Source organism: Hydra vulgaris, chromosome 01, assembly GCF_038396675.1.
Source record: "Hydra vulgaris chromosome 01, alternate assembly HydraT2T_AEP".
Taxonomy (NCBI): Eukaryota; Metazoa; Cnidaria; class Hydrozoa; order Anthoathecata; family Hydridae; genus Hydra; species Hydra vulgaris.
This window is the reverse complement of record NC_088920.1, coordinates 9,893,826-9,953,600: the sequence shown is the minus strand read 5'-3', so window position 1 is coordinate 9,953,600 and position 59,775 is coordinate 9,893,826. Positions and strand designations below refer to the sequence as shown.

The 59,775-nt window shown below is 29.0% G+C and overlaps 3 protein-coding genes across 3 annotated transcripts; 1 reads left to right on the top strand and 2 right to left on the bottom strand.

The window, feature by feature from the left end:
• The first annotated feature begins 13,234 nt into the window (after positions 1 to 13,234).
• On the top strand, positions 13,235 to 39,273 carry LOC136074071 (uncharacterized). The gene is made up of 4 exons (XM_065786370.1): positions 13,235 to 13,372; positions 13,539 to 17,056; positions 23,718 to 24,234; positions 38,842 to 39,273. The coding sequence occupies exons 1-4, from the start codon at positions 13,370 to 13,372 to the stop codon at positions 39,271 to 39,273; spliced, it is 4,470 nt and encodes a 1,489-aa protein (XP_065642442.1). The 5' UTR covers positions 13,235 to 13,369.
• A 1,991-nt stretch (positions 39,274 to 41,264) lies between these two features.
• On the bottom strand, positions 41,265 to 42,929 carry LOC136074070 (zinc finger MYM-type protein 1-like). The gene has a single exon (XM_065786369.1). The coding sequence runs from the start codon at positions 42,927 to 42,929 to the stop codon at positions 41,265 to 41,267; it is 1,665 nt and encodes a 554-aa protein (XP_065642441.1).
• Positions 42,930 to 42,999: 70 nt separating this feature from the next.
• LOC136074069 (zinc finger MYM-type protein 5-like) lies at positions 43,000 to 43,788 on the bottom strand. Its single transcript, XM_065786368.1, has one exon. It carries the CDS (start codon positions 43,786 to 43,788, stop codon positions 43,000 to 43,002), a length of 789 nt encoding a protein of 262 aa, XP_065642440.1.
• Positions 43,789 to 59,775: the final 15,987 nt, after the last annotated feature.

Sequence of the window (59,775 nt, the reverse complement as noted above, 5' to 3'; positions counted from 1 at the left end):
AACGTAAGAGCAACAAGGTGATAAAATATTTTTTTTTTTTACTATTTTTAACTAAATCTTTATTCTTCAACAAATTTTAAAATTCATAACAAAATCTCTTAGCGTTCAAAAAATGGCCTTTAAAATCTAAAACCACCTAAAGTTGAGGGGGGTTAAAACTTTATATGGTCATAATTTTTAAACGCTAAAAAATTATTGTATGAACTTTAAATATTATCGATAAATATAATTTTTATTTGAGCATATTTAAAAAAAGATTTTAACAATTTGTTGGCCTCACGATTGGGGCAGGTATGACCATAATTTTAGGGCTTTTGTGATCTCAGCCCCTAAGGATCGCATTTTTTTTATCATTTTGTTATCACTATTCGTTTAAACGAATAGTACTTTTCGTTAAACTTCGATTAACAATTTATATTATTTGTTTAGCAAGTAGTAGTATTCGTTTAACAAGTTGTTTAACTATTTGCTTAACAAATAGTTAAATAACTTGTTAAAAACTATTCGTTTAAGGTAGCTGATCCCCTCAAAAGTTAGGTTTAAGGTAGCTGATCCCCTCAAAAGGTAGGTTTAAGGTAGCTGATCCCCTCAAAAATAAAAAGAAGTTCAACTTTTTTATGCAAAATTTAATGGAGATTATTAATATGAAAACAGTTTCTAATACTTTATAATTTAGTTTTTTAAATAATTATGTTTTGGTTTACCATTTTTCAGGCTTCCCTAGTTAACGCCATATCGAAGGATTTGGGTGTTTTTTTAAACTTTATTTCGGCTTTTTGTAGGAAACCTAAGTGTTAAAAGCATTTTTTTTGCTTAAAGTTTGTACCTTAGGATAAACTCCACAACTTGAACATTATAAATTAGAAACACAACTTTGATGGTTCCAAAAACCATTTTTACTTTAAATTTGTTTGCATCTTTTAAACAAAAAATGAGTCGCAGTATGGTTAGAAAACGTAAATAACGTTTAACAAGTTTAAAGAACGTAAACAAGTTTAAAGGAAATCAACACTTAAGCAATGATAACCGAAAAAATAGTTAACCTTCATCACCAAATGCAAGTTGTATAAGTGCAAAGAAATTGTTTTTGATAACGAAAACTGTTGAAATGTCAAAATGTTGAGAATAAAAACGAAGATTACAAGAACAATTAACAAGAACAATTATAACTTTATTATGAACTTTTCTATAATAAAAAGAATAACAATGGTTACACAAGTATTGTTGATTGCGATGTTTCTGTTGATGGTACATGAAAAAATAGAGGTCACACATCCATAAATAGTGTTGTAATTTTGATATCGACAAATAATTAAAAATGTGTTGATCATTTTGTTTTATCAAAACAATGCAAAGGGTGTAAATATTGTAATAAAAGAAAGAATGAACCTGGTTATAATAACTGGCAAAATAATCACATTTGTCTCATTAACCATATAAAATCTTTAGAACCAATGGCATCTGTGGGTGCTATTAAAATGTTTGGATGATCTGTGGAAAAGTATAAACTAAGGTATACATCTTATATAGGAGATGTACAGATGAGTATATATTATGAGTATGATATTGTATGTAGATACATGCTCATACAATAATGTTAAAAAATCTCAACCATGTTGACCTAATGTTACTATTGATAAAAAAAATGTGTTAAACATGTTCAAAAGCACGACTGCGAAGCTTATGTCAATTAATGAAACTAAATATACTGTTTATTGGGGGAAAAAATAGCGGGTAGAGGATGATTAACTGATAAAGCTATAAATGCTTTGCAGAACTATTATGGTACTGCTATAAGGCAAAATCTTAACAGCATTTGTGAAATGAAAAATAGTATTTGGGCAACACTTTTCGGTAACTCAGATAATCTTGATAAAACATTTTTTATCAACATCTTTGCTTCCAACAAGGCTGCAAACAACCAGTATTAGAGTTGGAAGTTACTGAAAGAGAAAAGATGAAGTTTATAGAGCAAGATAACGATTGAAAAGACGACTTAAAATATTGCAAATTATATGAATCAGGAAAAAGAGACGAAGGAAGCGAGTTCCAAAAAAATGATGCTCGAGGAAAAAATTTAGACAAATATGAATTTTGAGAGCACTTAAGATAATTTATTAATAGAATGACGAGTAACACGTGAATGAATTTTAGTAGATGCCACAAGAGACGCTAGCTCTTCAGAGCAGTGCCCGTTATAGTGTTCTTAGAAAAAGAGAAAGAGAAGCAACATTATGACAATGTGATAATGGATAGAGGTTTGCTGCAAGAGCAGGTCCATCTATGTCTACAATGCGTTTCTAAAAGAGAAAGAGCATCATTGAAAAATCTGCCCGAGATATGGCAACAGCATTCCATACAAGGACGGATTTGAGATTTATAGAGATAAAGAATAGAATCCGGATTAAGAAAGTGGCAAGCATAATAAAGAGATGCAACTTAGCAGATGCTAATTTTGCAATCAATTTGATATATGGTTTCCAAGAAAGATCGGAAGTACGAGTTAATCCTAGAAGATGATTTACCGTTTATAAATAAAGGAAAATCTAAATTATTGCGGTAACGATTGGTTAAAAAAAATTGGGTTTTATCTGAATTAAAGTTCACTAGCCACTGTGAGACCCATGATGTAGCAAAATTGAGATCTTTTTCAAGCTCAAATGCTCCCTCCAAGCAATCAGTGAGTGTTGGCTTTTTATCAAGACAAAAATAAATGGTAGTATCATCAGCGAACAACCCAACTTAGATGTGAGAACTTCTGGAAGATTGTTAATGTAAATTAAAAAGAGTATAGGGTCAAGGATAGAACCTTGAGGAACCCCTGAAGTTACAAGATATAAAGAAGAGTGCTGTCCATAGAGGACAACTTTTATATACGATTGGTAAAAAAGGATTCAATAATCTTAAAGATGCTACCTGATGCGTTCCAGGTTCCGATGATAAGATCCTTATTATATTCTTTCGGAAATTTAACTTTATATTGTTAGTACGCTGAATTGTATTATTTACGTAATTGTATTACGACTTATGTTTATGTATTACGACTTATGAATTATGTAACACGACTAACATTGTAAAAAAAAAAAAAAATACACCGTAAGAAGAGAGTTTATGGAGAAGACCAGCATGCCAAACTTTATTAAAAGCTTTAGAAATGTCAAGAGCGATTGCTTTAACCTCTTTGCCTTCATCTAACGCACAATAAAACCTATCGGTTATTCGGTTAAAACGAGAAGGTCAAAATTCATATTGATGATCAGAAAGATTCATATTGGGTTCAGACAAAAACATCACGTCAAAATGCTACTACTACACAAATGAAAGCAGATATTGCTATCTGCTTTCATTGTGTAGTAGTAAAAATATAAAAGATGTTAGGGCATTCATTGGTCTATGTAGTGTAATAACTACATAGACCAATGAATGCCCTAACATCTTTTATATTTTTGGGCACAGGGTATTCCTTTATTGCTTTTATATTTTCTGGATCTTGTATAATACCCTCCGCGTTAATAAAATGTCCTAAAAATTTAACTTCACAGCTAGAGAAGGTACACTTAAGTATGTTAATTTTCAACCCGGCTTGTCTTAAATTGTTAATTATCATTTGTATGTGTTTAAGGCGGTCTTCGAATGTTTTTGAGTATACTAAAATGTCATCCAAGTAGAGCATGCAGTTTTTATACAGATGGTTCCGAAGTAAATAATTCATCATTCGCTGAAATGTTGAAGGCGCGTTTGATAGATCAAAGGGTAGGACTTTGAACTGATATAATCCTTTGTGGGAGATAAACGCAGTTTTCTCTTTAGAGTCATTGTCAAGCTGCATCTGATAATAACCACTTAACAGATCTAACGAAGAAAAATACTTTGCACCATATAACATGTCAAGACTTTCGTCGATCCGAGGGAGTGGGTAAGTATCTTTCTTGGTGACGTTATTTAACTTACGGTAATCTATACATACGCGGTAGGAACCATCCTTCTTGGGCACCATGACTACTGGGCTGGACCAAGGGCTAACACTTGGTTCTATGATATTATTTGTTATCATATCCTCAATGTGTTTGTCTAGTGATTTCCTTTGTGACTCGGCAAGACAGTTGAGCATCGCCAGTGTCAATGAAGTGTTTTACCACATCGGTCTGTCCAATTTCGTGTAAACTTTGGCCAAAAACGTCTTTATTTTTGGTTAGTAAGGTCAATAGTTGAAGACGTTCTTTGGGGTTTAACGTAGCTTCATTAGTTTTTGTTTCTAATAAACCTGTCAATGCCGTGGGTGGTCGAACACTGTATTCATAAGGAACTTTGGAGGGTAGCGGGACAATTACTCCAATCACTTGATCTTTCCTAATGGTCAAATAATTCGGTAATGGGTTAACAATATGAAGCTTAAATTGGCTAGATTCACCATGGTTAATGGTAGGAAAAACATGGACATTTTGTTCTTCAATAATATCTGTCTCTGGTATGAAGAGACAGTCTTCTTTCGTTTCTGAGGCTTGCGCTATAGTAAGAATGGTTTCACAGTAAGGTGCAGCCTTCATTTCCTTTGTTACTTGTACCTTAGTGGCAAACTCTATGGTCGTTTTCTTTGATGTTTCTTGAGGGAACGTTACATCTGTGCCACTAAGATTAAATTTTTGTACTTTTAGACTGAGAGAGTTTTGTTGACATTTCAGAAACAATAGTAAAAAAAATATCAACAGATCACAAGAAATCCTACAACCTATGTAAAGCAGTGAAGATTTGTGCACTGCCACCTAATCTAAAAGAAATTTAGTGTGGTCCTCTAAATCATGTCAGATAGCTCACTACTGGCATGAGAATAGTCTTTATATGGACAAGAAAACATGACTTAACTGAGCAAAATTTTAAAATGTAGAGTTACTTGTCTAACTCTGTTTACAATTTTACTTTAATCTTTTTTGACATAAAAGTAAAAGAGAAACTTGACGATGTTTCCTATCACATTCTTTCTTAATTGAGAATTCTCAGAATTCTACCTGATAGGGTAAAGAAATTGAGACTCCCGACATCAAGTTAGGAGCTTGGTATGCAAACCATGTAGTTATTTTAATTTCTTTATTATCCAGTAATAATGCAAAAGATCGTAACTTTGAAGTTGAACATATTTTAAAACAAAGAGGTAATGATATTTTTGGAGGTATGTGAATTAGACCAAGACAGACACCTAAATTGAACTTTGCTGTAACTGCTCTTTAAGAACGAGTTAAATGAGGAAACAAAAAGTACAACAACCTTTTTTTATTTGTTTTCTTACTAACGATAATTTTTATTGCTAAGATTGACACTAGGGCTTCTCATTTCCCGCAATTTTCAAATCCCGGGATTCCGGGATAAAATATTTTGTATTCCAAGTCGATGGGATGGTCATCAAAGCATTAAATAATTTGTCCAAATTACTGGTGCGCTTTCCGGTAATTTCAAAAATATTCATTTCTTTTATGATGTTTTTAACATCATAGGAAATGTATTCTGCACTCTCGATTCGCGTTACATTCAAAATTGCATCATCCAATTTCTGTTGGAGGTTAGAAGACCTAGTTAAGTGAATTGGCTCTTCCAACATTAAAGCACCAGCCTCATCATCACTACTATTAATTATTTCTTCGATATCAGCAGAAGTACTTCTTGCGCCAGTATCCGAATCCGAAATAAAAAAGTTTAGCAAATAATTTCTTAGCTGTAGAATATAATGCAGATTTAGAAGGCAATGTCATTACCGAATCTATTTCCGATGGATATTGATAATTTTTCGGATTATTTAAATATTTTACTAAACCAACTAAATTTTTATTCCGTCGTTCGACTACTCTCTGTCGCACAGATTGAAGCATTTTAGAAGAAAAACTATTTTTATTCTTGCTCAAGTCATCCAGTATGAATAATAATACACCCTTTGCTTCAAGTAGTGTGGCGTTTCTTCGGCCAAGTCTTTCAATGCAAATTTTTAGTGGTTGCAACGCCGTTATTACAACGTTAATTAGTAAATATTCTTGCTCCGAAATGTTGTCAATATTAAGAGTTCGCAATTTTAAGTCCATTAAGGCTTTCAATATACAAGTTTTTAAGGCAATAAATCGTTCGAGCATTGCAAGAAGGCTGTTCCACCTTGTTTTTACATCCAGTATCAACTTAAGTTCTTTATTGTACTCAATTCTAACGTATTTTCGGAGAATTTTATTTTTAAGTGATGATTTACGAAACATTCGCACCATTTTTCAGACTTTCTGAATTATTTGAGCAATACTAACATTATCTTGTAGCTCATCATTAAATTCTACGTTTCTTAAATTAAATAAATCGCCGTATTGACTTGATTGACAATCAAGTGAAGTTACATACTCGCTGTCGATCTCTTCATTCTCGTTCTCACTCTCATCATCTTCACTATTATTGTCTTCTTCCAGATTTTGACTATCAAATTCGTTATGCTCACTATCTGATGCATCTAAAATTCTAGCCTTTTTGTAGAGAACATCACAAACTGATAAATGCAGACCATGTGCATAACATAATTGGTGCTCAATACCGCTTAATCTTCCAAATTTTTTCATAACTGATGCACCGTCAGTTACACTAGAAATTTTATGGTTCTTTGTAGATAAATTAAATTCCGATAATTTAGTTTCAACCATATCAACTATTTTTTCCGCAGGAAGTGCACCGAATATTCTAATCATGCCCAGGTTCCAAAACTTAGTTAAGGAATGCACATTTATATTCATATAGCGACGGTTTTTTAACGAAGTGTATTCGTCCATCGAAATAGAGAATTTTGCGCCATCTGAAATTAGCATAGTCATTTCCTTAATCACAACTTGTTTTGCTAAATGATATTGGCTTTTTACCATACTCATAACATGTGAAGGGTTTTTAGGTAATATAATACCTTTATCAGATAAAGTTTTTCTTATATATTTGGATTTTGTAATGCTATTAATAGAAAATCCATCGACAGCAGCCATCTTTGAAACAATTTCTTCAATAGATTTCTCTTTTACAAGCGAAGTGATTTTACGTTGGACATTTCCTAATTTAAAAGCTGTGTTTTCTTCATGTGGTCTTTTCTTATTAACTTCAATTTCAATTTCCTTGTGAACATTTTTTAAATGACGAAGAAGTCCACTTGTAGAGAATCCTTTACACATTATTGTTGCTTTGCATTTATTTCAAATAGCTGATACTGTTTTTTTTTCGCGTGTAAAATATTTCCAAGCTTTTGATCCACTTTCACTTGCCATGATAGGGTTATCTAATTTGATATTTTACATTATAGCAATGAAAAATGAATTAAATACTGCATTATAAAAAGTTTGTTATAAAAAATTTAACAACTTACAATTTGCTTTCTGATCCTGAAAGTTCGATTAAATCAATAAATCAAGGCCAATAAATCAATTAATTCTATCTAGCTAATATATAAACCTAAACGAAAATTTATTGCCATCTATATTATGTTTTTTAATTAAGCGAAAATCCCGGGAAATTTGGGTCGAAATCCCGGGATTGCGGGATGCAATTTTACTACCGGGATCCCGGGAAAACGGGATCCCGGGATCCCGTTTGAGAAGCCCTAATTGACACCTTTCAAAAATTCCTTTAGTTAAAATTATACCCGAAGTACCGAACAAGTGACAGTAGCATTTATGTCGTTAGTTGAACCTGATTCAAGCCATTGGGATATTAGGGCTAGGGCTTAACATAGAGAGTTGTTACCTGCGTTTAAAATGAGGAAAGAAATTTTATTATGTTTTTAATGTTAATAGATTTGAAAGATGTGTTAAGGTAAGTTAAGGTATACACCATCTGTTTTTTGTTGAAACCCCATCAGTAACACCACCTTTTTCTAATTTCTAAAACAAAAAAAACATAAAAATCTAAAAATAAAGTATTTTGATTCTATAATAGTGTTTGGAGCAGATAGAAATGTTTCCTTGCGAACCACTTCGCAAGGAACATTTCTATCTGTTCCAAATAGTTCAAACATTTCTATCTAGCTCAAAATTAGTTTTTCGTATGAAGTTTTTCAAACAGGTTATGCCAATAATATTTTTCATATTTATAAATAATGTTTTTCATATTTTACATTTTTACTTATTTTTATAATCTAATATAACTTTTAAGGTAACAATATTTCAAAAAATTTACTAAAACACAAACTAGTAAATTAATTAAAATTATTTACAAAAAGTATTTTCGTGGCGAGTTTAAATCAATATCAATTAAACGAATAAAAATTTCTGAATATTTTTGTTTTAATAGTTAATTTTGTTAGGTGCCCCAAGAAGTACGTTACGTCGTATCACAGAGCACTGAGAGAGAGCATCCTTGCCAACCGATGTCGTAAAACTTGTCCAGAGGTAGGGTTTGAACCACGGCAGTTGAAAGCTGTTCTGAGTGCGGAAACAACTAAATAGTGATTGATTTTAAATTATTACGTTAAAAAATGCCACCATCAGTTGCATTAGTTTAAGATTTTAGCAAAATTTGACTTGAGTAATTAAAAATGACTTACAACAAACTTCGTTGTAATTTAACCGTAACATAAAATATGATGCAGAACTTTATTGTTTTATGTGATATGCTGAAGCTCATATTGCATTTAAATATTATAAAACTGGGTGTTATTGAAAATTTTGAACTTTGAAATGTGTGCATTTTTTTTAAAAGGGGTACTGTAGTAATATGCCACCAATGAGGCATAATGGGGTATAAAATATGGGGCATACTGGGGTATTCCCTATATATAATTTATACATTATACAATTTATAAATTATATATATATATACATATATATATATATATATATATATATATATATATATATATATATATATATATATATATATATATATAAATATACATGTATATATATATATATATATATTTATACATATAATTTTTTTTATATTGATTAAGATAATTGTAAGAGTTTATTCTTGAAAAATTTTTAATCTAGTATATTATTGTACTTTTGTGCTTTTTGGTAAAAAGATTCTACCTAAATAATAATTTTTTTCAAGATAAATAATATGAGAAATTATAAACAAACATCAAATCGACAGGCACGGAGTGATAGTGCCATGATCATAGACATTAAAAAGCTACCAAAGTATATAGTACACCGCAAGCTACCCTTAAAAGAAAATAAACTTTTTCTTAAAAAATCCTGATATTTAAAAAGCGTTTGAAAAAAGAAAGTTCAAATGACTAATTATTTATTTACATTATAGACACAATATAATATAATATATATATTAATTATATATTATATAATTATAAATATAACATTAAAAAATCAACAATGCTATTACTCCTTGACAGCTTATAGCCTTATAGTCCAACACAAAATTATTAAATGTGTAAAATAAATTTTTTCTTATTTCTTGTTTGAAGTGGTTAAATAATACTTTTGTATTTCAGCTCTTTTGAAAGCAGGTGCTTTCAAAATAGTATTCACCCTGGAGAAAGAAAATGAACTTGTTGTGCACATTCAGCTGATGAAAATGTATTTTGAGCTCAGAAAGTATGCCAGCTCATACTTTCTGAGCTCAAAATACATTTAAAAAAGTTAAAAACAATAAGAAACACAGTTTTGATAATGACTTTAGCGTTACTGGTTATGACTGGTATAAAGGTTTCATGGAGAGACATTTCAAACACTTGTCACTTTGTTAATCGGAGGATACATCAGCCGCTCCTGCTATGGGCTTTAACCAAGTGGCTGTGAATTTATTTTTTTCTTCACTAAAAGAAGTGGTGGGTACAAACAAGCTACATGTTGAAAATATCTGGAATTTTAACAAAACAGGTATTTCTACAGTTCCAAAGTGTCTCTGTAAAATTATTTCAATCGTTATTTGCTCTTCAGCAAGTGGTAGGTACATGCCGCCCAAGATGTTTTTCCTCGCAAAGTAATAAAGCCAGAATTAATGGATTGGGCACCGCCAGGTGCCTGAGCTGAATGTCACTCAAGCAGGTGGATACAAAAAGAATTGTTTTTATTTGGTAATTGAAAATTTATTTATTCATGGGCCAAAATATTCTCTCCAGTTCTACATTTATTAGATGGTGATAAATCTCACACTAAAAGTATTTAATTGATTAACATTGCGATAGAGAATGGTGTAATTCTTCTGTATTTGCCTTCTTATTGCACACATTAAATGCAGCCCTTGGATTTGGCTTTTATGAAGCCACTTAGCACTTACTTTGACCACAATATCAGAAAATAGTTGAGAATAAATCCTGGCCGCGTGGTCACTAAATTTCAAATAGCTGCATTTTTTGGCTCAGCCTACCTGGAAGTTGCCACAATAACAAATGCCATAAACGGTTTTTGAAAGGCAGGAATAAATCTAGTTAATAGAATTGTTTTTTCTAAGGCAGACTTTCTGGCAACAAAAAGTACTATTCAATGTGTGCAATAAGGAGGCAAACACAGAAGTATTACATCATTCTCTATCGCAATGCTAATCATTTAAATACTTTTACTGTGAGATTTATCTCCATCTAATATATATAGAACTAAAATATGTAGAACTGTAGAGTTTATTTTGACCGATGAATATTAAATAAATTTTCAATAACCAAACAATAATTTTATTGTTACTAATACTTAAATGTTGAAACTTTATTGAGCACCAAAAACTAATAATTATACTAATGAAATATATATTTCATTAAAACAAACCCTGTTGCTGATACATGTGACATGGCTGTTACTAGTCATCTCTGTGCTTTTATCAGCCATCTATCTGTAAATACCAGTCATCCAATGGTACCTACTACCCAAATATCTGCTTTTAGCAGCATATGTTATTGTTACATTATATACCCGATTTTGCCCCTACCATAGGGCAAAATAGTTTTTTGTCAAAGATTTTAAAATGTTAAGTAAATTTTTTTTTAATTAAATGCTTTTTACTTTTTCTTTTGTATTTTGTCAATATAAAAAAAATTGTTTTCATTTTAATTAGTATTTCCAGTTTTTTACAACTTTTTCATAAGTACCCCATTATACCCCAGTTTCCCCTGTAAATTTTAACGATAAAATTGTGTAATGTAAACTCATTCGTAACGATAAAATTGTAAAACTTTTACATATTGGTGGTACTACCACAGAAAAGTTAAAGTTAATATATATTTAAATTTGCTGTTAAAAAATATATAGAAAAAAAATTTTAGACTAAATATAGTAAAAACTATTGACATATACTAAAAAATGCGGAGTCAGCAATAATATGCCATTATAAGTACATTTTTAATCAAATACTTTCCTAAACTAGCTAGAGTTTGAAGTTAAAACTTTGCGTAGAGGTTGAGAACATGTTGATTAAAGGATATTTTTTATTTTTATTATTTACTTTTTTTTATTTTTTTTTTTTTTGTTATTTTAACAGTAATTTGTATAAATCTCTTCTGGATAAAATCCCTTCTCAGTGATCCAATGAATTCTGTAAACTTTTTAGCCTTAATCTCTTAATAGTTTAAGAGATATAATTGCTTAAAGTTTGAGAATTTGTTTACTGTGAAAACGTAAAAAAAAAATATATATATATACACTAAATATAGAGCGCTAAATATTTTTAAAGCTTTATAACAATGTTTAATAACCAAATTATAATAAAAATAGTTATTAAAGTTAATTGAGAGAACTGCAATTAAAACTAATAAAAAAAAAACCTTTTAAGCAGATCTTTTAGAATAGTTAGAATGTTAAGCTGCTTAATCGATTTTTGAGACATCAAAGTAAATTTTGAACAGTTTATTTAACGTTAATAATAACGTTAATAACGTTAATAACGTTAATAACGTTAACACCGTTAATAACGTTAATAACGTCAATAACGTTAATAACGTTAAAAAACGTCAATAACGTTAATAAAGTTAATAATGTCAATAACGTTTATATGCTCACTGGTGTTTAACAAAACGCATTATAAAATTTATAAATTTAAAGCCTATAAAGTTTAAGGATTATGTCATTATATAATGTTAAATAACATTGGCTTAAGAATAAATGCGCTTATACTTTAAACATTACGACGGGGCAGATTGGCTCGATTGAATTCGGCACGTTTCCATAAGTTAAAACCGATCCTCAACAACATTTTTTTTTAAATTGCCTAATTTCATTTATGATAATATATTTTGTGTTTTGAAATGGTTTGAAAATAAAAAACAAACTTGAGATAAATAAAAAGAATTGAATAAATATTTAACGTTTTTACAATTAATAGAGGGTTTCATACTAAGGTCTATCTCACTTTAAAGTTAAATTATTATTTTTTAATTATTTTATGATTTTTATTTATTTATTTTTTTATATTTCATGTTTGTTTTTTTTTTATTTAAAAAAAAAATTAAACTTAAAATAACTAAAAAAAAAGAAATTAATAAAATTTAAATTTGAGCCTATTTTAATCTCTGAGCCAACTTACACCGATAGCAGTGCACGTTAGCATGAACAACGGCTGCTTATATCATTGTTTTTTAATTTTTAATTTTTTAATTTAAAACGTTAAACCAATTAAACCAATAACGTTAAACCAATTATTAACCTTTAATAACGTCATTTATGGATAGTCTTGAGTCTTCTCAACCTTTTTCCATAAAAAAATAAAATAAAACTTGAAAAGCAAAAAAGTGGGTCAAAGTGCCCCGGTCTACTCAACACATTGACAAAAAAAAATTAAAAAACAATGATATAAGCAGCCGTTGTTCATGTATTAGAGAGGTACACTCGTAATCCTATTGGATTGCGTGTTGAAACTTCATTTAAAGCACATATACTTTGTAATTTTCCAATGGTAAATCCAATGGTTTTCTAAGAGTTAAAAATTTGTACATATAAGTTTAATGAATAATAATAAGGTATCTATTAATTTATGAATATATAAAAGTATATAACTAGGAATAAAATAATTGAAGACATCATTATAATTTCGGTTGAAATAACATAATTATTATTTCACTTGATATAACTAAAAGTTTATTAAGTCATAATTTAAATATATTTTTTGACTACAATTTGAAAAATGTTTTCGTTGAACTTTTAAAAAATCAAATAACGTAAAACAATAATGCTCAAAAGCATAAACTTGTAATATTCGGTGATCAGTGAGTCGTATTTTCTGTAAACTTAGAATGTTATTAGGAGTTCAAGCATTTAGTTTGTTGATTTTTTTCATTAAATTTGAATAAATTGAGTTCTACTTTTCAAGTTTTAAAATTTTATTTAAAACTGATTTTTTATATATATTAACGGATGTTTTAACATATTGCTGTCGGATAGCAACTGTGAATAACAAAATCACAACAAAATTTCGTGGCCTAAAAATGGTATGAAAGTGATATTGTGAATTACATTTCACAACTTTTTTGTAATATTATTAGTTTTGAATTTTAATTTTTTTTTTAATTATTATTACTATTTTTTTTATTTGTCTTTAATTTTTTGTCTCGATTAAACATTGTATTTAAGTTTTAATGAAAAGATTGCATTTAGATAAATCCGTTGCAAATCTGTTGCAGTCCGTTTCCAGCTATATTTTTACTTGCAATAATTTTATCATTTTTTTCAAAATGTTTTGCTACACTAAACCAAGCCGATTTACAAAAAGAAATATTTGCTAAATGCATTGAATTCCAACCACGTTGTAAATGTGACGGTGATTTTTTTAAAAGAGAGAATAAGTTTTGGTCTAAGTTAAATATTAGTTGCGAATCATTTGAAACGTTTCACGAGATGTTTAAAATAACAAAATTCGTTTATGAAGGTAGTCCTAATGAGGATATGGAATTTTACTTCCCAAACTCATATATCCCCTCACAAAAAAAAATCACAGAAGTTCAAAGTTCAGATCCTTTACCACCAGAAATTCAAGAAAACTGTGATAAAGTAAAGAAAGTTTTTGAAATTATTGAAGTAAACATTAAAGTAAATAGTGAACTATTAGAAGTTGATGTTTCCAGTGAGTTTGATTATTTGAAATACATAACAAAGCTGACAATTGAAGGGGGAAAATGTTTCAATAAAGTTAAACCGAATTCTTTTCTACAAGTTTTTACAAATATTTACACACTTAATATTTTATCTGATGCTCGTTTGATAAACATATATTTGCCTGCGTTATCAAACTTGTACAATTTTCAACTTAATATTAGTAATGCCGTCAATTTTTTCTGCGCATTTCAAAATGAACCTTGCTTAGTTAACCCTAAAGGTTTTAAAAGTTTTTCTGTTTTATTTAAAAATTCTATGAAACTCGAAAATGATTTCAATATTTATGGTAAATTTAGGCTGCCTAGATTTATCGAAAACTTATCAATAACATTTAGTTCCGTCGACATTACATATCATGATTCAGAATGCTCACCCGAGTCTAGAAACAACATTATTGAAACACAGCAAACAAAACCCATATTTGAAAACATTCAATTTGAAAAAGTTTTATTCGAATTTCCAGAAATAAAAGATAGGGCAAACATTTCAGCAAACCTAATTTCTAAGCTAATTGATGGGATTGACATAATAAAAACTCAAATATATGTTCGAGGCAATGAAGATAATGTTAATAGCTTATTAAGTAATATTTACCAACAAGGTTTGCAGGGAAAATTAGTTATACATCTCCTTTCTTATTTTAAAAGAAATATATTATATATTTATTTAAACCAATCTAATCTTGATGAATCCCAATTTGAAATGTGTGCTTACGGAAAAAAACTGCTGAGACATGCGCACCAACAGATATACAAACAAAGTAATGGAGATATTCTCATAATCCGTGCTTTTCATTTGAATTTGTCGCAAGTTGTCAATATAGCAAATGTTGCAACAACAAGCAATACTAATATAAAGTTTATACGAGTTTATACATATAACTTTGAAGTTGACCAATGTCCTTACAAAGCGCTAAAGTTGTTTATCGAACAGCAAAAAATAAAACTTGAATTTTTTTACGTCAACATTGGAACAGCAAAAACATATAAGATTGAAGCTGAAACTGATAAATTTATTAAAACTGATGATGATACATTTTATCCAATACCCCCTGATGACACAATTTCATTAAAAGACTTTAATTACGCGGGAGATTTTTTCAAAGTTCAATTTATTAGTATGAAAAGTTTTGAAATGGCTGATCCGATCTTTACAAGAGCAATAACAACTTGTTTAGTCATGAATATTGGATTATATCACAAAACCTCTCCTAGTGCTTTACTAAGTGATAACAAGCAACTATCAACATGGTACAATGTTATTCAAAATTCACTTGAGTTTAATGAATCCTTATATGACTCGTTAGAAGTATCACGGACCCAAACTGCGTTTAAACATTTAAAAGACTTTATAATGCTTAGTGATAACATGAACGCTCAAATCACTCGCGTACCATCCCTTTCTTTACAAGTTTTAAGTGAAAACATTCAAATCTTATCTCAAGCTGGTCGTGATATCAGGGATAAATCAAAACATTTTGAAACCAGTCTTAACTTTAAAAATATGGGTAAAGGTTCTGATTTTAAGTCTGAAGAAATAATGCAAGCTATTGCTGATTCAAAAATTGCAATTTTAGAGGCATCAAAGCAAAAATCGGTCTCGCTTGGAGAAATAGAACTAAGAAAACAACACGATATTGAAAAACAGTGGAATCAGTCTAATGAGTTGATCACATTTTTAACAAAGGAGTTTGAAAAGTTCCAAAAAGAAGTTGAAGTAGAAACCGTTAAATTCAAAAGAGGTGTCATTCTAGCAACTGGACTTGCAGTTGCAGAGGCAGCAGCGGAAGCGGTAAACTGTATCCTCGGCATATTTTCCGGTGGGTTCAATCCAGCAAAAGCTTTAAACACTGCTAGAAAAGTTACAAAGTTAGCTACAATTATACCGAAAATTATAAATGCTTTGAAAAAGATTGCAGACTTAATTTTCAAGCGTAAACTTTTGGCAACAACATTCAAAAAGGTAAAAGAATCTTGGAAAATAATGTCTCCTAAACTAACTGATTTTTTTAATAGACAAAAAATGCTGCTAAGAGATGCGTGGTACAACGTTAAAACAGTTTACGATGAGAAAACAACGAAACAGTTAATAGAAGTTAAGAAATTTTTTGAAACAAGTGGCGCGATCGTTAAAAGTACTCAAGATATTGTTTCAAATACCGTGAATTCTATAAAAGCAGCGCGAACGGTTTGGGTGGGTTATGACGTTGACGATCCTACACCTACAACTACAAGTAATAAGGTTTTTAACCTCACTCAAAATATATCAACAATTGAAGAAGCATTAAAATTATTTAGAAATGATGAGGAAAATGCCGCTAGGAATCAGGGAGAAACAATGAATCTTATTGATGTTTTTCAATGGAGAATAGCCAAAGAGCAAGTTACTGGAATGATTGACACTACCCTCTCCGATGATGTTCCAGAAGCTACGGGTTATAGAACTGCTCTATTGAAAATGTTAACAACTGGAGAAGCAAAAACGCAAGCAATACTAAATCAAGCCTTGCTTGAAACAAGTTTTTCTGCATCTGTTGAAGCTAGGAAATTATACATTAATGAAAGTATATCTGCCGGTAAAGAAATTTTAAAAACAGAAGAAGGACTGAAAAAAAGGGAAGAAACATCGGATAGAACAAGTCTGGATGAAATTGAAACCAAACACTCATTACTAGATTTAGACATAGAATGGGAAAAGTTTGCAATTAAACTTGAGCTTGTTCGTTCAAATGAAGAATATTGCAATGCTTATTATTATTTTCATCTCGAAAAGTGTCAAGATGATTTACGTATTAGACCCTCAGACGATCTTGAAAAAATTCTTTCTATTCAGAATATGCTCCTTTATCAATCAAACGTAAAACTTCAAGACTTGTTCCCTCCTCCTCAAACTTTCACTGATTTAACATTAACTTTTAAGAAAGAAAAGTATTGTGATTGCTTCATTTCATCCAACAATGAAACTACTAATGATACTATAATCATGGAAAACATTTCTGAACTAAAGGATAAGCGTGAAAGGTTTAAAAACTTTTCTTTTTATGATTTTATATTAAGTAAAATTGCTTTTACAACATTTTAAACTTAACAATTTTCAGTGATAAAATTTTTAAAGTAAAAAACAAAAAAAAACAATTTTGTAGAATTCTACAAATTCGTTTTTTTGTTTTCGTTTTTTTAATAAAAATTCTAGAAAGAAATTTTACCAAAATTTAGACAACAAAGTCAGTGAAACGCTATGAAATATTTGTTTCCTATATTTTTTCTTAAAAATTCTTGTTATTTTTTTAATCGAACACGCGAAATATATACATATATATTTCGCGTAATCACTTAATCGCATTATATATATATATATATATATATATATATATATATATATATATATATATATATATATATATATATATATATATATATATATATATATATATATATATATATATATATATATATATATATATATATATATATATATATATGAAAGTGTCATCACATTTTTTAGTAATAAACTTTTTCTATTTTCTCATTCAACTATTTCTGTTTTTATTTCATTCTTTGAAAGTTATAGTTTCTCGTTTTGTTTTGCTTCTTACAACTTTTTTTGAATCTTTGAACACTTTAAGAAAGGTCGTTAAGAAAATTTACATCTTCTTGTCTAGACGCTGACACATACGCTTTTTTTTAAATTTTCACTAAATTTTTAAATTTTCACCAAAACGGTTCCTGTTTTTGTTTAAATCTTTTCTCTTCTATTCTAATTCAACAATCTTGTCTCTTATTAAAACAAAAGTGAAAGAATTCATTTAAAATATCATAATTCATTAATAATATTATAACTTTCATGACCTGGTTTTGTAATGTTACAATTCCTTCACTGTCATTTCAACAAAATGTGAATAAATTTGAAAACTTGTGTTACAGTAAATCATCTTGAGCAAATTTTAATTTAAAAATTATAAATTTAAAGGCGATAACGTTTCAAAACGAATATTTTATTCAGGGTTAGCTGCAGGTTTATTAACTTTTGTAATTTAATCAAAACTACAGGTAACAAAGTTATAAGTAACAAACTCGGCTTGCATATAAGCACGCATTTTTAAATAAAATCTTTTATTAAAAACTACTTTTTTATATTGGAAGAGACCGGGGAGACGGATAGATTTTACTTTAACTGAGCTTGTTTAATAACTATTGCATTTTTTCAAAGTAACGTATTTTTGTCAATGAACAAGGTATATTTTACCATTTTCACTTTCTTTATATTTCCTGATTTTGAATTATTAAAAACAATTATAAAAATGCTAGTCCAGTGTCTAAAAGCATGCGGAGTTATTCGGAGTTATGTCCGAAGTCGGACATGTATAGAGGAGATTATTGATATTAAATAAATGAGTACATAATTTCAACAATGATAATTTATTTCATTTATATATTATTGCAATGAGTATTCATCGAAATTGCACTTAAAATATATCATGTCCTTAAAATGATACATCATGGCACATCAATATTATCAGTCTAGGTGTCATTAAATCCATCATCACTCGTACTCAGGTTATAAGTATTAACGCGAAAAACTTTTCTTGAAGTTAGTTTTTACAACAGTTCGCGACGTTAGAATTATCTTGTTCTAAGTCCATGTTTATGCAAACTGAGAAAATCGATGTCAAAGTTTGAGTTTGTTTGCTGCTAAGTTGAAAAAATTAATTGGAAATTAAGATTTATGATTGCTCCGTTGTTTATTTTTAAATAAAAAAAACTTATAAAAATTTCGCTAACGCCCATATTTTCCCACCCACTTTAGGAGATAGAACAAAATAACTTTGGTATTTTGTAAAATACAAAAATGTTATTTTGTTACATCTTATATAATAAATATGTTAACTACATTTTTTAACAAAGACATGTTGAAAATTGATAAAATTTTGTTCTAGGTAGTCATTCTTCTTACGCAGTGCTGTTGCACTCCCACGCCCCTAAATTAGGGTTGGTTGGGACCCGGCGAATCTATGGGAACTCTTTTTAAAGCAAAAGGAGTTGTTTTTTTTGTAACACCTAAAAATAGAATTTTTTTAAATTTAATTTGGGAGGGGTTCCGACCCACTAGCTATTGCACTGTTCTTACAAGTTTGTTTGATACCTGTTCTCGCCGGCTCTGAACAAGACTAAGACATCTAATTTAAAACAGAACACTTCGCTACATAATAAAAAAAGGGTAATATATAGCGTATAGGAAAGGGATGAAAAATATTTATCAAAGAAATAGCTTTTTTAAAATTTCTATCAATTATTTAAGTCTTACAGATATTAACTCAACAAATAAACTAATCTAATTACAAACAACATGCAAGATGAACTTGATTTTATTTTTCGTATACCTGTGATTCTATTTCAAGAGTTTAAGTATTTATTAAAAACTATTATAAATAATAAGCTAAATAGGGAATTTTATCAAGATTTCTAAATAATAATAATTATTATATGTTTTATACTAAATACTAAATAAATAACAGAGAAAGTCATATATAAAATCACTTTATTAATACTTTGTAAAATGCAATATCAACAGCAGGCATGTATGAATACATGGAAATGATATCATTGGCTTTTTCAGCAGATAAAGACTGATAAGGAGCACGTAAGCAAGCTGCCATTGGTATATTTGTCTTTAATGGTTTGGTAATAATGCTTGATGCTGCTCGCTTGACAAACTTATTAATACGAGCTTGTGAATAATTGTTTGAAAATGAGGTTTTAAAAAAAACATGGTATGGCAGTCCGTTTCGATAAACAAGATTTTTAACTCTTGTATAGGGCACTAACTTATAACTTGAAAAACCAGCAACAACTGAAAAATTCTTCACATCTATTAATTGCATTTTAATTTGCTGAAGTGAGCTGGCTCGCAGAACTTTTGCTCAATGACTTTAATTTGTGGGTATCGCATAATAAATTCACATAAAGCTGCTGACATGAAACTATTGTGGTTTTGTGGTTATCTTTCTTTGGTTTTTGAAATTCTATGTTGAACTCGTGATTGAAGATATAACGATACATATGTTCTTTTACTGGTATATAGTCATTTTCATCACAATATATTTTAAAAAGATCATACAGTTTACCTATATTGATTGATCTTTCCATATACTCTTTAAATGTCTTTTTCCTGCAATAATGGGCCTCAATTCTTAGGAAAAGATTTATATGGTCTCGTACAACTTTTTTAGAATCTTCCGGTAAGCTTTTTTTTACATGTCTTCCAAATTTTGATTGCATTAGCGTTCCAGTAGTTAAGCATTTATTGAATTTGTGAAAGTAAAATATTCTTTGGCTACTATTATTCAATGTTGAAAGATAGTAGGATTTACAAACTCTATATTGTGTATTAGATTAATTAAAGACATTTTTCTTCTCGAGTTTTCACCAGCAGCTGTCCGACAGCGTTTTTTCTCTAGTTTTTCGGTAGTTTTTGAATAAAAACTTTTTAACCGTCATCATCTAAGGTCCAAAAGTTATCAAATATAACTTGACGCTCGATCTCAGTTATATTAGTAGAGCATTTGAACTTACAATTTCTGCAACTTTTAGCGTTGCGATAGATCTTTCAGGCACTTGTTTACCATTTGAATTTTTATAAACTTATTAACCAATTACTCGTATCAGCTTTACGTTTTCTAGATGGGGTGACCTACGAGAAGGTGTAATACCAAGCGACTCTAAAGATTAAAAAACTCCATTACCTTTTTTACTTGATTATCAAGGATGCATAAGTAATAAATTATTTTGTTTTTTATGCATTCTGGATAATCAAAATAAAAAATTGGCAAAATTACAACGCTAATTAAGTGAAAAAATACCTTCGTTTTGATTTAGAGCATGTTCCATTTTTTGGTCAATATTTTTAGCTGCCATTTTGAAAATTACAATAACAACAAAATTATTCCGCACAAATATGTAAATATATGATTGGTTGATAGGAGTTAAAATAAGATAACATTTTCAAAATTGCTTATTTAGGAGATAAAACAATGCAATATGGCATGCAACACCGTACTAAAAGTTTTATATGTTTTCAATATAAATAAAATAGAAAAACATAGTGCAAAACTATTCAAAAACTATAAAAACTCGATTTTTTCAAAAAGTGGAGATAACGGGTGATGCGGAAGTTATCGGACAAAATAAAAACGTCAATAACTTATTTATAAATAAAAAACAAACTACTATTATATTTTTTTTAAATAAAGCATTTATCTTTTAATAAAAATATGTTATTTTTTATATGAAAAAACACCACCATCTGCAATTGATCTCAATTTTGCTCTGACGCCTTTCATATGCGACTGTAAAAAGTTTAAATCAATTTCTTGTAGTTTTAGTTAAATGCGATCAATCAAAACTTGCTCTGTTGAAGCTTGCCAATCTCCCTCATAAACCTTCTGTGCCAAATGTCCCCAAATATTTTCAATTGGTCGTGCTTGAGGCACATTTGGGGGATTGGATTCTTTATCAACGTAATAGACATATTGGTCCATCCAATTTAGAGAATCTTTAGAATAATGAGAACTTGCTAAATCTGGCCAAAATAAATAGTTAAAGTCTCCATGATACTTGTGAATAAATGGGAGAAGTCGTTTTTCTAAACATTCATTAATATAGATTGATGAATTGATCGCTACAGCCTTGGAAGTGCGAAACAATGGCTCGGACATACCACGGTCAGATATGACTATCCACATTAATAATTTTTTTGGAAATTTCTTTTTTCCTATAAAACGAACACTTTCCTGGCAAGTCTTTTTGTTGTTTGTGTAGTATCCAGAATTTTCAGGCATTTTGTCCCCTGCAAATCAAAAGTATTTTTCGTCATCGATGACTAGAAGCGATTTTGTGTTATAGAGTTGGTTAACTAGCTTCCTGCTTCTTTTCTTTGCCTTTATTTGTTGTTCTATAGTGTATTTTGGAGTCTTTTCACGTTTTCTATATTTAATATTCATTTTTTTTAACTGACGACGAATTGTCGATTGATTTACACCGAATTTAATACCTATTTTTCTTTGACTGACCCCTTTTCGATTGTTGACAAGTCTCATTAATTCGGCTTTCTTTTCTCTAGTCCAGGATGTCGGACGACCCGGGTGCTTTCTATCAGAAAACGATTGAACAGTTTTAAGTCTTTTTAGGTTATCATATATTGTACTTCGAGCAAATCCTTCCTTTTCAAAATGATTTACGATTTTTTTTTTTATATTAGGTTTATTTACAAAAAACATTTTTAGTCGCTTTCGAAAAGATTCTCGTTCAGCTGCATTTAACATCATTTTAAATAATTGTGCTTCTAATAATAAAGTTTATATTTTATAGAACGTTTATGCCTACGCATAAAACCACAAAAACTAATTATTATGCTCAAATAATGAAATTAGGATTTGTCCGATAACTTCCGCATCACCCGTTAGAACAAGATAATTCTAACGTCGCGAGTTGTTAAATCCATATTCTGATGTTAAGTCTTTTTCATATTGTCGATTAGTCTTGGTTTGTTAACACCGTGTTTAGCAGCTCGCTCAAATTAATTGTTTGGACATCTTTTACGGCTTCCCTTAACTTTTCAGGTGAAAATGTGCGCTTATTTTTTCTCTTATAGTTTCTGATCATCTTTTAATTAGCTGTGAAAAAAATGATAATGAAACTCTAAAGTTGTTAAATATGATAAACTTTTTTTTTTATTCTAATAACTTTAGATTCGCGCTTCTGGTTTTTACTCGAGAATTCCTTCGTGCAGATTTAATCTACAAGAGAATTATGGTGTAGCAATTGTAAATGATTGCGAAAATAAAAATGTGCAAAACTTAAATAATTGTCCATAGGGAACTGTTATTTAGCAACCGTTACAAAAACATTGGACAATTTGACTTGTGAAAAAAGTCTTCCCATTAAAGGTGTATTAAAGAAATTAAAGGAATTGTTACAAACTCATTTATAGATCAAAAATACTTAGATTTCAAAACGTCCGCAGGTAACTGTTTGTTCAAAAAAAATTGCATTCGGCAGAGTTCATTACTTGGATCTGAATGATTCACTTGGAATTAAAAATTTTATATCAAAGAACGAAAAAATCGTTTTTTACCCTAAAATCTTTTTTTAACGGGAAATTGTCATCTAACTGTTTAAAGCTAAGAGCCTATGTCTATAAACATATAGACCTCAGATATCTTTGTCCTAATGTTAACAGGCTATAAGATTTCTAAGTATCCATTCTCTCCCCGTGTCCGAAGTCTTCCCGGTCTCTCCTACTAATTTTAGGGACCATTTCATTTGTAAGTTTAGTTTTCTTTACTATGGTATTCTGCAAACAGTGTTGTAGTGGATTTTTAGTGGGCCTATATAGCCATTTTGGGCAGTTGATTGGAATTTTACTATAGGTTTAGCGTACCATTAGTATCATCAGATTTAAGTGGTAAGCCGATTAGTTTTCAGCATGTAATATAGTTACAAGATATCAACAAGCCATCTTTGGCGGCTGCCACATTTAGTCCTCTAAGTAGCCGATGAACTAATCTACCGCTCAAAATGCCTATAAAATTGTCCTCTGAAATTCCGCTATAATATTTTAGCTGAGTTAGCAGCGCAATTTTTAAACTTTATTTGTTGTTTTAATAATAAGCGTTTTTTATAGAGAACTAAACAGCAGTTATAAGCAAATTAAAGCGTGTCTCGAAGGTATTAATGTCAAAATTGATGGTGGTGAACAAACAGAAATACATAAAAAAATTAATAACATGTTAACCAGTTGCAAAAGCAGCCCTATAGAAAGTGTCAAAGAAAGTAAGCAGTTTATTTACAATGTAGATATTGATTCATCGTACTTCGAAGGCCACGAAAGGGTCCGAATCGATGAAGTGAAAGTAATTTTTAAAGGCGCAAAAACAAAAGGTGGAGTGATTAAAGTTTACGCTGAATCGAGCGGTATTTCTGAAGATCGATACAAAGACCACTGCTTCAAGTTTATTGGGGATAGATGGATTCGTTTGTTATCGTACTACTCAGAAAATGTGTCGGCGTCTAAAAAAGCTGTAGCCGATAAGAATAAACAAAGTTCAAAACGAGGTAAAAAATTGAACAAATTAATTAGTGAGAAACTTGACACTCTTGAAACGCTGCTTCAAAAACAAGGCAAGAAAGAAATGGAACAGGTAGGAATTTATTTTTTAATTTCATTATTATATTTATAAATCTACACAGTGTATTAATTAGGACTGTTGTATAAAATAGTATAATGTTTATTGGGTTAAATGGCAGTTACCGATAAAACGAATAAATAGTTGCAAAATTAAAGTGGTTCAAACACTTTTTACAAGGTTCATTATAAAATTTAAAAAAAATCTTTTCAAAAACTTTTTCCGAAACCTATAAAGTTATTTAATCTATAAAGGTCTGTTTTGTTTGTTTTAAGACACATTTTATTTTGAGATTTATTCTCACTAAATCTAAACTAATACCAAACTAATTAATATTTTCACATGAAAACCTAGTAACTAAAACACAATTTTAAACAATTTGTCGTATTAAACTTGTTTGTATCATTATTTAATAAAAATCTTTATTAAAAAAGTTATTTAACTGAAATAAAAAAAGTGAATATTGTAAACGAAATAGTAAAAAGTGATATAAAGAAAAAAAATAGAAACGTAAGCTACAGATCTCTACTTATGGTTCAAAAACTTTGGCATATAATGGTCACACACGTTCGGCGAATTTAAATGCAAAAGTTTTTAAATAAATAGAAACGTAACCAACAGATTTCTACTTATTGAATTAACCTTCCTTGAAAATCTTTTTCAAGTTCTTTTCGTCTAATGCAAGGAGTAAAACAAAGATTAGTTCTTTCACCTCTATAACATCTAACATAAGTATCTTCTAGAAAACATTTAAAATCCAAGCATTGTTGGCACATTTATATATGGTAACTTTACTGGTGTATATGCGAATGTTATCATACTGTTAAGCTCCACCCTTTCTGGTCTAAAAAAACTTATAAAAACTTGCAATACTCACAATAATTTAAGTTCTATAAATCTAAAGGCCAAAAAAATTGAGTTCTTGATTTCAGATAAAGCACAGATACAAACCAATACGATAACCATTTTTGATAATGAAAATAACCTTCAGAGTAAACTTAAACACCTGGGGTTCACATGGGATGAAAACATTCAGTTTTTACATTACTCAAATGTTCGAATGTGAATGAAAAACCTCAAACTTTAGCCGTTGCTCAGATTCTTGTTCAATCTGGAATTCAGTTTGCTCCATTCGAATTTTATTTTCTACATATATAAATTTTTGCAATTGTTTGCCTAAACTTACGGTATAAAGATAAAGAGACAAATATATACGGTAGAGAGATATAGTTGGAAAGAGTGAGTTAAAATCACTCTTAAATGTTTCGAAATAGAACTATAGGAATTCTCTATTTAAAATCCAGGAAATTTCAAACTGCATTTAAATAAAATAAAGTACACATGTACATTGGTCTTCTTAAAAATAAATCATCAGCAGATATTATTTTTTCACAACTGAATGGTTCTAGGAAAAAATATCCTCGGAAAAAATCCCTCCCGGAAAATATCTTCCCAAAAAAATGCCCACGGTCAAAATCCCCCAAAGAAAAAATCCACCTGCAAAAAATAAAATTGTAAAAGTATATGCTTTAAAATTAATAGATTGCCTGCACAAACCAAAACTCTCAGTCAATGTTGCGGCACTCCTTACATGTTCTACCTATTTGTCAGTTAATATATTTAAACTTCTTACTTGTCCTAACTATTTGTCAATTGATGTGTGTACACTCCTTGCGTGTTCTACCTATTTGTCAGTCGACTTATGAAAAATGAAGGATTAAGGTTCAGTTTGTATTACAATATGTTTGTATAAAATATTTATACTCTAAACAACAATTATAATGATATATCATTTGTTTTATGCGCATTAAAAAAAAAATCTAGGGGGATTTTTTCCTGCTACCTAACTGAATAACCCTTTATTTCAACATTCTTTTGTTTCAGATATCTAAGAAGTATGCCGTGGGCATAAATTGAATTTTAATTTACTTAAGTACAAAAGAAGGTAAAAATACAAGAGTAAATATTAAAGAGTAAAATTTTCCCTGACATTTTACAAACTTTGAATAATTTCCAATATTTGCTATTTAAAATTTGCAACAGAATGTTGGAATGTAAAAGAGCAAAGAAAGATTTCAAACAATTAAAGAAAGAATGATTAATTGAAAATTTCTTTTTTAACAATTGTAAAGAATAGAAAAAAAAATTATATTGTTTAAGTTATTATTAATATATCGTTATCGATAACATCTTTACAAACAATCCTAGAAATTAAAACATTTTAAGCGGAGTAATAAGATCTGACATAAGAGACCACTTTCTAATTTTACTTTTCGATAAACCATTTCATCAATAAAAAAAGAAAAAGAAATAATAACTGTAAGTAAAAGACAAATTAATAAAAAAATATATAACAAAGCAATTTATTAAAAAAAAACTGGGATCAGGTTGTGAATTGCAAAAACGATCTGTGATTGCTTACGATCTATTTAAACATATTTATAAGGAAATAGCGTTTCCAAAGATTGAAAGAAAGACTAAGCTTAAAAACTTACTAAGTCTTTAGATGACAAATGGGCTATTCAAATCTGCAAAAAAAAAAAAAAAAGTTTCTGAAAAAAAGATTTAAAGAAAAAGAAAATGAAAAAATATATAAACAATATAAAAATTTATTTGAAACTTTAAAAAACACTAAAAAAGATTTTGCAATTTATTAGAAAATAATAACGGTAACACTCAAAAAACCTGGATCATTGGTTTCGTTAAAAGTGCGTATTTTAATTTTATTTAATTTGGTTATATTTTCAGAGTTTGATTTAAGCAACAAAAATATTGGAAAATGATCAGATATATCCGATTTTAGGATACCTGTTTGGATATCATTGTCGGGTATATCTGTTGTAGTAATATTATCAATCAAAGACGCTGTTTTTTGTTACTCTTGTTGGACGATTATTCAAGGGTATTGCTCCAGTTTCAAAAAAAGAATCGTAAAAGTTTTTAATATTAATATCTTTATTGTATAGAAAACAATTCATATTGTGCGGCCGTGGCGCAGTGGTTAGAGCGCTTGCTTTATATGCAAGAGATCCAGGCTTGAAACGAGCCTTGGACATATTTTCGCGTCACGGTAAGGAATGAGGCGTGAACTTCCTGGTTAAATGCACTTCCGCGGTGCTCTGTGACAAGACCGCTAGGTCTTTTTGGGGCGCCTAAATAACAGTATTATGTTTAGGTCCCCAATAGTGAAAAACTTTTTTTTTTCTTTAATACCTTGTTTAAAAATACTTTGTTCAAAAAAAATGCTCAAGTTCTTACTCACGCCGTCAGGTGGTCGATAACAACAGCTTAATCGGTGGCCTATGACTGGACCTAATTTTGAAATTCCTAAAATCATCGAATATGACAATTTTGGTTTTCAACCTTCGACTTTCGATTTTTTATTTTTACTAAAACATGAACTACTTATTTTTAAGCCTACTACATTTTCAACCTACTGAAATTTCAACCTACTGAGTTTTCAACCTACTGAAGTTTCAACCTACTGAAATTTCAACCTACTGAGTTTTCAACCTACTGAAGTTTCAACCTACTGAAATTTCAACCTACTGAGTTTTCAACCTACTGAATTTTCAACCTACTGTATTTTCGACCTTCTTTTTTTTCGATCGACTTTATAACTACGTCTTTTCCGGTATGTATTTTATTTTAATTAAAACTCAATCTAATCAGCCGTTGATATATATATATATATATATATATATATATATATATATATATATATATATATATATATATATATATATATATATATAATATATATATATATATATATATATATATATATATATATATATATATATATATATATATATATATATATATATATATATATATATATATATATATATATATATATATATATATATATATATATATATATATATATGAGTGAAATATATTGCTAATATATGCATACAAAAACAAAAAAACACAAGTTTGTTTTTGTATGCATTTAGGTTAAATAAAAATGGCAGTTAATAGTAGAAATAATACAAGGAGGTCAGTAACTTCCATAGGCTGATATGACATAGGCTTCTTGTTGATGGAATTCTGAAAACAAAAACTTGTGTATTCTTGATTTCTTGTTAATGGTTTTTGAAAAAAAAAAACCTTAAAAACGTAAGGAAAAAACGGTAAAAACACTAACTAGTAGGTTGAAATGAAAATATCTGAAAATCGGTTGAAAATCAAACAATCGCAAATCGGTTGAAAATAAAAGTCTCTAAAATAGGTTGAGAAAAAAATCGCTCAAAATTGAAAACGTCATAAATCGGTCGAATTAAAAAAAGCCAATAATCGGTTGAAATCAATTTTTGCCTCAGTAGGACATCTAAAAATTATTTCCACTTTACAGTAGATGTTTTATTTTGTAGATCAAGTTTGTAGGTGCAGGTTTTTGTAGGTTGAGCTATGCGACACGGATTAATCATAAGTGTTTTGATTCATTGTTTATAATTTCAATAGTTAAAATTTCTTTATCGCCGTCAGATACACTTAAATCATTCCTAACATGATAAACAATGTTTTTGTTTAGGTATATAAAAAATCCTCCGCCGCGTTTATTTACTTGCCATTGGAGAGAAATTAATTTAAAATGAGGAATATAAAAGTTTAAAGTAATATTTAAATTATTCGAAATCCACGTTTCAGTCAAACAAATTATATTAAAACAATTTTTTGTTTCCTCTAACAAAATGAGAAGTTTTTCAAAATTATTATTAAGGCTTCGAATGTTTACGTGGAGAATTCTAATTTTATTTGAATTTTTGTCGCAAACATTTTTAAAAACAAACCGTTCTAATTCGCTTGGATATGAGCAATCCATAAGCATGTCGTGGAAAAAATGTTTATCGGGTTTTATATTTTCATTATTATTTATTTCAGAAAAGTTTAAACTGATGGATTTGGCATTCATTTTTAGAAAAATTTCTTTTTAAATCGTAATGTTTGGGTTTCTAATTTCCCCGCAAAAAATCATATTTTATTTCACTGCGTAATCTTTTTACTTCCTCCCATAACTTTTTACGACTCTCAATAGTTTCCTTCGCAAAATTTGTTTTAATAAATGCACCAGTTCCACGCAAGTTTTTGACAGCGTTAAGAATTTTGTTTTTTGTCTTGGTAATTTACACTTAATATATCTAATAACGGCTATTTGATATGTTATGTTGCTTATTAGGCAAAATTTTATTTAGCAGTCGATTGAAGATAAAATAAAACCAAGGTTGTTATTTAAAGTAAAAAAAATTTGAAACAATTTGCGAAAAAAGTGTGACTCAACTCACTTTCTTTGCAATAATGATGCAATTTAAGTAATGATATTTTTAGAATGCAATTAGAATATTTTTACATTTAGAGGTATAGATAGCATTGTCCTAATTTTAATACTTTTATCAACCTATCTATTTTAGTTAAATGTTATAAGGTTCACCTTTTTATATATATATATATATATAGATTTTTTTTTAATATCGGCTAAAGTCTTCAGCCTGAAGACGATCCAACTATAATTGTTAATTACTCAAAAACTACTTAACAAATTTTTTAATTACTTTGCACATAAAATGTGTTTTGTATTAATGGCAATAAGTATTGGTTATCATTAATATCGGATTGATTGATCATTACTGATTGATCGTTATTATTATTATCGGATTGATCGGAATGAGTAAACGAATATTAAACAAAATAAATTCACTTGGATTTATTTTGCGGCGATATAAACAGACTCAATCTAATGAAAGATAAATCCATTTGAAAAAATAAACTGGTTGCTGGTAACTTAGAGTAGATTAAGGTAATATGAGCACCTTAAGCGAAAATTGGAATATTTTCAAAAATAATTATGCAAAATCCAAAATTTTTGCGAATAAACAATTTTTTAGGAATCCCTACTCAAGATCCACTTAGATATTTGGGGACCCGAATTTTTTTCTTAAAAACACAGATGTTTTTAAAAAAGTAGCAAAGGAGCTCATATTACCCACTTGGTAATATGAGCACTCTAAGTTAGCTCAAAAAAATACCAACCTGACAATTAGAACTAATTTCGGAATATAATGATTTGTTATTAACAAAACTTATCATTAAAAGATTAAATTTTAAGCCGCACTTTGTTGAAACAATACTACTATGTTTTCCGCAAAAAAAATTAGTTCATTATTTTTTAATTTTATTATCTCAAACCTTTAAACGATAAAAAATCAAATTTTTTGAATTTAAATTACAGAAAAATATTTAGTATTATTAAAATATTAAAATTTTTTACTATGTTATTTTTTTATTCAAGAAGCAATTAAAACCACTGCTATTTTAGGACTTTAAACTAGGTAACTTCAATGAAAAACACTGGAAAATTTAAGCATGCTCATATTACACAAAAATGGCATCTTTAAATTAAGTCAAAACTAAATGTTTCTATGAATTGTTTTTCAAACAAAATGAATTGGATTTTTGGCTAACATATTTTTCTCTACAAAATTTTCCGCCACATGCGTGATGATTTTATTTTAACAACGCAAAAAAGTTAAAACAGCGTTTTAATTAGATGATAGCCACTAATTACTGCATATAAATTTACGCTAACTGTACTGATTCCCGTTACCAACACATTAAGTCGATTCGAAAAATACAAAGCAACTTTAACTTGACTGCTTTCATCTAAGAAATCTTTAATATGGTACTAAAACAGAATAAACAGCAAGTGTAAAAAAAAAACTATTCAACTTAAAACGCTCTATACCAGTTAATAAACAAGCACTGAAAATTTTAGAAACAGCTCTTGAATGGTTGGCGAGCAATGTTGGCCGGCTTCTTAATTACTTCATACTGAGAAAGAAGCAAATTAACATTTTTATAATTAAATAAAACCAAAAAATGTGTAAAAAAGCAATCATTAACTTCATTAAATCTAAAAAACAGTATTTAAAATCCTCCTGGTTCATAAGTTATACCCTCTTTTTCAAAATTATTGTCATTTTTTTTTATTTTTTTTTCTCTATTTAAATGTCGCCTCAACTTATTCTTTTCATTCATTCTATAATTAGATTGTTTTATTCTTTTATTGTTTATTTTATTGGAACCTTTAACCATGAAAGCACCTGGTAACGTATTTAATTGTTCAAAAACTTTGGAACATTTAATTGGCTTTACCTTCTTCGCAGATACAGATGTAGAAAATAAATTTAATCCAGATTTGTTATTTACAGAGTTATTATTGACAGTTGTAGTATTTGAATCAATCAAAATTGTTACAGAATGATTATCATTTAATTCCATTTCAATATTTTCTTTGTCAAGACTGTTAAATTTCTTCCCTAAGAAACCTCTCCTCTTTTTTTTAATTATTGTTCTTGATTTTTTTCTACACACTTTACTCATTTTTTTTTTTAAATTAAGAAAAATGACAACTTTAAAAGCTTCAGAATAACAGTAAACTGTAATCTGACTTGATATACCAGACTTTTTTCGCTCGCTGGATAAGTAAAGAACCCAAACCAAGCATTTTACTGCAGCCATTTAAAAATGCACATTAGTTATTAGGATTTTTAATAAGGTGCTACACCGTTGTTATAGGTGTTGCTGTGGTATAAATTTTAAGGTACTTTAAAAAAATGCTAAAATTGAAGGATTTAATGATTATAATCAGAAAGCAAACAAATAATTTTGAATTCTGCATACATTAAAATGCATAAATAAGTTAAATTATTATTTATAAAATTTGGGTAAATTTAAAGGGGGTTTCCCCCTTAAGTATGCTCATATTACCAAGGTGCTCATATTACCCTAATCTACCCTAAGTCCTTTTAAAAAAGCCATTTTTAAAATACCTTCTACATAATTATTTTAGTAACAGTAAATGACTCGTAACAGATCACCTTTGTTGCAAATAATGAAACAAAAGAAAGCAACCGAACACGTTCCTTTATTAAATTTATATCATTTATAAATTTTTAACATTAAGCAAATATTTAAAGAAAAACATTGCAATAAGTATAAAAAAAAATTATTATTACTAATACAAATACAATATAGTGCACAGATAAGCAACAATAGTAGTACACATATAAGCAATAATATGATAATATATACCATGATAAAATATATAATATGATAATTAACCTTAAAAATCCGTTCTGCAATGTTACTAGTTAAAAAATTTATTTTTACCTTGACTGTGTCAAATTTAATTTCTTTTACTAAACTATTGACTAATGATCAATAAAGTAAACTTCATATCATGAAAAATACTAAACTAAAATCATATTTCAACAGTAAGTAAACTACAACAAAATAGTCGAACAATAACAATAGCAATAACAAGGTAAAACTAAAGAAATGAAATAAAGAAGAATTTAATAAAAAGTAGAAATATATAAAATTCTTCAAATATTCGAAGCTTTTAATATAAAGCTTTTTTTCAAGAGAAGCTCGTAACATAGACATATTTTAAAGATTTAAAAGTTTATAAATAAACAAAATATAAAACAAAAACATCCTATTCACAGCTTCTTTATAGATTAAAAGACTGCCATTATAATATTTTTAAAACCATTTTAATTTTTTATATATTTTAGATATTTTAAGTTCATTTAAAGTTAAATATAACAATTTTATAAAAATTTCTGAGTATTAGTGACAGCGTAACAGCCGTGGACAGAGTTACCAGATATTTTGCGATATGTGGTAGCCAGAAATATCTAATTAAGTAGCCAGAAAAAGCCAAAATTTTAAACAGAATATTTTGTCAATTCAACATTTACTCAACTGAACAATTTCTCAACTCAACATTTACTCTTTATGAAAGTTGTTAAAACAAATAAAGGATTTGAGTATCCTTAAATAAAAAATTATAAACATTTTATCACAAATTGTTCACTTAATACAATTTAATGATAAAAAAATGCTACGAATCAAAATTTTATTATAAACAAAATATAAGGCAACATGAAAAAAAAAAAACATAAAAAACAACATTAAAAAAAAAAAAATGCAAAAATATTAAGATTAAGTTACAAAATCATTTAGTGGGAAAAAATCAAAACATAGGAAAGTTTGTTTTCAAGAAAAATTAGTCCAAAATAAAAAAATAATGACACTTACATGAAGGACAATGTTTATTTCCATCTTCTGCACATCTCAAAAATGTTACCTTGCACTTTTTACACAACTGCGAAGAAGGTTTGAAAAATTTTTTGTTGACAAATGAACGTAACTCTTCTCTTTTGACTAAAGTTGGATGGGTTCAGCATGGTTACAAGTACAAGTTATTGACCTCAATGCTAAATTTACTGCTGCATGTTTGCTTTCTGACTCTTGCTCACTGAGCATACCCACTGTTTTATATTCCTTAAAAAAGATGATAATGTTAAATATAAATTCACATGGCATTTTCGTGTCAAATTTCGTTCTGAAAATATAATGAAAACTTCTGACCAAATTCATTTGTTATATTTTTTAAATCGCATATTTCTTCATATATTAAAAATCTTCGCCATTACATACTTCATTCCACAACTAAAAAGATTGAAAGTTTCTGTTAAATTGAGAAACCTCATCCTTAATAACTGATCACAGTTCTCGTTATCTTTTTAAAACAATTAATGCATGGTTACCAACCATTACATTTTCATGGTATGCTTGTCGGATAACTTTCACATTTTCTAATGCCTTATTTAATAATTATTTGTGACTTCCCTGAAAGCACTTGTGTTCAGTGACGTAGGAAAGTTTTTAAATGTTTGAAATCACCTACTTTAAAACAAAAAGAATGTTTAAAATTTTGTATGGTGAAAAGATTCTTTACAAAAAAAAATTACTGTGATAGAAGAGTGGGAACAAGAAACCCTAAAATCTTTGGCACCCTAACCTAAACGTGAGGGCAATGAGTTGAATTGTTTATTATTTTATAAATATAAACTAGTTATGTATTCATCGACGGATTTCAAATTTAATGTTTAAATTATTCAGTGTTCAGTTTTTACGACTATGTAAAGTTTGTGGCTTCAATTTGAGGGGAGGGGGGATTCTTTTACAAATTGGTTCTTTTAAATTTAATACAAGTTTATTATTTTGCTTGTTGGGTAACTTTCATATGTTCAAATGCCATATTTATTATTTTTTCGCGACTTCCCTAAAAGCATTTAAATTCAGTGACGTAGGAAGGTTTTTAAATGTTAGAAATAACCAACTTGTAAAGAATAACCCCCTCATTCAATTTGAGGGGGCCACAAATTTTATATTGTCATAAAAACTGAACATTGAATAATTTAAACATAAAATTTGAAATTTGATTTTGTTGATAAATACATAACTAGTTTATACGTATGAAAAAATAAATAATTCAACGCATTGCCCTCACGTTTAGGGTAGGGGGGCTAAGATTTTAGGGTTTCTTGTTCCCATTCTTCTATCACAGTTTTTTTTTTTGTGAAGAATTTTTAGGTCATACATATGAATGTAAAAAAAATTTGAAAACTCTTTTTGTTTGAAAGTTAGTTATTTCAAACATTTACAACCCTTCCTTCGCCACTGCTTGTATTGCAACAATGTTATCAGACTTAGTTTGAGCTTTGATACTTTCTGTGGTAAGAATATTTTCTACTGAAATTTTTAACTCTAACAAGTCTGCTACATTTATATTTGAACATTTCACACAGATGTACAGCTTATTTGTTAGTAAAAGTTCCCTATCCAGGGTTTAACTTTTACACATTGTATTGATCCAGTTATCATAATGATAGCAGTGCACCCACGTTACATTATAATCATGAATTGTTATGCAACAGTATTTTAAAAAGCACTTTTTTGAGTCTTTTAAGTTACTAATTTTTTTACTTTTACCAAATTACAGTTTGCTTGATGGTTATTATTCCGACATGCTTTAATTAATTATGACATTGATTATGAGCATATTGTTTCCATGTTAACAAAGATGTCGTTTAATTTGTTCTAATTCAAGAGAGACAATTTCTCATTGTTTACAGCATTCTTTTTATCATCTAGCTGAGTTTTATTTATTGAAAATCAGTAAGATTTTTATTATAATTTTTAATGTAATCATTAACAGTTCTTACTTCTACCTGACAGTTTACACAAGTGTGTGACCACCATGGTTTTGCAAATGTGATAACATTGTTTTGTTAATTGATGATGGATACGTGGCGCTGGATTCTCGGTGACCTATATTATCATCAAGAAAAAGATAATCACCAACTAAAAATACCTTGACATTACGACCATTTTTCATTTTGAAACAAGGTTCTTGCATAATATTTAGCTGTTGGTAATAAACTGGATACCAAACGTCTTTATCATATTTTTGACACTGTCATGCGCTCTAAACATACAATAAATATATAGAATGTCAACAGAACCAGAATTCTTGAATTGATAATTTTAACAAAATACTACATGTGGTTTCCACTTTTATCACAAGAAAACAAGAACCACCAATTATTGTCAAATGCATTATCAAAAGAAAACCCATAACAAATTTATAAAATTAAAAGAAAATCCACAACAATCTTTTAAAAATGTGATTGAATTTCTTTAAGAAATTCAATCACATTTTGAATACGCATATAAAGACAACATTTAATTTCTTTGTGTGATTATCTCAACCCTATAAAATCTGTTTTAACTTCTTTCATGTGGAAAATCATTGGGAACTTTTCACCATTCATTTTGCGCTCCGATGGTAGAATGTTCATTTTTAAATTATTCAAACATACTATTAAATTTCTCATTTTGTTGCTCCGTATATAGAGAAGGGATTGTGTTGTAACAGCATTTTTACAGAGTAGACAAATTTTTCTGGTATTCTACTAGTTTTACTAGTAGAATACCAGAAAAATTTCATTAAAAATGTATTTATTCAAACTAACTCTTTAAACATTTTATAGGACCATCATTTGATAGTTTACATGAAACATTTTCAATAAAATGTACGCATTTCTGCAATTCTTTTTTGGTCGTACATGGATTCAAAGAATCTTTAAACTGAGAATATTTTCAATTATACCCGCCTCAATTGCCCTTAAACTTAGAATTTGTTCCAAAACACCTTGCTCCATGAAACAAGCCAAGGCCTAAATCTTCTGTAATAGGCACTACGTCTTTTTTGTTATTGTGTTTTTAATGTTTGTAGTAACATCATTATCTATATTTGGCACTTCACTTTTTAATAGAACTGAAGAAAAACCTTTTTATTCCACTCTTAATTCCGCCATATATTTTATTAAGTTGAATCTTTGATGTAATAATTTCTTCGATTTGATTTTTAAGAGATTTTATCGCAAAATCTTTTTCTGCAACTTCAGCAAGGAGAATAACACTTTTTTTTTTCAAGATCTGTAATTTTGTTTTTCATAAATTTTTCAAGATTTGTAATTTGATTTTTCATAATTTTTAAATTAGTAGTAATAGTTTCAATTGTTAAAATTTTGTTTTTCCAAAGAAGAGAGTTTTTTGATTTTGATAAGATAATTATAGTCTGTTGATGTTTTCTTTTAGGAGTTGTATAGATTTCACTTTTTTTTGTTTAAACTGAAATGATTTTGAAAAGAAAAAATGATTTTGAAAGAAAAAAAGTTTATTTTTATTTTTTGAGCTGTTTTTGATTTCTTTTCGAATGTATTTACCATTGTCATTAAATTCTTAGAATTTGTTTGTCTGAACAAGACTTCTGTTGATTCTGTGACAATAGATTTATTAAATAAAAAAAATCTTTATTCCTTAATAAGTATAAACATTTACGAATGTCAAACATTATAACGTTTGTAAAACAAAGATCTTCATTAACTCTAGATACATTAAACTGATTTGTTTCAGCATCCTTTAAGTTGTTTGAACTTAACTTTATCCCAGCTGCATCAAGGTAGGGAAATGAACTTTTGAATGGTTTTTCTGTTGACGTTGGAAGTATAATCATTCTCTAGCATTTCGCTCATTTTCTGTAAACAAGAAAAGTAATTTGAACTGAAAAATAATTTCAAATCAGGTTTGCTTTATTGTTTTTTGATTGACCTTTAGCTATTAAAATTTTAAAAGTTATTTCTGTTTGCATTGTTTTTCTGTAATGTTTGCATTGTTTTTGTGTAATGTTTGCATTGTTTTTCTTTTAATATATACTAAGTTGAAACAATTGCGCATAAATATTTAATAATTAATATTGTTTAGTTATTTAACTGCACATTAGAAATGAAGACTAAAAATATTATTTTTTGAAACATAAAAAATTAAAAACTTTAGGTTAAACAAAAATATGCCCAACATTTCTGTTTTTCTGATTTTCAAGCTAAGCGCTGGTGACAAAACCGCTCTTTGAAATAGCCGTGTGGCAGCTCAAGTCGAAATTTTTCAAAAATTTATGTTACGTTGTAAATAAAAAAATTATATCGTTTATTGTTAATGTGGTGTTAATTCAAATGATAATAATAATTATGATTCTAAACTTATAAAAAATAATGTATTATGTACACAAGTTTCAATGCACCTTTATTTTAATTCTTATAAAAAAATAATTTATCATAACTCATTCTTTACACTTCAAAACCCGTAACCTTAAAAATTTTTAATTCATTGCACAGGTCAAACATTTTTATAAAAAGTGAAACTGTCCTATTTTAACTTGCTTATAAAATTTTAAACATTTTTTGCTTTTAACCCCGAGTAATCATTGATAAAAAGAAAAAATTTAAATACAAAGAACAAACATTTAGTATGGTAAAATCTATAATATTAAAAGGTAAGCAAAGTAATGTTCAGTATGCATCAGCTGATGCTTTTATAACACTAAATGAGGGATTAGTTTAATAATCTAACTCAAAAATGAAATTTAATCACATTGCTTTGTGTTTAATTTAATAACAGTATAATTTTTTTTTGACGAGTAAAATCATTCCTTACCAGCTCCTTTGGATTTAGATTGTACCGCCAATCATTAACTATTTAGCCACCCTAAGAAAAATTTCTTTTGGATAAAGCGGAGTTTACTGATATGGTATGCTTCTTTTAAGGCTTGCTAGCCTTAAAAGAAGCATACCATACCATTAAACTTTGCAAGTTTCCTTGATGATTTCCAATGATGATGTTTTAGCATGGTAGAAAATTGATACTACCTTTACTTGCTAGTAAAAGGTAACGTCAACTTTCTACCATGCTAAAACATCATCATTGGAAATCATCAAGGAAACTTTTTACCATACATCCGACAAATCGCAAAAATTTGCAGAGGTAGCGATAATTATTGTTAAGAAATCGTTTACGCGAAATTAATTGCGAAGCGATTTTTATCGAACAAATCACTGAGCGATTTATTGCCCGTTGTTTTTTATCTGAAAAATGCGTGCGATTCAATGCAACTTTCTATCGCTTTTTTTTTTGCATAATCCAAAAATTTGATTTTGTGATAACCGCTATTTGGGGTAACGCCAATCCTTAGTTTAATGCAGACAAAAAATATTGGTTTATGTATGTTTTGGATAAATTTTACAATTTATGTTTTCTTTGAAAAGTTAATTTCATTTAACTTTTTATTTATTTTATGACATTTAGAAGATTGTACGTAACAAAAAGATTAACGCTTATTATAAAAATAGTTACATTTATGTTTTTTAGGTTACAATAATTGAAGCAGGAAACATTCATAAAAACTTTGAAGGATTATTTACATCACCAACAGTATTTACAACCTGGTTATTCATTCTTCCTGAAAAGCTTAACCCTGGTCTTAACCTTACTAACTTAATTGAAATTGAACTAAAATTTTCGGGAAGTTTTATTGCGTCTGATTACACTAAAAAGACTATTCAATGTAATATAAATGAGGAAAATAATAACGTCACAACAACCACCTTACAACAATTCAAGTCAAAAAGCAAAAGAATCACATCAAAGAGCAGAAGAATCACGTCAAAAAGCAAAGGAATTACGTCAAAGAGCAAAAGAATCACGTCAAAAAGCAAAGGAAATGCGTCAAAGAGCAAAAAAATCATGTCAAAAGACAAAGGAATTACGTCAAAGAGCAAAAGAATCAAAAAACGGTTTTAAGATTATTGAAAATTAACAAAGCATGTTGCATATTAATTGGAAAATAAATATTATATATTTATATAATTAAGTTATTAATGAAGATGTAAAAGTTTATCAACCAATTACTATTGGTAATTAACAAACAAATTAAAGCGCTTTTAACACCGAATGGCCAGGAGGCATGTCCTACTACCTTTCTTTTTTTAAAACATTCTGTATTTAAAATATCTCTTTGTTACTAGGATTTTTGAAAAATAGAAGTCTGAAAAAAGTCAGAACCAACAACATTGCTACTTCGTTTAGCCACTACCCAGCCGGCATTGTCGGCCACAAGACGGTTTAATGAAGGGTCTTTTTTTACGCCTCATATACAAACGTTGCTCGTGAAATAGCATTTCTATTTTTTTCCTAGAAAAACGTTGAAAAATTTTCTTTTTGGCGCCTTCTTCGAACCTAATCCTTTCTCTATTCAAAACAAACAGGGCGCAAAAAAGCGGTTCTTTAAAATCTTCTTAATGTACTCATATTGTTTATCCGTCTGTTTCAAACCTAAAAAAAAAGAAAAACAATTATTGCACTGTGGTATTTTATCAGAGTTTAACGATAGTATTTTAAATTTATTAGTCTTATAAAAAAAAATTTCGTAGTTGCTTCTTAGGTGCAAAACATTACCAGTCATTAAGATATGTTTATCAGACGTTTTTAGGTGCAAAACGTTACCAGTCATTAAGATATGTTCATCATTAGTTTTTAGTAAATCATCAAGGAAACTTTTTACCATACACCCGACAAATCGCACAAATTTGCAGAGGTAGCGATAATTATTGTTATGACTTAATGTATGTATGTGTATATATATATATATATATATATATATATATATATATATATATATATATATATATATATGTATATATATATATATATATATATATATATATATATATATATATATATATATATATATATATATGTATGTATGTATATATATACACATATATATATGTGGTTATATACATATATGGTTAACTACTATTGACAATATTAATCAACTGTAGGGGAGACCGGGGCTAGTTGGCAGCAGGGGTAAGTTGACGAATTGCGTTTATATGCAAAGCCTTTCATCAGAAAGTGCCATTAATCTCTGGAAATCTACCTTGTTGACCATTTCATCTTTCACTGTAGTTTTGTAAGGATTTGCGCATGCGCATAAAAGATTTTGTGATTTATGTTTTTTCCAATTTTTGTAACTTTTACAACTTCTTTATTTTTTCAATTTTTAAAAGCAGTTGCATTAAGTGCACTTAAACTTGATTTGAGTTATATTCTGCATGGTTTAGTGAAATCTGTCTCCCTCCATTTTTATTATTTACCTTTTTCAGGGATCGGTAGGGAGTTTGTGACCAAATAGCTGTCGGGGTTAGTTGACAAAGTATTGACGGGGCAATTTGGCCGTATATTTCAACTAAACCCGATTGCGATTGGACGTGAATTTTAATAGTTTTTAATTTTTAAATTTATAACTTTTTGAAATATTATATTAAAATCGATTAGATAGATATATCACATGCGAAATTATAAAAGAAAAAAAGAGAGGGGTATAACTCCTTAAAAGGTTATAAAAATCCTGTTGATGCTGTTTTATTAAAGGAAAATCTATACGAAAAACAGCCAAAGATTTTAATATCCCTAAATAACGTTGGTCCCGATACTGCGAAAAGCAACAATATCATGGTCAGCAAATATCAGGTTACATAAAATCTAGACAGGTCGGTCTATATACATATATATATATATATATATATATATATATATACAGGGCCGGCGCAAGAGTATTTGGCGCCCTAGGCAAATTTGACACAATGCGCCCCTACCCCCTCCCCAACCTTCACAAAGAAATGATTATGTTTTGTTATAACATTTTGTTTTTACATTCGGAAGAACACATGCATGCATAATCATAAAGAGGCGTATATTCGTGTAACTTTATAATATATAAATAAATAATTTCAAAACTTCCCTTTTCGCGCTTTTGTTTTTGCTAATGTAGAAACGAGTTCCATCAGGTTAATGTTTCTAGAAATTTCATGTTCAATTGACAGAGTAGCTAATCCAGCAAGTCTTTCTTGCTGCATAGACGTTAACAAAAATGTTTTTATCAATTTGAGTTTTGAGAAGCTTCGCTCACCGCTAGCCACGGAAACTGGAAGTGTCAAGAGGATTCTTAAAGCTATAAAAGTGTTGGGGACACAATCTGCTAGATTATTTTTTAATATAAAATTCAGTAAATCTAGTGGCAATGTACATCTTTCAACTCGTCTTAAAATTGATTTCAGTTCACTACATAGATCAGCTGCATCGATATCTTTGGAGTCTCCATGTTGCAAAGCTTTCTCAAGATTTAAGCAATGTTCCCCAACTTCTTTGTTAGTTACACCCTGTAAACTGTGAACATCGTAGAGAAAACCAAACAACGAAATTATTTTTTGTATATGAGTAAATCTTTCTTTAACCGATTGTATTGCTGTGTCAAGAATAGCAAAGTAAAAGTTTATTTTGAAATTTTCTTTTGGATCTTGAATAGGTTCGTCATCTCCTTCATACGTAAACTGTTTATTCTTTCTTCTGATACGGGTTGGTTCGGGTTCAAAAAGTGCAGGTATCTCTAAACTGACTGCAATTTCAACTGCATCTACTAGTATTTTCTTAAACTCCATTTCATTTCTGCGATTTGCAAGAAACTTCTTTGTTTTTTTAAGATAATTCATGGCGCCATGCATATCTAAATCTTTTGCCTGAAGTTGCTTACTAGTCATATTAATCTCAAACAACACGTCGTAGCACACAACCAGAGAAACGACAAACTTAAAACTAAAAATAGCGTTTGCAATAAACCGTGCATCTACCCGTTTTGAATTACCAGATGCTCCTGTTAAATTAGTGTCGTTCGCAAACTCTGCAAGAGCATCGTAGATATCACCAAGTTGATAACGGAGAGGTTTTAAAGCATTGATTCGGCTTTCCCACCATGTTTCACTCAGTGGTTTAACAGTGAGATTAGAAACATATCGTGTTAAAACTTCCCAGCGACGAGTTGATGCAGAAAAGAATACATATACATGTTGTACCAGATCAAAGAAGGCTGTTGCTTCTAAGCAACATTTAACAGCATCGTTAACAGCCAAATTCAATGTATGGGCACAGCAAGGAATAAACAATGCTCGGGGATTGACATCTAAAATTCTTCGTTGGACACCCTTATTTTTCCCCCTCATATTTCTGCCATTGTCATATCCTTGACCGCGTAAGTTTTCAATAGATAAAGACATCTCGCCTAACTGCTTAATGATAGTTTCAGCCATACCAGCACCAGTTGTCTCCTTTAGAGGCACAAAATCTAAGAAATGTTCCTTTATATATGCTGTTGCTGCAACGCCATTTTTTGGATCTGAAATCACATCCAAAAAGCGAATGATCATAGTCATTTGTTCAACATGACCAGCATCAGGTGTGCAATCTATAATTATTGAAAAGTACTTAGCATCACAAGCAGATTTAAGAATTTTTTGTTTGATTGCATTTGATAATAGGTGAATCAATTCATTTTGTATGTCTTTGCCTAGGTAATGTACATGTGTTTCATTGTCTTTAATCTTTCGAAGATGCTCATCCATAAGTGGGTCAAACAAAGCTAAAAATTCCACAAATTTCAGAAAGTTTCCGTTATCAGCAGTGTTCAGTTTCTCATGTGTTCCACGAAAAATTTTGCATACAAAGAACTCTAACTAAAGCTATTAGCCGTTTCAAGATTTGCTGCCAATACTGTTCTTCTTTTTTAACAAGACGCGAATGTTCGGCATCAATTGTATTATTGTTTCGCAGTCGCAGCTCAAACTCTTTCCATGACTGAAAATTCGCTAGATGTTCACTGCTTTTCTCATGCCCTGACAGAATTGCGGACATATTTTTCCAATCATGTGAACCATTCGAAGAAAGAGATGATGTAGTTGTTGTGCTACTGGTAAACAGTTTGCAGCAGAAACAATACACAGAGTCGTTACTTACAGAATACTGCAGCCAATGCCTGCGAACTTCATCTCCATTGACAAGCCGGCGGTTGTAATGGCTTTTTGAAAATTTTCTTTGCATACTGTCCTTAGGAAAGTCAAACTGATCGACTTGTTTTGGTCCATGTTCTATCAAAAGTTGTCGCATCTCATCATCAAATACGACCCAAGTAGCCGGATCGCTATAGTTAGCATATAGACCAGAGAAAATATCAATTTTATGCACTTCAGATTCTTTGTGTGCTACGTGTATTACATTATGTAATTCAAACTCTTCTGATACTGTCATCTCATCGGCTTCTCTGTCTGCTTCAACTTGATTTTTTAACTCATCTGTGACATTTTCATTTCTCTGCGGTAAACATAAATACTTTAACAAAGAACCAGCCTGTTTTGTTTTAAACCCTTCATTTGCAGCTCGTCGTTTACGATATTGCGCACCGGACAATTTTTTTCTTTCTGCCATCGTGGATTGAAATAACAAAGGAAACTGCTAAAAATAATAAAAATGAACACCTCGGGCATTTTTAATATCCTTAAATTAAAATATTATTTAAACTTCCTTATAAAAGTTTTAAAGATACATTTTAAAATTTTTAAAGCTCCATAAATATAAAAAATAAAACTCTATTAGTATAAAAACACAATATAAATCAGTTAATTTGTTACTATACTACTTCGTAATTGCTATCACCGAATATTTAATTAAAATTAATTTCTTACTATTTCTGAATTAAGACGCAAGCAAAAACAATTTTTTCCATAAAGTTAAACGTGTTAAAATAAATGAGAAATGAAAACTTTGCACTGCACAGTGGGCCAGAATGCACTTTTACTGGACAAAATTCATAACTAATTTAATATTAGAGCTATATTCACTAAAATTAGTATGAGTACTAATATGATGTCTGCGCTTTTTATGAAGGTAATATTTTTTTATTTCGTTGCTATGGATACCTTTATTTTGCTTAGCAACAACCTACTTTTGTTATCTGCAGATATTTTATAAGTGCTATATTCACTAAATTTGGCATGAGTACCAATATGAGATCACACTTCTTACAAAAGTGATAATTTTTTAAATTTAGTTGTTATGGAAACTTATATTGCTTAGTTACCGGATACTTTCCTTAGTTACAAAGTGGTAAATTGATATTTGAATATCTTATCGGATTTTTGACCCACCTATATTGAATAAAAATTGAGTATTTAGGTAAATAATGTTTTAGGAATAATAAAAGCAAAAAATAGTGCAAGAAAACGTTATCAATTTTAAATTACATCAAAAAATTATAAAACAATAATATCGTTTGAAGATTGTTTAAGTAATTGTAAAACATCTGAAGGAAATGCTTTATGATTTGTTTGGTGTGATGTTGATTTACGCAATGATGAAATAACAGGATCACTGGAAACTAGGAGTCTATTGATAAGATCAGTATTTGTTGCTTTTCTGGATGTTTTTCGGCTGAAATTTTCGCGATAAAATTTAAAGTCTTTATTTCTAGCCTCTTGAGCTTCCTCTGACATAAGTCCGATGGGTAATGTAAGGCTTTTAATTATGTCATGTCCATGTATCAATACTTTGTGAACTGATTGAGCCATGTAATACCATGGATAAAGGGACACATATAGTCTAAAAGTGTCAAAACAATAATCCTTGAACTTTAAGCAGTCTGTTTCATATCCTGAAGAGAGCGTTACCAAGATAATGTAAAATCTGAATATAAGGTTTTGGTCAATACCCAGAATTTCAGCTGTTTGTTCATATGCTGCAAAAGCACGCCTTGAGGTATTGCCATCATTACTTGTTCCAGAACCACCACTTTTAGGGAAATCAACAACAAGTCCCATTTTGTTCATAAAATCAGTCTGAATCTTTTGTTTAGCTACAGATGCCTTTTCTTTGTGTTCTTTAGATCTTGCTTGCCACTTTCTTGTTTCTTCTTTATATGCAATGTGCAATAACATCTCAAAATCGAATCCATGCATGAAGACTGGAAAGACCATATTTGAACTCTCTGTTAGTATAATCTATATTAAGGATATCAAGACTATTCATATTTTTTGGAGAGACACCACACACTGAACCAGCATTGGTATGAGTTATTTTTTTCAGATAATATTGTTTGAACCTTCCCATCAATCATTGTAAGTTCAATAATACAATTCACTTCAATAGAAGATCCGCAAACCTCTAATAAAATCATACCCAAGCTTTCTATCTCACTTTTAATGTACTGATCTTCTTCAATCACAGGTTCCTTGGATTCCATTTTGCATGCAAATCTTATGGGTCTACAATAGGCTGTGGAGGACGACTTTTGATTTCTCCAAATAGGCACCTTTTCGTTGCTGTTGTTAAATCCAGTCAAATCCAATTGGACAAGACAAGTAATAAATAATGATTCTTCACGCTTTAAATCTCTGTTAATGTCGGGTTCTGATAAAACTTGTTTATAAATGCTTTGGCCAGTAGCACCATCAAAACCAGCCTTACACGTTAGTGTCATTGTTTTTATTGCTTTGTCGTTCAATATCAAGTGCCTTAGCACAGGTTCCTGAACAGCACAGATTCTTTGCAAAGTATGAGTCATTAAATCTTTTAAAGGAACTGAAGCTGAATAGTCCTCCACTGTTATGTTTGCAGGATAACATTTCAATTTTGCATCTCTGACATCATTGTAAGCGGGGTAGATGTTATATTCTTTCTCCAAGGCTCCGCTTCTAATCAATTGATAGGAAGCTTTTGTCAGATTTGCATCAATTATTAAAGCCAGTGCTTCGTCTGCTGAATATTTAGTTGCTTTATCTGTATTATATATATTTAAAACATTCTTGGCAGCAATAACAACAGATTCATCTCTAAATTTTTTATTAGCAGCAAAAAATAATTCATTGGATGAATGAGATTCAATTAAACAAGAATCACGCCGTTTTTTAGTTTTATTAGAACTATTATCAAATGCAACTGGTTTTCGACCACGTCTACTTGCATTTGGTTCATTGTCTTTTTTTCTGACAATTAAATATTCATTAAGCCAGTTCACAAACTTCTTTTCAAAATTTTTCACAGTATAGTTTGCAGATTTCCACTTTTTTTTATACAAGTAAACAAATCGTTGAACAGCATGTCTAAAATCAACATCTTTAAAATCAGCAAATTTTGGCTGAATAAATTTTAATATATCTTCAGTAATATTTTGTTTTGAAATACTAAGATTGTTTTTTTGGAGAAATTATGAATGTCTAAGTTTAACAAAAACATATCTAAATAATTATTGTAACAAGTATTTTGTATTTAAAAGTAAAATGTTATAATATATATGCCGCCTGGACTACTAATACTTGTTAGTAATTAAGTTACTACAAGTGTTAGTAATTAAAATTAAAAGTAATTAAATTACTGTCAGTGTTAGTAATTAAATTACTAACAACTACCGAAAATATGTTGTTGCTATGTTATGCAAAGTAAGGTATCCATAGTAACCAAAAAAAGTTAACCTCATAAGAATTCTGAATCTCATTTTAATACATACCCCAATATTGTGTATTTAGCGCAAGTAAAATACTGTTAAAACAACGTTAATGTAAAAATGAGTTGTTGCTATGCAAAATTTAGTACCATAGCAACCAAGTTAAAACATACATAAAATCTGAACGGGGATTTAAGGGGACGAGCAATCAATTAAAACTCGATTGAAGCATCATATAGTTCAAATAAATATAAGACAACACATGGCAAATTGTGGTAGTTATTAGTTATTGTGCGGCAAAAAATAAGTTTCTTAAGAAATTTTTTTTTTTAATCTGTGATTTTCAAAGTATAACTTAGATAACATGCTATAACAAATTTATTTCACACATTGGTTTTTCTTATCTCTAAATACTCTAGAATAACATGTACTAATTTTTTGTTTCAAAAACGTATATGTAATTGAAATATAACACAACGTTGATGTCACCGTTAATTACTTATTTATAATTTTTTATTTTTTTTATTTTATCTCAATATTCAAATGCTTAGAGTCCTGGTAACTAAGGGATTTAATATAAATAAATTATCAATAGATTTCTCCTAATATATGTAGATACTAAAATTAAATAGGTTTTCAAGATTAGACAACTAAAATTTTTCCCATTTTGTCCACCTACTGGCCCACTGTGCATTGTATTAATTGCTCTAAAATTTCATTCTGCATAAAAAAGTATTAAAAGAAAAAGGAAACCGCGTCAAATGGAACAAAAGTATCAAAGTTGATTCTTTTGTTTTATTTGACGCGAATTAAAAGAGTACTATTTCAAATCTCCTAAATTCAATTCAAAGCGATTTGAAAAAGATTTTAGCAATTTTTTTTTAATATATTTATTTTTTATGTAGCTAGTTTTAGTGTCGCCCTAGAAAACTTGCCGCCCTAGGCGGCCGCCTAGTTCGCCTAGTAGTTAAACCGGCCTGTATATATATATATATATATATATATATATATATATATATATATATATATATATATATATATATATATATATATATATATATATATATATATATATATATATATATATCAGAGCCGTAACCACAATTTTGATATTGGGGGGGCCTGGGGTTTCTTTGATTGAAAAAAAAGAAAAAAAATTCATTCGCAATTTCGGCTAAATCAGTTTTATCAACTGCCTCTTTGTGAGTATATCATTCACCAAGATAGCAACAAAAAATGAAGTCAAATGTTGACATTACAAACTTTACTCCCCGAATTCTTGCTTTCATCTCTGTATCGTTAAAATCCTGCAATGACCATCTCCAAAGTTTCATTAGCTCGTGATAGTTTTCTAGAAACGATTCAAGAACATCTCCTCGCACTGTCCACCTTGTTGGACAAAATTTATGGATCGATTTTGAATTGTTTTTTGTTAACTCTCGGATAGCTTCGAGTTTGGTATTTCTTTTAGGTGACTTTTTAACAAGTTTGCAAATTTCATATGCTGTTCTAAAGGTTTCATATGCTGTTCTAAAGGTTTCATCAATATTTTTGATGAAATCTCAAATTGCAAGATTTAAGGCATGGCCATAACAATGCGTGTATAAACACTTTTTATTCATTCACTTTATCTCAGTTGCTACTCCAGATATTGGACCAGAAGCAGCTCTGTCGTAACACTGACCACGTGCATTTTCCAATTTCAAATTCATTCTCAAGAGAATGTCTTTGAGAACACGCAGAATTTCTTCGGACGTTGTATTTGGTAACGGATGCATACTAATGAACTCTTCGTGTGTTTGTTAATCATCATCAACCCACCGAAAACAAACTACTAGCTGCTCCGTATTGGAAACATCACATGTTTCGTCTAAAAGAACACTAAAGATAGCTGCTGACTGTATGTTGTTGACAATCTTGCGCAAAACGTGTAGTGCCATAATTTCAATTATTTCATTTTATATTGCTGGTGAAACAAAACGATTTGTTTTTTTTTCAAGACACGAGGTCAGTTCTTTGTAATCCTCGCTGCAAAGTAAAAGTAATCCAGTTTCCTCGAAGTTTACTCGAACTATTAAAGATTTGAACAATCTTTAATAGCATTTTTCGATTAGTTTTTTTACCTTTAGCCAATTCGGTGTCAAGAAGCTCTGCAATATCCTTACATTTTCAGGTCCAGTAATGTAATCCAAAATGTAAGGATTTAAAGGATTTAAAACTTAAAGCAGTTATGTAGGTAAAACAAAAAGCAGCATCTTTATCTTGGCTGTAGTGTAGCCATGGAAATCGATCGAAGCTCGGTTCGATCGGATCGATCGATCGGTTAAATGATCTTTGCTTTGGATCCTTTCCAAACGTACTTGATGGGATGTTAAAATTTCTAGGCTGGTAAGGCTGGTTTAAATTCTTAATAGTTTCCGTTGAACATTGTTGTGAATTGCAAGGTTTCTCCAAGTTTTTTGATATTTCAGGTTCCTCTTGTTCATTTGGCCTATAAAAGATGGTTGGAAAGAATTTATAAAAAGTAAATTAATATCGGATAACATAAAAACGGTATCTATTATGTGTAACATTTACATCTGAAAATTGAGGCACTTTTAAAAAAGTACGCTAAATTTGCAATATTAAAGTTTTACAAAATATTCCTGTTAGATCGATGAATATAAAATACCTAAGTAAAAAAATATATAAACTATTTAAATAATATATAAAATTTAAAATAATATAAATTTTTGTTCGACGTACTGTACTACTTTTGTAAACCATTTCGATATGTTAATAAATTTTGTGCACGACATTACTTAACTACTCTTGTTCTCAACAACTCTTGTTCTCAGCAAAACAAACAAACAAACAATTGCCTTTTAATAGAATGCTGATAATAATTCGAAAAAAATGATAATGACATTATTGACAATCGAATTGTGATGTGTAAAAACTTCACGTGCATTACAATAAATACTACATTTTTTGCAATAAAATGTAGGCATTCGCAGCTTTTAAGTTTATTTCAAGAAAATAAATGCTATAGAAATAAAGTCATTCAATATATTTTACAATAGATTTCTTATAAAAAAAACATTTTTTTAAACATTATTGGGGGGCCTATGCCCCCCTGGCATATATATATATATATATATATATATATATATATATATATATATATATATATATATATATATATATATATATATATATATATATATACATATATATATACATATATATATATATATATATATATATATATATATATATATATATATATATATATATATATATATACGTATATATGTATATATATACATATATATATATGTATACGTACACTAACATAATTATTATGTACAACGTATATATATATATATATATATATATATATATATATATATATATATATATATATATATATATATATATATATATATATATATATATATACGTTGTACATAAAAATTATGTTAGTGTTTTTATTTACAAATAGAGTGCTCAATGGTTTAAAAGAGCATATCAGTTATATTTTATAACTGTGTGTTAGTGTGTGTTAACCTCTTTGTGTGCGCGTGTTAAAGAACATAGCAGTTATATTTTATAACTGTGTTTTGTGTGTGTGTGTGTGTGTCCATATATATAGAGTGTTATTTATTTTAATATTGATATTGTTCATTTAGGTCTTTACTGATTTACAAGAAGATTTGTTAGAACAATATGTGACTAAAGTTTCTGATATTTGATATGGACTTTATCCTAAGGAAGTGAGGAAACAAGCTTATCAGTATGGAATAGCAAATAGCAAAAAAAAGCCTCATAATTGGAGTGCAAATGAAGCAGCTGGAGAGGACTGATTCAGTGCTTACCTCAAAAGGCATAAAAAACTGTCAATAAGGAAATTTGAGGCAACAAGTCAAGCACGTGTTTACAGCTTTAATCCAACAAATGTTCAAAAGTTTTGCAACAACTTACAAACTGTTCTTAAACGTTTAAAGTTGGAAAGTGGAGATATTTGGAATATGGATGAAACTGGTATTACCACAGTTTAAACTCCAGATCAAACTGTTGCAAGAAAAGGTTTTAAACAAACTGGTCATATTACTTCGGCTGAAAGATGCAATTTAGTAACTGTGGGAGTTACTTTTTTTGCCTGGGGAAATTCAATTCTTCCATTTTTCATATTTCCTCGAGTGAAATTTAAAAGCTATTTTTTAAATGGTGCTTCAAATGGAAGCGCAGGTGCAGCAAACCCATCTGCTTGGATGACCGAGGTTCAATTTTTGCAGTTTTCCCATTGTTTTTGTCAAATATGCCAGAAGTACAAAAGAACAACCCGTTTTGTTGCTATTAGACAATCGTGACTCTCATCTTTCAGAAGAGGCTTTGGATTACTTTGAATAAAATAGGGTATCGGTTTGTTCATTTCCTCCTCATTGCGGCCACAAACTTCAACCTCTATATCGAAGTGTATTTGGATTTTTTTTAAAAATCCAAATACACTTCGATATAGAGGTTGAAGTTTGTGAAATACACTTCTTTTAAAAAATATACAAGACAGCTTGCAATGCATGGAAGACAGTGCACCCTGGTTTACTCATTTCCATTAATAATATCAAGGCTGGTTTTTGCAAAAACAGGAGTTTTCCCACTAAATGATAACATTTTTAGTGAACACGATTTTATGCCAGCCTATACCACAGATAGACCAACTCCGAAACAAGACTGTGATGTGGAATATACAGCGCTAAATATAAGTAATAAATGATGTTGACTTTACAATATTAGAGAATGACATGTTAGAAGCTGGTTGCTCAAAAGATACAAAACTACATCATAATATTTCATACTCAAGCAGCGCATCTACAGAGTCAACTGTAGTTCTATCACCTGAAGATTTATAACCATTCAAAAAAGCAGAACCAAGAAAAAGAGTTAGGGTTAATAAAAGAAATAGAACCACATCAATTCTTACAGATTTACCAAATACGAATGTTTTAAAAATAGAAAAAGAATAAGCTAAAAAGAAAAAGTTAGCAAAGAAGTGAGAAAACAAGCAAAAAAGTTAAATAAATATAATATTAAGATGAGTAAAAGATCAAATAGTAAAGGAAGTAACTTAATGGAAAAAAGTTTGAATCGTTCAAATAGCTCTGTAGGAAAGGAGTGCTTTTGTTTGATTTGTGTTGGAATGTTTTCTAAAAGTAAACAAGTCTGGGTTCAATGCACCTAAAATCATCTTTGGGCTCACGAGTCATGCATAATCGGAAACTCTTTGCGTTTTATTTGCAATAATTGCTCCTAGCCGAGTTGAAACTCAATTAGTTGAAAATATGCATATAATAAAACAATATACGTTTTAATTCTTATTGCATGACCATAAATTGGGAACACTGTTTTGTTTTTACTTTATACTTTTTAATCATATCTACTCTTGCTTAAAATTTACAATGACTTGATCCAAAAGTTTAATGATATTAATAAAAGTATATTTCAGTTATGATTCCTTTTTAAAAAAAGGGTTGGGGGTTAAAATATTAATGGAATACATATAAATAGGACCTTTAACTTTAATTTTTATTACTGGAGTCAACTTACCCCTTGAGTATAAGCAACTTACACCGCCGTGGTGGGGTAAGTTGGCGCAATTTTATTTTTTTGAGGGCCTGGGAAAACCCTAAGAATTTTTTTTTTTTAATGAATGCAATTTTTATAAGTTATCCAAATTCATACTCTTTAAGACTACACTCTAATATTTCCGAAAAAATGTGCCGTTAGGGCTACAGAGCTCATAGAGTAAAAACTGAATCAACTAGCCCAAGTCTCCCCTACCCTATTGCACTATTGAAAAAAATGTATTGTAATTGACCCAACTGTACTTTTGACAAAGTAATAATAAATAATTTACTTTTTATTGTAAATAACCACAAATTACAAGTTTTAACAAAGGGGTAGGGACTTGATAAAAAGCGGCGATAAAATAAATTAAAATAGGTATCATTTAAATAATGCCCAATACTAACAAAACAAAAGAGTTCTGATAAGTTTTCAAAAAAGGTTATCCACAACTCAAAATTTATAAAATTGTATATAAGTAGTTGTTTAATTTATTATTACGTTCAAAAAAAACGTTTAGCAAATAAAAATGAAATTATATCAAACTCTAATAACCTTCCTACTATCTCTTTTCCATGGATACCAATAATATCTCCCAGACTTAGAAGAATATTCAGAAAAGCTGGTTACAGAACTGTTTTTAAATCAAATGCTAACCTAAAAACGCAATTAAAGTCTAGAAATAAATTAAAATTACCACGCAACAGCCAACCTGGAACCTATTTAATTAAGTGCAAATGTTTCACAGTGCATGTCGGTGAATCAAAACTTCAAATCCGAACAAGGGTTCAACAACACCAAAAATTTTTGACTGAAGTCAAGTTAAACCAGTCTGCATTAGCTTTGCATAGAGTAAATTTCGATGAGGATATTTTTTTTTTTTTTTTTTTTGTTCATTTAACAATATTCTCTGGTAAAAGTGTCGTTGGTACATAATATATGAAGAACACGGAAACTCGAAAGGATCATAAGATCCTGTCACCGAGAACCGTTTAACAATACAAAAGTTATAAACCAATTGTTTCAAAAAAATATAAAATAAAAAGTAAATACCGTCTAAGAAAACCTTCATACAAATAAAATAACCTCAATTATAAAACACCGTTTAACAAAACAATAAAAAATAAAATCAAATATTTTAAATAAGTAAATACCGCTTTTATGAAAACCTTCATACAAATAAAATATCGATTAAAAAAACAATAAAAAATAAAAAGAAATATTTTAAATTACATTTAGAAACACTTATAAAAGAGAAACGAGATCAGAAGAACTCAAAAATTTTTTCTATTGAGAAAATAACTTTTTTCAGTTTGTTTTTGAAAGAAGAAAAATTCCAACTTTGGGAAAAATCAAAATTTTTTAAAACTATTTGGTTCCACAAATAAGCTCCGCGATAAGATATAAGAGAACTTCCAAAATTTGTATGCGAATAATGTTGATAAATAAAATTGTCATTTCTTAGATCATATTTGTTTTTGGGCTTTATTGCATATAAATTTTGAAAAGGTATTGGAGCTAAGTTTATCTTACATTTAAATATAAAGCAATATATTGAATGATATTGAATGGGATATTATAAATATAAAGCAATATATTGAATGATATTGAATGGGATAAGGCAGAAACACTTAAAGTTGAGGATAAAAACACTTGAAAGAAAAGTCCGTAAACCCTTGGAGATACAAAAACATCAATGTTCTCCAATATACGGTAGTATAAATTTGGTCAATGGACAATATGTTAAAACAAATTTTTGGACTTCATTTTTTTTCATACTTATGTAAAAGAAGCCATTATAAAAATGACGTCAAAAAACGTTTAAAATTTTTTTTTGTTATATAACGGTCACAGTTTTAGTAATTATATTATATTATATGCTGATGATGCCGGTGCCTTTAATCCGGCGAAAATTTTAAATAAATTATATAGCATTGAGAGAATTTGTGTTATCTGGTGTTTAAAATTAGTTTGTGTGTATATATATATATATATATATATATATATATATATATATATATATATATATATATATATATATATATATATATATATATATATATATATATATATATATATATATATATATATATATATATATATACTAGAAAATAAAACTACGTCATTTTCACAACTTTAAGTCTCCTGCTATTGCAATCATCAGGTAAAATACAAATGTAATTTTTTTGTTAAAGTAAATATATACAAATGAAATTAGTTAGCTAAAACTATACAGAAAAAACTACACAGAAAAACTCCGGTTACAACTGGTTGCTTAATAGAAAGTTATTTTTGTGACAAAACTTTTTTTTTCTTTTAAACTTCTTCACTTCCAACAAGGCTGCAAGCAATCACTATTAAAGTTGTAAGTTACTGGAAAAGAAAAGATAAAATTTATAGAGCAAGATTGCAAGATCATTAGAAAAGATTGCAAATTATATGAATCAGAAAACAAGATAAAGGGAGCAAGTTCTTAAGAACTGATGTTCGAAGAAAAAAATAAGACGAAAATGAGTTTTTGAAGCATTTAGGTATTGTCTCAGTTAAAGGATGAGACATAATTGAATGACGAGTAAAACAAGAATGAATTTTAGTAGATGGCACAAGAGACGCTAGCTCCTCAGAGCAGTGCCTATTATAGTATTTTTTTTTTAAAAAAAGAGAAACATCATTACAACAAATTGAAAATGTTTGGAGGTTAACTGCAAGAGCAAGTCCAAGTATGTTTAGAACGCGTTTTTGCACCTCGTCTAGAAGAGAAAAGTTATAGTTCGAAGATCCGCTCCAGATATGGCAAGAGTATTCAATACAAGGACGGATTAGAAATTTATATAGATAAACAAAAGAATCCTGAGTAAAAAAATGGCAACCACGATAACGAGATGCAACCTTAGCAGATGCTAACTTTGCAATAGACTTGATATATGGTTTCCAAAAAAGATTAGAAGTAAGAGTTAATCCTAAAAAACAAAGAGTAGTTGACTCATCGAGTACATTACCGTTCATGAATATAGGAAGATCAAGATTGTTACGATAACAATTAGCCAAAACAAATTGAGTTTTTTTTTTTTTGAAAAAAATTGAGTTATAGTTCACCAGGCACTGAGAGCCATTTTGTGGCAGAAGTGATATTTTTCAAGCTCAAATGCTCCTCCGAGAAATCAGAGAGCGTTGGCTTCTTTTCAAAACAAGATTAAATGGTAGAATCATCAACCAACAATGACACCTTAGATGTGTGAATTTCTTAATCATTAATGTAAATTTAAAAAAGTATAGGGCAAAGGATAAAACCTTGAGGAGCCCCTAAAGTCACACTCTGTGTTCATTGTAACTATTATACATTTGTTAAGGGTGTAATTAAAAAAAAAACCATTGATAGTCACAATCTATAAATAAAATGTTTACTCTTTAATATTATTAAATTTCCTATTATCACTGTACATTATGGGGTCAACATAACTTCTGACTTTTTCCAGAAGTAAGTGCTTCATATCTTTTAATTCGAAAATTAAAAATGTTGGATAAAAGAATTAAATTTAGTGATGTAAAGCATGCTTTAAAGGGCCAGTTAAAAAAGACCATGCGGTACGATTTTTTCTCTATTTAAAAGCAAAATAAATTCTGCACGCGTATTAACTCGGGCCAGTAAAAATTAGCCCAACCGTTTTCGCCAATAAAATAACGCTAAAATACTTATAAATTAGCATCCGTAGTGCAGTCGTTATGTTAAATATATATTTCGCCTTTTGACAATAATTAAAATAACTAATAAATAAATAAAAATTTACAGGAGCAAAAAGAAGACTATAGTTGTCTGATCACTAAGCCCCGTAATACACAGCATTTAAATAATATATACCATACATAGCTTTTAAAAACCTTGTAAGATAAAACAAAATCTTCTAAATATTAATTAAATTTTCTTGAAAATTATATTTTAAATAAAGAAAGTAAGAAAAAAGTAAATAAATAAAAAAAATTAAAAAAAAAAGTTTATTTTTTATCCTCTATTTCTTTATTATTTTTTAATTTCTTTTGTCAGATTGAGATTAATTAAGAAAAAAAAAAATTTTTAAATTAATAAAAAAAAAGAACAAAAACATATAAATAACAAAAAAAAAGATAAAAAGTGAATGCACACACTCACATATAAATAATTGGCAAACAATTAGGGGTACTTTTTATATAAGATTTCAAGAATATTCAGTATAAACAAATTAAGGTAGCTAGTGCTATAGGAGGAAGAGAATCAGGGTTCGAAGCGAGATCTAGGAATATTTTGCGCTAATGGTAAGAAAGGAGGCCTAAACTTCTTAGTTTAATGCTTTTCAGTGGTACTCATGACTAGACCATTAGATCTTATTGGGGTACCTAAAACAAAAAATTTAAAAAAAAAATTTACTATTTTATCATTAATGACGTTTAACTCCTGGCGCATAATAGGTAGCTTAAAAGTACCGCTATAAATGCAGATCATTTGGTTATCACACCAAATAAATCTATTTCTTGTATCAAAGACAATCTCTTAACCGCAGTTTAAAGATTGGCACGTATCTGTATTTTGTTGTTGTTCTTTATCAAGAAGTCATCAATATCTTCAAAAACAATACCTTAAAATTTTGCAAGCCAAATGTTTCTTATAAGTATAAATAAGTTATAACAAGTAATAGTATAAACTACTTATAATAAGTAAAAAGGAATAATTATAATTATAATTAAATATAGTTATAATAATAATTAGTAATAAGTATAATAAGTGCTTATGATTTTAATAAACAATTCAGAATAACAATAATGGTTTCCCATGCAAATCAGTTAACTCAACATAACTCAAACCGTACCTAATTTTGGCTGAACTTATATTCGTTTTCTCTCAACCAAATCGTCACAATATTTTAAAGGATTCTAGAAATAAGATCTATATAAAGGTAAACATTGTTTATTTGGCATTTACTTAAGGTTTTTATTATATAAGGTGTATGAAGTTTTATAAAAAGTTCGCTAACTGCCTTGGATTTGCAGTTTGCCTGAAAAATGCGAAATACAGTTAACCAGACAGAATGAGTCAGGAAATAAGTTTTAAAAGTTTACGAATTTCTTGTACTTTCAATTACAACATGGTATATATATATTTAAGTAATTTTTTTTTGTACTTGGTAACTTGCCTTTGCTAAACCAAAATGACTAATCTGTTCTAAACCAATAAATTTTTACCTCATTTTATGGTAATTTCTATGAAACTTTAAATAAATAAAAAAAATTAAATTTTTTATTCTATATAGAACAAAATTATAACTTGGGTTATTATGAATTATGAAACCACTCATGTTAAATCCTTTTATACCCTTTATATTCTTACGGGTTATACCCTTTTTTAATGAATATTTTTTTACTATTAATTTTAATTAATTTTGGAAATGATAGCTGAAAATAAAGACATTGCGATTCATGAGCTGATCTAAAATACGTGAAAGAAAAATGATGTTGAAAGGAATTGAGACATCCACCAATTGTTTATTTATTTGTATTTTTTTATTTAAATAAACAAATCATTTTTACGTATTGAAAATTTTCTTACTTATAATTTAATGTTATAGCGATGCATATTTAAAAATGTAAAAAAAAATTTCGGGCAAAATATTTCAATTAAATTAGTGTTTTGGTATCTATGGAAAGCTTGTGGTGTCAAGATTATTATTGTAAAAAAAAAAAAAAATTTATCATCTACACTGCGTTAGCGAAAATATTTAAATTCTTAATAACAAGTTAAATTTGATTTTTAGATATTGCACTAAAACTTATGGAGATATTGCACTAAAACATAATCAACTTATAGAGGTGACAAGAAACCACCAATGAGCGGTCTCTTTCGACAAAAGTTTCCAACTAATATTTGTTAATATTTATCCGTATTTATTGACACAAATGTAATTACCTTTAAATCTTAACTTAATAAGATACTCCTATTTTAGTTGACGATGCGTATATGGTAGAGCCTAAATATACTTTTATATATTTAAAATGATCTTTTAATTTTTAAAATGATTTTCATGTATTTAAAATGATATTTAAAATTATTTTTTTTATATTTAAAATGAGTAAACATTTTTAAGTGAAACAATATTTTTAGACTTGACATAATTTGTGAATTAGTTTTTACATTTTCTTTAGATTTTATTAGGAAAAAATGAAAAATTTAAAAATAATTTTATAAAATATGCCAATAATATAAAATTATATTGTTATTTTTCAAAGCGTTAATTCTCTAAAAGTAATGCGGTAGTGGTGTAGTGGTAGAGCACTCGCTTCATAAGCAAGAGGTTCTGAGTTCAATCCCCACCACGTCCCTAGCAGTACCGCGCTCGATTTGTTTCTTCGCGCAGCGGCCTTGTTCGTCAAGGTTCGTGTTTCGGAGTTATAGAATTGAGAGAGGGTTATAACCACAATTAAGTAGCCTCCTCGTCTGTAGTGACCTTCTTGGCCTTGGGCAAGTGAATAAACAAACAAACAAAAAAAACAAAAAAAAAATCTTTAAAAGCGATTTAGTTCAAAAATAGGGAAACACTATTTCAATAAAAAAACGCTTTTATTTCTCTTTCTTAAAAAGGATTCTTGTCTTGGGATCTTAGAGTGTGTGCTGGGATATACAATAGTTAGCTTACTAGTACATATTCCACCACACACTCATCTAACTAGATAACCAGGTGTCGATTGGTATTACGGTAGCATTCACTTTCTTATTTAGATCGGTTTTATCCTTTAACTTTTCTTTTGAGTTTTTTAAAAGAAAAACTAATTTAGGAAAAATATCTTTTTCAAAAGATAACGTGAACCTAAGTGAGCCTAATATAATAGCGCAACCTGATTTATTAAATTTTGTGTCAAACAGATAAAGAGGCCTTTTTTTTTATGTTTAAAAAGGTTGATAAATATTTGCCATAAACTAAAGTGGTTATGACCATTATTATCTAAAAGCTTTTATAAAATGTAAAAAACAAATCTAATTATATTCTTACTGATGGTTACTGATGATCATTATATTCCATTCAAGTTTCGAATAATGAATAATTTAGTTTTACTAACAAAATTGCTAATAATTTTGTTGTTATAAACTGTAAAATTAGATACTCTAAAGGTCCAAAAAAATTACCAATTCATTTTTTTGAAAAAAGCGCTTCGCGGAAACGATAAATATACTTTAATAATAGAACAGATTTTTTTTTTCACCTCTCTAAAGCCGAGGGGGCTACAACAGTCAAGTAGTACTTTATTGTGGTTACAACCCTCTCTAAATTATTTAAATTCGAAACACAAACCTTCTCTTTGCACAGAGAAACAAGTTGAGCGCTGTATTACCAGGGACATGGGGGAGA

Coding starts and splice junctions, on each gene's coding strand:
- LOC136074071 (XM_065786370.1), top strand. Junction 17,057..23,717: donor CTAAAGGATAAGCGTGAAAG/GTTTAAAAACTT, acceptor CGTTTTTTATAG/AGAACTAAACAGCAGTTATA. Junction 24,235..38,841: donor GCAAGAAAGAAATGGAACAG/GTAGGAATTTAT, acceptor TATGTTTTTTAG/GTTACAATAATTGAAGCAGG.
- LOC136074069 (XM_065786368.1), bottom strand. CDS start 43,788: ATGGCAGAAAGAAAAAAATTGTCCGGTGCGCAATATCGTAAACGACGA.
- LOC136074070 (XM_065786369.1), bottom strand. CDS start 42,929: ATGGATGAGCATCTTCGAAAGATTAAAGACAATGAAACACATGTACAT.